The 72089-nt window shown below is 38.9% G+C and overlaps 1 non-coding gene across 1 annotated transcript; it reads left to right on the top strand.

Annotated features, from left to right (window-relative positions):
• Positions 1-29367: 29367 nt before the first annotated feature.
• LOC148549285 (small nucleolar RNA R71) lies at positions 29368-29475 on the top strand. Its single transcript, XR_015898894.1, has one exon. It is a non-coding gene; the product is annotated as a small nucleolar RNA R71 (small nucleolar RNA).
• The last annotated feature ends 42614 nt before the right edge of the window (positions 29476-72089 follow it).

Below are 72089 nucleotides of genomic sequence, written 5' to 3' on the forward strand. Positions count from 1 at the left end.
GAGAAGACGACCCGAGGTTTAAATACTCGGTTATCAATTTCAAAGGGGTTTGTTACTTGTGACAACCAAAACTTTTGTAAGAAATGTTGATTGCTGGTTTAGTAACTATACTTACAATGAGAGTTTACTATAACTTCTAAACCATCAATCTTCAGTTCTTCAAAATGGCGCCGTTGCCGGGGAATTGCAAACGTGTGCCTTATTATTGGTTATTGTAAATATTAAAAAAAAAAAATCAATTTTCAATTTTCAATTTTAAAAAAAAATTCAATTTTCAAAATTTAAAATTCAAATTAAATTTTTTTTTTCAAATTTTAATCTTCAAATTTCAATTTTAAAAATTTAAAATTTGCTTTTATTTTTGTTTTTAAATTTTTATTAACTAACTATGAGTTCTCACCCCTCTCGCTTCAAGTTTGATTCCAATGTTGTTGTTAGGAATAGAAACTATAATGAGAACAGGCATTAAGATTGGAAGAATCAAAGATGGGAGGAGCCACAAGGATTTGATCAACCCTCATGGCAACAACCTCCTCTAATAGACTATCAACAACCACCACCATATGCCTATGAATCCTCTCCTCAACATGACTTTGGACCACCATACTTACAAGCCCCTTTCCGCCATTCACCTCCATATGACCTTAACCCTCAACCACCATACCAACCACCTTATGAGCCATATGAACCATATATAGAACCACCCCAATTCTAACCCAATTACTCACAAGAACCACCACTTCAATATTCACCATCTCCATATCCATCAATCCAAGAGCACTATGATCCTATTTATGAAAGCCGAGTGCATCAAGAGACAAAGGATCGTTTCAAGGAAACAGTGGATCAATTTTAGGCAACCATTCGTCAATTGGAACAAGTGATAAATCAATTAGCTTCCCGACGTTCGGACACTCAAGGAACCCCCATGGCTTCATGTGGACAATCTAATGAAGAACGTAGCATGAAGGAGATACTAGAAACTCCAGTGAACAGTACGGAGCATGACTTTGTACTGGAACAAGTGGAGGAAGCCGGAATTATTGAAGAAGAAGAAGTGGTTGAAGACTTAGGAGATGCAGAACCTCCATGGGAAGGTCCAGTCATAGAACCCCCTTCCAAAACGTTTGAAATTGATGCTGAGGAGGGTGTACAACCTCCAAGGCATATCACAGTTGAAGACTTGGAAGAGGTTGATCAAGAGGTTGAAATTGAAGAAGCTTGCAAAGAGGTGGTAATTATCAGAGAAGAGCACAAGGGAGTGGAGCTTGCAATTTCATTAAAAATACCTCCCCCTAAGTTGCCATTATCCTTCACAACATTCAAGTGGGTAAAATTCATATCCCTTAGCTTTCTAATTCCACTTGAATATGGGCTACAGGAGACGGATGGTCAACTTAGAGCTCTTTGTAACATTAAGAGTAAGAGGAAGATGGCCAGTGGTAAGAATTGTCCTGCAAGGTTCATTGTGGTTGGAAGCTTTAAGTTTAAATGCAAAGGTTGGTGTAAAGCTCAATTGAATAGGTCTAGGAAGCTGTTTGGTAGCTGCAGTGAGAATTCAAATTACTTATCACCCGGCTGGATAAATACAAATCCCAACAAAAATGGGTGTAAAGGCAAGATTTGGGATCCTGGAATCTGTTCTGACATCCAACACCCCGGGAGCCTAAGAATCTGTTTGAAGCTGCTCAAAGGCTTTACGTGCCTAGTTTGGGATCCCGGAGGCTATTGGAATTACAAACATTGGTGAAGATTCCTGGATGAGTTCAAGCACAAGCCACCATAACAGGGAGCTCACCAAATGTCCAACTTAAGGACTTTAACTAAAAGTGCTAGGTGGGAGACAACCCACCATGGTATAATCATTCCTTTCTCAATTTTAATTTTATTTAGTTTTGTTTGTTTTTGAATTTTATTTTATTTTATTGAACCTGGAATCATGCATAGCATTCACATTAATCATTGGAGTCTGCATTTTGCAAAAAAAAAAAAAAAGAAGAGAGAAGCACGCACGCGACACGGCAGCGTCGCTGACGCGTCCGCGTCATGTGGGAAAAATGGCTCCCACGCGACCGCGTCACTCACGCGGCCGCGTGACCTGGAAATCGACTTACGAAGGGTGCACAACCGAAAGTTGTGCGAGAGTGGTGCTGTACTGGTGCTGACCGCACACGCCTTACCACGCGGACGCATGGCTCACGTGTCCGCGTCATATCCCCATGATGGCCGCTCACGCGATCGCGTCAACCACGCGACCGCGTCACCCTGGATTTTGGCAATACCAAGTTTCGAACAGAGAGTTGTGCGACCGCGAGGCTGCACTCGCGCCACTCGCACAAATCAGGCCACGCGTCCGCATTCCCCACGCGACCGCGTCGCCTAACCTTATTGCGCACCACGCGACCGCGTCACCCACGCGACCGCGTCGCCAGCGTCGCACAGCTTATCCAGATCAGCCAAATATCTTATCTTTTCTTCCCTAATCCTTATTTCTTCTATCTTTTCTTCTTTCTTCTTTCTCTCTTACTTTATTTCTTTCCCTTCTCATTCTTCTTATCTTTTATTTTATTTTACTTAATTTATTTGCATATTTCATTCATTTTATTTTACATTTTGTGCATATTTTTATTTTCTTTTCTAAATTTTTATTTTACCATTGGTGTTTAAATGTTCTTATTCAACTGTTATATCTTTTCTGGTATTATCTTGGTGCTTATAACTTGTTTTATTCTGATTGGGTAACATTAATTAAATCAATGCTAATCTTTTATGATAGTTGTACTTCTCTTGCATTGATATGAACTTATACTATCTTGCATTACCCACACTCTCTTCCCCATTGTTGCAAATTTTGCACCATTGGTATGCCATGACTTCTATTATTTTCTCACGCACATGTTGAAGCTTCCATGTAAATGAGACCCTTTTCATTTGGCATTAACCCAACCATACTTCATTTATTTTCTTATCTCTATTTCTGGGTTACTTTTTCTTCCCTTTTTTCTTTCAGGATGGCCACCCGGAAGGGAATCGGAAGACGTTACATGGGAAGACAGACAAGTTCATCAAGCACAATCCTTGGAGAAAAGCATCAGTTGGAGAAACCCGTCCACCTGCACATCTCAGCATGCATCGAGGACGGTGTAATCTTTAAGTGTGGGGAGGTCGATACCGACTTCCATGGGTTAGTCACTTCATATTTTAGCACCAATGTTTAATTTTCTTTGTTAAATTAGTTGTTGCATTTGCATATTTGTTTAATTTTATGCATTTAGTTACTACTTGGTTGAAGTAATATTTTCTTTTTCAAGAAATTTTTATAGTATTTCACTAATTTAAATAAAAAATTTATGTTAAAATTTGTTTGAAGTTGTAATTGGAACATGGTTTTTGAGCCGAAGAATACACAACCTGTGAGATTTTGAGCTTATTTACATGGTTACATTATTTAACCATAAATATTTTATTCTTGTGTGTTTACTTCTCTATAATTGTGATCTTTACTTTGTTTCAGTCTATATGTCCATTATTTAGTGTATTTACATGCTTGCATATGATTGAGGCCATTATTTGTTATTAGCTCACTTATCCCAAATAAGCCTACCTTTTACATCACCCTTGGTAGCCACTTTGAACTTTTTAACCCCTTCTATTTTCATAACCACATTACAAGCCTTAAGCAGAAAAATAAAATAAAAATTCCAAGTTGAATCCTTGGTTAGCTTAAGATAGATATTGTGTATAATTTAAGTGTGGGGAATTTTATGGGAATATGGGATGATATAAAAAGTAGGGAATTAAATTGAATAAGTTATTTGAAAATTTGGGAAACAAGCTCATATGAAATCAAAATAATTAAATAACCATGTGCATTGAAGAAAAAAAAAAGAAAAAAAAATATTAAGTAATTAAATAAGGGGACACAAAAAAAAAAAAAGAAGGAGAAGAAAAATAATATTACCCCAAATGTAAAATAAAAAAAAATCAATGCACATGGGACAAAATTAAAAAAAAAAAAGAAAATAAGTTTGATGCATGAGCATGTAATACAAAAGTGGAAAAAACTTGGGTAGCTAGATAAAGCATTTTAAAATTATATAAAGTATGTATATGTTAGGTGAGATCTTAGACTAATCAAGGATTCACTTTATAAAGCTCACTTGGCCATACATATATCCTTACCTTTACCTCAACCCCATTACAACCCTAAAAAGACCTCATGATGTTTGTATTGGTACATTAAATATTGTTGATTGGTTAGATGAAGAACAAAGTTTTAGAAAGCATGACTAGAGAAGAGTAGAGTGATTGACCCTAGACACTTGAGAGTTAGAGTGATATACACTACCAGTAAGGGTTCAGTGCTTAATTCTATGTTCCCTGCTTTCATGAGCTATCTTCTTACAAGTTTACTTGTCTCTTATTGTATAATTTGAAATAGTGAAATCTGATTTATGTTGGTCTTGGAGAACTTATTTGCTTTTAACCAAGTAGGTAGAAACATTTTTGCATGTAGTTGCATTCATATAGGTAGGTTGCATTTCATACATTCTATCATTCCTCTTCACCTTTATAGTTTCTCTTGAGCTTAGCATGAGGACATGCTAATGTTTAAGTGTGGGGAGGTTGATAAACCTCTATTTCATGGTTTATCTTGTGCTCATTTGAGTGGTTTTTATCTACTCTTTACCCACTTATTCATACTATTTGCATGGTTTTACATTTGCCTTCCTGATTATGTGCTTTGATTGAAAACATGCTTCTCTGGCCTTTAAATTACTAATATTAATCCTCTCTCATTACCATTAGATGCCTTGATATGCGTGTTAAGTGATTTTAGAGATTACAGGGCAGGAATGGCTTAGAGGATGGAAAAGAAGCATGCAAAAGTGGAAGGAATACAAGAAGTTGGAGAAATTACTAAGCTGTCCAGCCTGACCTCTTCGCACTCAAACGGCTATAACTTTAGCTACAGAGATCCAAACGACGCGGTTCTAGTTGCGTTGGAAAGCTAACGCACAGGGCTTCGATTTGATATATAATATGCCATAATTGCCCTGCCGCTAGGATACGCGACCGCGTGCTCTATGCGGCCGCGTCGCAGTGACGGAAATCAGCGTGTTTGAATTCTTCTCCAGCGATTTCTGGGCTGTTTTCGACCCAGTTCTCGGCCCAGAAAACACAGATTAGAGGCTATAAAGTGGAGGAATGCATCCATTTATAATGAAGCTTTCACATTCACAATTTTAGGAGTAGATATAGTTTTTAGAGAGAGAGGTTCTCTCCTCTCTCTTAGGATTAGGATTTAGGACTTCTCTTAGTTTTAGGAGTGACTCTCAATCCAGGTTCAATGTTCTTTTATTTATTTTTCCAATTTAATTTATGAACATCCATGTCAGATTTAAGTTCTTTTGTTAATGCAATTTGAGGTATTTCAGTTTAATATTGCTTTCTTTTATTTACATGATTATTGCTTCCCATCTGAAGGCATTCTTATTCCAGTAGATTTACTTTTCCCCTTTTGGTTTTGGTTAAGAAATCAGTAACTCAGGAGTTATCCAATTCAACAGCATAATTGATAATTGTTATCTTGCCAATTGAGTTGAACTTCAATAATCCCAATCTTTTCTTAGGAAATAAATAGGATTTGAAGACCAAACCAATTTATCCCTTGACTTTCCTTTGCTTTAGTAAAGGTCAACTAAGTGGAATTAAGATTCAACTTTCATTATTATTGATAAGGATAACTAAATCTGGACTTCCAATTTCTCATACCTTGCCAAAAGTTTATTTTATAGTTATTATTATTTTATTTTACTTGTCATTCAACTAACTTTTTACCTTAATCCAAAACCCCAATTTACAAGACTCATAACCAATAATAAGAACACCTCCCTGTAATTCCTTGAGAAGACGACCCGAGGTTTAAATACTCGGTTATCAATTTCAAAGGGGTTTGTTACTTGTGACAACCAAAACTTTTGTAAGAAAGGTTGATTGCTGGTTTAGTAACTATACTTACAACGAGAGTTTACTATAACTTCTAAACCATCAATCTTCAGTTCTTCAAGAGCCACCAAGAGGAAGAGGTTAAAGTTGAGAAAAGTTGTAAAGAGGTGGAAATAGTCAAGGAAGAGCACAAGGGAGTGGAGTTTGCAAGATCATTGGGACCACCCCTTCCTAAGTCACCATCCTACACAATATTCAAGTGGGTAAAATTCTTATCCCTAATCTTTACTTTCTCACTTGAATATGGTTTGATTGAAAATGATGGACAACTTACAGCTCTTTGTGGAGTTAAGAGTAGGAGGGAATTGTGTAGTGGTTGGAATAATACTGTTAGGCTCATAAAGGTTGAATCCTCAAGGCATAGGTCCCAAGGTTGGAAGAGTGCTAAATTGTATGGGTCTAGGAGGAGAATTTGGTGCCCTAATGAGAATTCTATGCATCTACCACCCATGTGGAATCATGATGATCAATTGGAAGATGGGTGTGAGAATAACATATGGGATCCTGGATCACAACATGAAGATCAAATTTGGGAGCTCATATCTTGGGAAGAACCTCACCCAAGCTTGATGAAGATGGTTGGAAATTCTGACAACCAATTGAGAAGCAAGCATTCTTGGAAGTTCAAGGATGAATACAAGCATAAACCACCTTGACAAGGAGCCTCCCAAATGTCCAACTTAAGGACTTAAACCAAAAGTGCTAGGTGGGAGACACCCCACTATGGTAAAATCTTTCCTTTTTCTCTTTTGTAAATATTAGTTAAATTAGTTTAATTTCCTGTTTTGATTGGTTTTTTGCGTTTTGTCGGTAGTCTAGCATGTTAAATAAGGTTTTATGGTATTTTAGTAGTTGTTTGGAGGTTTGGAAAGCTTGGGTTGGTGTAAAAATATGAAAAATTTTGAAAAACAGAGCACCAATCCACACGTACGCATGCATCACGCATACGCATGACCCAAGTCTTTTCAACCAACCACGCGCACGCGTCATCCACGCGTACACGTGGATTCAAAATTTCCACGTTCCAGCCATTTTCCCGAGAGTTGTGCGAACAGCACGCGAACACTGTGCGTTTCGCGCAAGGGTACCGACACGCACGCGTTCCTCACGCGTACGCGTCGCTCTCGAAATAATCCATCGACGCGCACGCGTGCCTCACGCGTACGCGTCGCTTCCATTTCACCATTTCTACGCACACGCGTGACATACGCGTATGTGTGGACGCCCTTCCTTCACTACACTTCTTTTCTTCTCTTCTTCCCATTTCTTTCCTTCTTCTCTCCTCTTCTCTTCTCCTACTCCACATCTAACACTACCAAACACCATTTATAACCATTTCTTTTAGTTAGTTAATTGGTAGTTTAGTTAGTTTAGTTTTCATTTCATCTTCTCTTTTTCATTATATGTGTTGGATTATTAATCTTGTTTACTGTATATTGCTGCTTATTATTAACTTGATGCTATTCTAGCATAATTGCCTCCATTATTCATTGTTGGATTCTCTATTGAGGTTATAGTTGGTTACTTGATTTTGAGCTTTTCATGTTTGACATCTTTTCATACCAAGTATATATGACTTTGCCTTCAAGTTTTTAAACCCTTTTTGAATTGCATGATTTGGCCACCATGTGATTTGAATTTTTCTCTTCGATTAGGCAACTTCTCGATGGATGATGTGCATATATCTTAATGCATGGTGCTTCTTGATTATATGCATCCTTATGTCTTTGGCTTGAATGCTTTCATGCTTCTTTATTGCTTGTTTGGTTGTCTTAACTGCAAGTTTAGAGCATCTCAAGCACACTAGGGTGAGTGAGGTGCATGTTCCTTTTTGGTGTAATTGTGACATAGTTCTTTTTATGCTAGTGTGTGTTCTAGACGCATGCATCTTAGAACCCACACACCCGTTTCATTAATGTCACACATTGGGTCACTTACTTCATTCTAGTGATTTACCTCATTCCAACAATGTATGCTTCCTTGCTTTTGCATTTACTTTTCTTACTATTCTGTTTTTTATTTTTCATCGAGGAGTCATTATAAGCAAAAATGGAAAAGGAGGAAGAACACGCAGCAACCAGTTGATCCACCAGCTGAGAGTGGCAATTCGGAAAGTCGCCGTACCCCCTTGCTCACCTTTAAGTGCACCGAGGACGGTGCAAGCTTTTAAGTGTGGGGAGGTCGTCCGACCAGTCGGCGCTTTTGGGTGACAAGTTTCTAATCCCAACACTTTTGCATTTCATTTTTAGGTCTTTTAGGATTTTTTAGTTGCATTTTCTTGTTTCGCATCTATATATAATAAGCTTAGTCAAAATAATGAAATTTTTCAAGAAATATATCTATAGGACACCCCAATTGATTGAAAAAAATTTTTAGAACTTGCTTGAATTACATATATTGTGGAACATGATTTTTGAGCTAAGAACACAAGCATGTGAGATTTGAGCCTAATGGTGTGGTTACATCATACAAACACTTATTTTCATCCTTGTGTCCATTATTCTCTTTCTATAATTGTAATATTTGATTTGTTTGATTCTTTATGTCCATTATTCCATGTATATATGCATTTATATGATTGAGGCCATTGTTTCAAATAGCTCACTTACCCAAATAGCCTACCTTTAATCTTCCATTGTTAGCCAACTTTGGGCCTATACTAAACCCATTTATTCTTATAAATGTTCCTTGTTTGGATCTTTGATTAGCTTAGGCTAGTGAGAGTGCTTATCATTCAAGTTTGGAAGAGTTAGGGTGGTTGGGATAAAAGTGTATTTTTGTAATTTTTGTTGAACATTTTGGGAATTGGGTACATACTCATGTGTTAGTTTAATGTTAAACCATATGTATTGATACTTTTGTATATATTTTAGGTTAAATATATATATAAGAAAAAAATATATATAGAAAAGAAAGAAAAAGAAAAGAAATAAGAAGGGGACAAAAATGCCCCAAAGTGAAGTTCAATAAAAATCAATGCATATGTGTGGTGATCAAAAGAGAATGCATGAGTATGTGAAAAAGTGAAGAATGGGTAGTTAGATTTGTTTAGAACTGTATAGGTTGTTATATAGGTTAGGTGGAAAGTTTAAGCTCATCAAAGATTCAAATTTTAAGCCCACTTGACCATATGCATCCTACCTTGACCCTAACCCCATTACAACCTATGGGAAAGTCCTTGATGAGCGGATATTTTATACGCTTTTTGGGGATAATTTCATATAGTTTATAGTATGTTTTAGTTAGTTTTTAGTCTATTTCTAGTAGTTTTTAGGAAAAATTCATATTTCTGGACTTTACTATGAGTTGTGTGTTTTTCTATAATTTCAGGTATTTTTCTGGCTGAAATTGAAGGAGCTGAGCAAAAATCTGATTCAGGCTGAAAAAGGACTGCTGATGCTGTTGGATTCTGACCTCCCTGCACTCAAAGTGGATTTTCTGGAGCTACAGAACTCGAAATGGCATGCTTCCAATTGCGTTGGAAAGTAGACATCCAGGGCTTTCCAGCAATATATAATAGTCTATACTTTGCACAAGGATAGATGACGTAAACTGGCGTTCAACGCCAGCTCTCTGCCCAATTCTGGCGCCAGAAAAGGATCAAAAACTGGAGTTGAACGCCCAAACTGGCACAAAAACTGGCGTTCAACTCCACAAATGGCCTCTGCACGGGAATTGCTTAAAGTCTCAGCCCCAGCACACACCAAGTGGGCCCCAGCACACCAAGTGGGCCCCAGAAGTGGATCTCTGCATCATCCATCATAGTCCACTCATATTTTGTAACCCTAGGCTACTGGTTTAGTATTTAAACAACTTTTAGAGACCTATTTTGTATCTCATGACATTTTCAGATCTAAACTTTGTATTCTCTGACGGCATGAGTCTCTAAACCTCATTGTTGGGGGTGAGGAGCTCTGCTGTGTTTCGATGAATTAATGCAAGTATTTCTGTTTTTCATTCAAACACGCTTGTTCCTATCTAAGATGTTCATTCGCGCTTAACTGTGATGGAGGTGATGAGCTGTGACACTCATCACCTTCCTCAATTCATGAACGTGTGCCTGACAACCACCTCCGTTCTATATACGATTGAATGAGTATCTCTCAGATTCCTTAATCAGAATCTCCGTGGTATAAGCTAGAACTGATGGCAGCATTCATGAGAATCCGGAAAGTCTAAACCTTGTCTGTGGTATTCCGAGTAGGATTCAAGGATTGAATGACTGTGACGAGCTTCAAACTTCTGAAGGCTGGGCGTTAGTGACAGACGCAAAAGGATAGTAAATCCTATTCCAACCGGATCGAAAACCAACCGGTGATTAGCCGTGCTGTGACAGAGCGCGTGAGCGTAGTTTTCACTGGACGGATGGAAGGTAGCCATTGACAACGGTGATCCACCAACACACAGCTTGCCATAGGAGGACATGCATGCGTGAACAAGAAGACAGAGGAAAGCAGAAATTCAGAAGGCAAAGCATCTCCAAAACTCCAACATATTCTCCATTACTGCACAACAAGTAATTTTTAATTTATGCTCTACTGGTTACTCACAATTCAATTGATAAACATAATTGACTTCCTGACTAAGATTTACAAGATAACCATAGATTGCTTCAAACCAACAATCTCCGTGGGATTCGACCCTTACTCACGTAAGGTATTACTTGGACGACCCAGTGCATTTGCTGGTTAGTGGTACGCGTTGTGAAAAGTGTGATTCGCAATTCGTGCTACCAAGTTTTTGGCGCCGTTGCCGGGGATTGTTCGTGTTTGAACAACTGACGGATTATTTTGTTGCTTAGATTAGGAAAAATCTTTCTTTTTTGGTTTAGAGTCTTTTATTAATTACCCCTTGTTAAAATACTTTAAACTTATAGCTCAGTTATTTAGAACATGGTGTTTATGTTCATGATAATTGGCTATCATATTTTTAAAAACCTTTTTCAAAAATAATTTTTCTATTAAATCCTGTGCCAAACCTTAAGTTTGGTGTTTTCAAAAATAATCTTTCTTAAAATTTTTGAAGGTCCCATAACTCATTTGGCTAGAGCATTAATTTGATTGGGTTAGAATCTTTTATACTCTTTTCAAAACCTTCTTTTTCAAAAAAATTTTTTCTATTAAATCTTGTGCCAAACTTGAAGTTTGGTGTTTTCTTGTTGATTCCCCTTTGATTTTCGAAAATTTTGGTTTGGTTTTCTAAAAATTTTAAGTTTGGTGTTCCTTGGTGTTTTCCCTCCAAATTTTTCGAAAACAAGGAGCATTAGATCTAAAAATTTTAAATCTTGTACTATCTTATTGTTTTTCTCTCTCCTCACTAAATTCAAAAATATCTTTTCAAAATATCTCTTCTAACCTCCTAACTTCTTATCTTTTCAAATTTATTTCAACTAACTAACTAACTTTTTGTTTGTTTCTTAACTTTTTCAAAACTACCTAACTAACTCTCTCTCTCTAATTTTCGAAAATATCTTCCCTCTTTTTCAAAAATTTCGTTTTTTTTTAACTAATTATTTTTAATTTTTTTACGAAAAAAAAATATTTTTTTCAAAATTCAAATTCTTTTTAGTTATTTTATTTTATTTAAGTATTTACTTCTTATAAAATAAAATAAATAAAAAGGTAAATCAGTCCAAGTTATATCCATAGATCCATCATGGACATCAGTGGAGATGGACAGTCCAGGAGGACTTTGGGGTCATATTCTAACCCCTCTACTGCTTCGTATGGGAGTAGCATATGCATACCCTCCATTGGAGTTAGTAGCTTTGAGTTGAATCCTCAGCTCATTATCATGGTGCAGCAAAGTTGCCAGTATTCCGGTCTTCCACAGGAAGAACCTACAGCGTTTCTGGCACAATTTTTACAAATTGCTGACACAGTACATGATAAGGAAATAGATCAGGATGTCTACAGACTATTACTGTTTCCATTTGCTGTAAAAGATCAAGCTAAAAGGTGGTTAAATAACCAACCTAAGGCCAGCATAAGAACATGGAAACAGCTGACAAAAAAATTCCTGAATCAATATTTCCCTCCAAAAAGGATGACACAGCTAAGGCTGGACATCCAAGGCTTTAAACAAGGAGATAATGAATCTCTTTATGATGCCTGGGAGAGATACAGAGAGATGCTACGAAAATGCCCCTCTGAAATGTTTTCAGAGTGGGTTCAGTTAGACATCTTCTACTATGGGCTTGCAGAAGGAGCTTAGATGTCTTTAGATTACTCAGCTGGTGGATCTATCCATATGAGAAAGACAATCGAAGAGGCTCAAGAGCTCATTGATACAGTTGCCAGGAATCAGCATCTGTATCTAAGCAGCAACCCTTCCATGAATGAAGAGGTTAAAACAGTAACTGCTGAATTCAGTACTGTAAAACAAGCTGCTGAATTCAATCAGCAATTAGGTTTTCTAACAAAGCAGCTAGCTGAATTCAAAGACAGGTTACAGGAGACAAGGATAGCTAATATACATATGGAAGAACAGTTTAAGCAAACAAAGCAGCAGCTATCAAAGCAAATGGCAGAAGAATGCCAAGCAGTTCAATTAAGAAGTGGGAAAACATTAAATACCCCACCTCAAGGCATCAAAAATTCAAGAAATGAGCAACCCACCATAGATTCCCCTGAGGACAGTAAGAGCCCAGGGAAAAATAATTCTGGCACTAAAACGCCAGAAAATGGGTGGAAGGCTGGCGCTGAACGCCCAGACCATGCCCAAAACTGGCGTTCAGCGCCAGAAACAAGGCAGGATTGGCGTTCAACGCCAGAAATGGGCAAGAATCTGGCGTTGAACGCCCAACAGGGGCACATTTCTGGCGTTCAGGCGCCAGGAACAGACAGTGAGCTGGCGTCTAACGTCACTCCAGCTTCTGACTCTGGCATTCAATTGCCAGTGAGGGATCAGACACACACAAGTGCTGACAACAACCCCTCTAAAAAGGCTTCTTTAACCACTAAGGTTGAGGAATATAAAGCCAAGATACCTTATCCTCAAAAACTCCGGAAAGAGGAGCAGGATAAGCAATTTGCTCGCTTTGCAGATTATCTAAGGACTCTTGAAATAAAGATTCCTTTTGCAGAGGCACTTGAGCAAATACCTTCTTATGCCAAGTTCATGAAAGAGATCTTGAGTCATAAAAAGGAGTGGAGAGAAACAGAAAGAGTTCTCCTCACTGAAGAATGCAGTGCAGTCATTCTGAAAAGTTTTCCTGAAAAGCTTAAAGACCCTGGGAGTTTTCTGATACCATGCATATTAGAAGGTGATTGCACCAAGACAGCTTTATGCGATCTTGGGGCAAGCATCAACCTAATACCTGCATCCACTATCAGGAAGCTTGGCTTAACTGAAGAAGTTAAACCAACCCGGATATGTCTCCAACTTGCTGATGGTTCCACTAAATACCCATCAGGCGTGATTGAGGACATGATTGTCAGAGTTGGGCCATTCGCCTTTCCCACTGACTTTGTTGTGCTGGAAATGGAGGAGCACAAGAGTGCTACTCTCATCCTAGGAAGACCCTTCCTAGCAACTGGACGATCCCTCATTGACGTCCAGCAAGGGGAAATAACCCTGAGAGTCAACGATGACGAGTTCAAGTTGAACGCTGTCAAAGCCATGCAGCATCCAGACACATCAACAGACTGCATGAAAGTTGACCTTATTGACTCTTTGGTAGAAGAGATCAACATGGCTGAGAGTCTCGAATCAGAGTTGGAAAACATCTTTAAAGATGTTCAGCCTGATTTGGAGGATTCAGGGGACATGAAAGAGCCTCTGAACTTTCTTCTGAAAGAGGAAAAACCTCCTAAACCAGAGCTCAAGCCACTGCCACCATCCTTGAAATATGCATTTCTAGGAGAAGGTGACACTTTTCCAGTGATCATAAGCTCTGCTTTAAATTCACAGGAAGAGGAAGCACTTATTCAAGTGCTAAGGACACACAAGACAGCTCTTGGGTGGTCCATAGGTGACCTTAAGGGCATAAGCCCAGCTAGATGCATGCACAAAATCCTATTGGAGGATAATGCCAAACCAGTGGTTCAACCACAGAGGCGACTAAATCCAGCCATGAAGGAAGTGGTGCAGAAAGAGGTCACCAAATTACTAGAGGCTGGGATTATTTATCCCATTTCTGATAGCCCCTGGGTGAGCCCTGTTCAAGTCGTCCCAAAAAAGGGAGGCATGACAGTGATTCATAATGAAAAAAATGAACTGGTTCCTACAAGAACAGTTACAGGGTGGCGCATGTGTATTGACTACAGAAGGCTCAATACAGCCACCAGAAAGGATCATTTTCCTTTACCATTCATAGACCAGATGCTAGAGAGACTAGCAGGTCATGATTATTACTGCTTTTTGGATGGCTACTCAAGCTATAACCAGATTGCAGTAGATCCCCAGGATCAAGAGAAAATAGCATTCACATGTCCATCCGGAGTGTTTGCTTATAGAAGGATGCCCTTTGGGCTATGCAATGCACCTGCAACCTTCCAGAGATGCATGCTCTCTATTTTCTCTGATATGGTGGAAAAATTTCTGGAAGTCTTCATGGATGACTTCTCAGTATATGGAGACTCATTCAGCTCCTGTCTTGATCACTTGAAACTTGTTCTGAAAAGATGCCAAGAAACCAACCTAGTTTTAAACTGGAAAAAGTGTCACTTCATGGTGACTGAAGGAATTGTTCTTGGGCATAAGATCTCAAACAAGGGAATAGAGGTGGATCAAGCAAAAATAGAGGTAATTGAAAAATTACCACCACCTGCCAATGTTAAGGCAATCAGAAGCTTTCTGGGGCATGCAGGATTCTATAGGAGGTTTATAAAGGATTTTTCAAAAATCGCAAAACCTCTAAGCAATCTGCTAGCTGCTGACACGCCATTTGTGTTTGACACAGCATGCCTGCAGGCGTTTGAAACGCTGAAAGCTAAGCTGGTCACAGCACCAGTCATTTCTGCACCAGACTGGACATTGCCATTTGAGTTAATGTGTGATGCCAGTGATCATGCCATTGGTGCAGTATTGGGACAGAGGCATGACAAGCTTCTGCATGTCATTTATTATGCCAGCCGCGTTCTAAATGATGCCCAGAAAAATTACACAACCACAGAAAAAGAACTACTTGCAGTGGTTTACGCCATTGACAAGTTCAGATCATACTTTGTAGGATCAAAAGTAATTGTGTATACTGACCATGCTGCTCTTAAATATCTACTCACAAAGCAGGATTCAAAACCCAGGCTCATCAGATGGGTATTGCTTCTGCAAGAGTTTGATATAGAAATAAGAGACAGAAAAGGGACAGAGAACCAAGTAGCTGATCATCTGTCCCGGATAGAGCCAGTGGAAGGGACGTCCCTCCCCTTCTTTGAGATCTCTGAGACATTCCCTGATGAGCATCTATTTGCCATTCAGGAAGCACCATGGTTTGCCGATATTGCAAACTATAAAGCTGCAAGGTTCATACCCAAGGAGTACAATAGAATACAAAAAAGAAACTAATTACTGATGCAAAGTACTACTTGTGGGATGAGCCCTATCTCTTTAAGAGATGTGCAGACGGAATTATCCGTAGGTGTGTCCCCAGAGAGGAAGCACAGAGAATCCTATGGCATTGCCATGGATCTCAATATGGAGGCCATTTCGGAGGTGAGCGAACAGCCACCAAGGTCCTCGAATGTGGCTTCTATTGGCCCACACTCTATAAAGATTCCCGAGAGTTTGTACGTAATTGTGACAGTTACCAAAGAGCTGGTAATCTGCCTCATGGTTACGCCATGCCTCAACAAGGAATCTTGGAAATAGAGTTGTTTGATGTATGGGGAATTGACTTCATGGGACCTTTCCCACCATCATACTCAAACACTTATATTCTGGTGGCAGTTGACTATGTATCAAAATGGGTTGAGGCTATTGCCACACCCACCAATGATACTAAAACGGTGCTGAAGTTCCTCCAGAAACATATCTTTAGCAGGTTTGGTGTCCCTAGAGTGTTAATCAGTGATGGGGGCACTCACTTCTGCAATAAACAGCTTTACTCTGCCATGGTCCGGTATGGAATTCGCCACAAAGTGGCCACTCCATATCATCCACAAACCAACGGGCAAGCTGAAGTCTCTAACAGAGAATTAAAGAGAATCCTGGAACGGACAGTAAGTACCCGTAGAAAGGATTGGGCACGGAGCTTGGATGATGCTCTGTGGGCTTACAGAACAGCATTCAAGACCCCTATAGGGACCTCTCCATATCAACTTGTGTATGGTAAGGCATGTCACCTGCCCGTGGAACTGGAACATAAAGCTTATTGGGTAACCAGATTCCTAAACTTAGATGCCAAATTAGCAGGAGAAAAACGATTGCTCCAGCTAAATGAGCTAGAGGAATTCAGATTCACAGCTTTCGAAAATGCCAAGCTTTATAAAGAAAAATAAAAAAAATGGCATGACAGAAAGCTGTCATCTAGAATCTTTGAACCAGGACAGAAGGTACTGTTGTTTAACTCTAGACTCAGGCTATTCCCCGGGAAACTGAAATCCCGGTGGAGGGGACCATACGTGATTACAAGTGTGTCACCATATGGTTATGTGGAGCTTCAAGATATTGATTCTGATAAGAAGTTCATTGTCAATGGACAGCGAATCAAGCATTATCTTGAAGGCAACACTGAGCAAGAATGCTCAAGGCTGAAGCTAGATTAAAAGCTCAGCAAGGTCCAGCTAAAGACAATAAAGAAGCGCTTGCTGGGAGGCAACCCAGCCATGGGGCAACAATCCTCTAAGCATTTTGCCCTATTTTTATTTTTATTTGTTTATATAAAGTTCACTGACACTAAGGTAAAGAATCATTTGCATAAGTTTACAGGGTTACAGAAGGAATCTACACACAAAACAGAGATAGGGAGCTTACTGGCAAGAAAACGCCAGTGAAGGCCATTTTGGGCATTCAGCGCCCAAAATGGGCATCCAGTGGGCACTGAACGCCAGTAAGGATAGCTATCTGGCGTTCAACGCCAGAAAAGGGCAACAACTGGGCGTTGAACGCCCAGGAGAGCAACATTTGGGCGTTCAAACGCCAGGATGGTGGGGAGGAGCTCTCCTTCTACCCATCTCCTTCTTTTTCTTTTTGCTTGAGGACAAGCAAAGCTCTAAGTTTGGTGTGCTTATCCGTGATCACTAAGATCATGGCCCCTAAAGGAAAACAACCCACTCCAAGAGGAGCAAGGGCGTGATTTAAAGGAACCGAAGCGCCAGAAATTCTCTCTTGAAGGACCAAGCACCTCACAGACTAGAGGAACATCCACTTCCCAAACCTCAAGGTTGTTGAGTTCTAATCTTAGCCTTAACTCTGTGATAACTGCTCTTATTTTAATTTTACCATAGGAGTCATATAGTAGTAATTAGTATCTATTTTGATTTTATCTCCAATTAAGCTATAGTTTATTTTTCTCATCATCAGCAAACATGAATAAAGTAGTAGATCTTTTGAATAAGAAGCAATAAAATTTCGAGTTTTAATAAGAGAAATTCTAATTAGTTAAATGTGGTGGCAATGCTTTCTGTCTTCTGAATGAATGCTTGAACAGTGCATATATCTTTTGAATTTGTTGTTTAAGACTGTTAAATATGTTGGCTCTTGAAAGAATGATGAACATGAGACATGTTATTGAGAATCTGAAAAATCATAAAAATGATTCTTGAAGCAAGAAAAAGCAGCAAAGAACAAAGCTTGCAGAAAAAAAAAAGCCAAAGCCCTTAAAACCAAAAGGCAAGGGTAATAAAAAGGATCCCAAGGCTTTGAGCATCAGTGGATAGGAGGGCCAAAAAGGAATAAAATCCTGGCCTAAGCGGCTAAATCAAGCTGTCCCTAACCATGTGCTTGTGGCGTGAAGGTGTCAAGTGAAAACTTGAGACTGAGCGGTTAAAGTCAAGGTCCAAAGCAAAAAGAAGAGTGTGCTTAAGAACTCTGGACACCTCTAATTGGGGACTTTAGCAAAGCTGAGTCACAATCTAAAAGGTTCACCCAATTATGTGTCTGTGGCATTTATGTATCCGGTAGTAATACTGGAAAACAAAGTGCTTAGGGCCACGGCCAAGACTCATAAAGAAGCTGTGTTCAAGAATCATCACACTGAACTAAGAGAATCAATAACACTATCTGAATTCTGAGTTCCTATAGATGCCAATCACTCTGAGCTTCAATGGATAAAGTGAGATGCCAAAACTGTTCAGAAGCAAAAAGCTACTAGTCCCGCTCATCTAATTAGAATCTGAGCTTCATTCAAAAACTCTGAGATATTATTGCTTCTCAACCTATTAGTCTTCTATTTTATTTGTCTAGTTGCTTGAGGACAAGCAAAAGTTTAAGTTTGGTGTTGGGATGAGCGGATATTTTATACGCTTTTTGGGGATAATTTCATATAGTTTAGAGTATGTTTTAGTTAGTTTTTAGTCTATTTCTAGTAGTTTTTAGGAAAAATTCATATTTCTGGACTTTACTATGAGTTGTGTGTTTTTCTGTAATTTCAGGTATTTTTCTGGCTGAAATTGAAGGAGCTGAGCAAAAATCTGATTCAGGCTGAAAAAGGACTGCTGATGCTGTTGGATTCTGACCTCCCTGCACTCAAAGTGGATTTTCTGGAGCTACAGAACTCGAAATGGCATGCTTCCAATTGCGTTGGAAAGTAGACATCCAGGGCTTTCCAGCAATATATAATAGTCCATACTTTGCACAAGGATAGATGACGTAAACTGGCGTTCAACGCCAGCTCTCTGCCCAATTCTAGCGTCCAGCGCCAGAAAAGGATAAAAAACTGGAGTTGAACGCCCAAACTGGCACAAAAACTGGCGTTCAACTCCACAAATGGCCTCTGCACGTGAATTACTTAAAGTCTCAGCCCCAGCACACACCAAGTGGGCCCCAGCACACCAAGTGGGCCCCAGAAGTGGATCTCTGCATCATCCATCATAGTCCACTCATATTTTGTAACCCTAGGCTACTGGTTTAGTATTTAAACAACTTTTAGAGACCTATTTTGTATCTCATGACATTTTCAGATCTAAACTTTGTATTCTCTGACGGCATGAGTCTCTAAACCTCATTGTTGGGGGTGAGGAGCTCTGCTGTGTTTCGATGAATTAATGCAAGTATTTCTGTTTTCCATTCAAACACGCTTGTTCCTATCTAAGATGTTCATTCGCGCTTAACTGTGATGGAGGTGATGAGCTGTGACACTCATCACCTTCCTCAATTCATGAACGTGTGCCTGACAACCACCTCCGTTCTATATACGATTGAATGAGTATCTCTCAGATTCCTTAATCAGAATCTCCGTGGTATAAGCTAGAACTGATGGCAGCATTCATGAGAATCCGGAAAGTCTAAACCTTGTCTGTGGTATTCCGAGTAGGATTCAAGGATTGAATGACTGTGACGAGCTTCAAACTTCTGAAGGCTGGGCGTTAGTGACAGACGCAAAAGGATAGTAAATCCTATTCCAACCGGATCGAAAACCAACCGGTGATTAGCCGTGCTGTGACAGAGCGCGTGAGCGTAGTTTTCACTGGACGGATGGAAGGTAGCCATTGACAACGGTGATCCACCAACACACAGCTTGCCATAGGAGGACATGCGTGCGTGAACAAGAAGACAGAGGAAAGCAGAAATTCAGAAGGCAAAGCATCTCCAAAACTCCAACATATTCTCCATTACTGCACAACAAGTAATTTTTAATTTATGCTCTACTGGTTACTCACAATTCAATTGATAAACATAATTGACTTCCTGACTAAGATTTACAAGATAACCATAGATTGCTTCAAACAAACAATCTCCCTGGGATTCGACCCTTACTCACGTAAGGTATTACTTGGACGACCCAGTGCACTTGCTGGTTAGTGGTACGCATTGTGAAAAGTGTGATTCGCAATTCGTGCTACCAGTCCTCATGATATTTGTATGCATACATGAAATAATTGTTGATTGTTAGATGAAAAACAAATCTTGGAAAGCATGATTAGGGAAAAATTGAGTGAATCAACCCCATACACTTGAACGACTAGAGCGGATAAACATCCGGTGAGGGTTCGATTGCTCAATTACATGTTTCCACCCAAGATCATCTTTTCCTGCAAGTTTGTGAAATCTTTCAATGACTCAATTCAATTGTGGGTTTGATTTGATTGCTATTGCCTTAGCCCTTGTACTTGTATATGTATTCTTGGAAATTGATTTATTTTGACCAAGTAGTTGCATTCATTTAGATAGTTGCATATAGGTAGATTGCATGTAGTTAGTTTGCATTGAATAACTGTTGATACCCTTTGCTTCTTTCTTGATTTTAGCATGAGGACATGCTTAGTTTAAGTGTGGGGAGGTTTGATAAACCCCAATTTTGTGGTTTATTTTGTGCTTAATTTGGGGGGTTTTATCACCTTTTCTCACATTTATTCAATGAAATAGCATGGTTTTGTAATTCTTCCTTAATTTGTGCTTAAGTGTAAAAACATGCTTTTTAGGCCCTTAAATTGGTGATTTTAATTCACTTTAATTCCATTCGACGCCTTGACATGTTTGTTGAGTGATTTCAGGTTCATAAGACAAGTATTGGATGGAAGAAGTGAAGAGAAAAGCATGCAAAGTGGAGAAATCGTGAAGAAATAAGCTTTTGGAGAATTGAGGGCCACGCGCACGCGTCATGCACGCGTACGCATGCATTGGAGATTTTCATGCCACACGCACGCGTCACTCACGCGTACGCGTGAGTAGAGGTTTTTTCCAGCGACGCGCATGCATCACTCACGCGTACGTGTGACGCTCGGCACGTGACCCACTTAAAGTGAAATCGCTGGGGGTGATTTCTGAGCTGCCCAGGCCCAAATCCAACTCGTTTCTGAGGGTATTTCATGCAGAATTGAAGATTGAGTAAGGGGGGAGCACTTAGTTGTAGAGTAGCATCATGTAGTTTAGTTTCTAGAGAGAGAAGCTCCCTCTTCTCTCTAGAATTAGGGTTCTTAGGCTTACTTCCATCTTAGATCTAGGTCCAATTTCATGTTTTCATCTTATTTCCTTTATGAATTCTTGCTTTTACATTTTCATTCTCTTAGTTTATGATGTTAATTTTACTTTTGTGTCTCTTTTATGCTCATACACTCATGTTGGATTTGGATTCCTTTTAATACAATTGATGTTTGATGTTCTTTTATTGATGATTTGAGTTGTTGATTTACTTTTCTTGCAATCGGTAGTTGGTAGATTTTACTATCTCTTGCACATTTCTTATGCTTCCCTTTTATACCTTCCAAGTGTTTGACAAAATACTTAGTTGGATGTTAGAGTAGATTTTTGAGCATTCTTGGCTTGGAAAGAGTAATTAGGCAATCTTGAGTCATGAATACTCAACTCATGTTGGTGATCTAGAGTTGTTAGCTAGTATTGTTTCCATTAACTCTAATCTCTTGCTAATTCACTTAGTGAGTTGATTAGGACATTTGGATTAAGATTAGCTAGTCTTATTAGACTTTCTCCAAGTGTGAGGATGATATGATACCTTCTTCCATCGTCGGGGATGACGTAATAAGGTAAACTCTTGTTTATTATTGTGACATGATTAACTAATCTTGTTTGACTTTCTCCCTATGTGAAGATGACATGATACCTTCTTCCATTTGTTGGAGTTGACTAAATAAGATGAATTAATCATTGCATGACTAGGATAGAAAGCCTATATTCTCAATTCTTGCCATGAATGTCTCTCCTTATTAATTGTTTCTCTTTATTACTTGTCTTCTTTAAATGCTTGCTTGATTTACTCTTCTTGTCAGTTAAATTCTTGCCCATTTAATTTCTTGCCCTTTTATAAACCAAACCCCTTGTCCCTTCATAGCTAATAATTGACCACTTCATTGCAATTCCTTGTGAGACGACCCGAGGTTTAAATACTTCGGTTAATTCTTATTTGGGGTTTGTTATTTGTGACAACCAAATTTTTTATTGAGAGGATTGTTTGTTGGTGTAGAACTATACTTGCAACGAGAACTTATTTGTGAAATTCTATACCATCAAAGAATTCACACATCAGTCAGGAAACAAGGATTCCTCACTTTGTGTTTTTACCAGCATATTGTCTACGTAAACCTCCATTAGTTTCCCAATGTGGTCTGCAAAGACTTTGTTCATCAATCTTTGGTAGGTAGCTCCTGCATTTTTGAGCCCGAATGGCATGACGATATAGTAGTAATTTGCTTTTGGGGTTAGGAACGAGGTCTTTTCTTGGTCGGGAGGATTCATCGGGATTTGATTGTATCCTGAATAAGCATCCATGAAGGAGAGGTACTTGTATCCGGAAGAGGCATCCACTAGAGTGTCTATACTTGGGAGTGGGTAGGGATCTTTTGGGCAGGCTTTATTGAGATCGGTGTAGTCAGTGCACATCCGTCACTTCCCATTTGACTTTTTTACCAAGACAACGTTGGCTAGCCATAGTGGGTACTTGACCTCCCTTATGAATCTTACCTCTAGTAAGGCTTGTACCTGCTCTTCCACAGGTTGGGACCTTTCCGATCCGAGCTTCCTACGCTTCTGCTGCACTGGCTGAGATCCTGGGTATACCGCCAGTTTGTGGCACATTAGTTTGGGATCTATGCCCGGCATGTCTGCAGCCTTCCATGCAAAGAGGTCGGCGTTATCCTTTAGGAACTGTATCAGAGGCTCTGGTGCACGAAATTGTGATCTCTGGTAATGGCTCCAAAAACTTGGTGCTCTAATCTCAATTCATAATTTGTCACAACTTCGATACAACTAACCAGCAAGTGCATTGGGTCGTCCAAGTAATAAACCTTACGTGAGTAAGGGTCGATCCCACGGAGATTGTTGGTATGAAGCAAGCTATGGTCACCTTGTAAATTTCAGTCAGGCGGGTATAAAATAGTTATGGAGTTTTCGAAAATAAATAATAAACTAAGGATAGAAATACTTATGTAAATCATTGGTGAGAATTTCAGATAAGCGCATAGAGATACTCTCGTCCCTCTGAACCTCTGCTTTCCTGCTGTCTTCATCCAATCAGTCTTACTCCTTTCTATGGCTGGCTTTATGTAAGGGCATCACCGTTGTCAATGGCTACTTTTGATCCTCTCTGGAAAATGGTCCGATGCGCTGTCACTGCATGGCTAATCGTCTGGAGGCATCACCCTTGTCAATGGCTGCATCCCATCCTCTTGTGAAAATGGTCCAAATGCTCTGTCACAGCACGGCTAATCATCTGAGGTTCTCGATCATGCTGGAATAGGATTCACCCTCCTTTTGCGTCTGTCACTACGCCCAGCATTCGCGAGTTTGAAGCTCGTCACAGTCATTCAATCCCAGAGTCCTACTCGGAATACCACAGACAAGGTTTAAACTTTTCGGACTCTCATGAATGCCGCCATCAATCTAGCTTATACCACGAAGATTCTGATTAGGAGATCCAAGAGATACTCATTCAACCTAAGGTAGAACGGAAGTGGTTGTCAGGCACGCATTCGTAGGGAATGATGATGATTGTCACATTCATCACATTCAGGTTGAAGTGCGAATGAATATCTTAGAAGCAGAATAAGTTGAATTGAATAGAAAACAGTAGTACTTTGCATAAATCTTTGAGGAACAGCAGAGCTCCACACCTTAATCTATGGAGTGTAGAAACTCTACCATTAAAAATATATAAGTGAAAGATCTAGGCATGGCCGAATGGCCAGCCCCTATGATCTAAGAACCAGGCATCCAAAGATGTTCAAAGATAATAGTAAAAAGTCCTATTTATAATAAACTAGCTACTAGGGTTTACAGAAGTAAGTAATTGATGCATAAATCCACTTCCGGGGCCCACTTGGTGTGTGCTTGGGCTGAGCTTGAAGTTTACACGTGGAGAGGTTATTCTTGGAGTTGAACGCCAGCTTTTGTGCCATTTTGGGCGTTGAACTCCACTTTGCAACTTGTTTCTGGCGCTGGACGCCAGAATTGGGCAGAGAGCTGGCGTTGAACGCCAGTTTACATCATCTAAAATTGGGCAAAGTATGGACTATTATATATTGCTGGAAAGCTCTAGATGTCTACTTTCCAACGCAATTAAAAGCGCACCATTTTGAGTTCTGTAGCTCCAGAAAATTCATTTTGAGTGAAAAGAGGTCAGAATCCAACAGCATCAGCAGTCCTTCTTCAACCTCTGAATCTGACTTTTGCTCAAGTCCCTCAATTTCAGCCAGAAAATACCTGAAATCATAGAAAAATACACAAACTCATAGTAAAGTCCAGAAATGTGAATTTAACATAAAAACTAATAAAAACATCCCTAAAAGTAACTAGATTCTACTAAAAACATACTAAAAACAATGCCAAAAAGCGTATAAATTATCCGCTCATCACAACACCAAACTTAAATTGTTGCTTGTCCCCAAGCAACTGAAAATCAAATAGGATAAAAAGAAGAGAATATACTATAAATTCTAAACTATCAATGAAACATAGCTCCAGATGAGCGGGACTTGTAGCTTTTTGCCTCTTGAATAGTTTTGGCATCTCACTTTATCCATTGAGGTTCAGAATGATTGGCATCTATAGGAACTTCAGAGTTCAGATAGTGTTATTGATTCTCCTAGTTCAGTATGTTGATTCTTGAACACAGCTATTTTATGAGTCTTGGCCGTGGCCCTAAGCACTTTGTTTTCCAGTATTACCACCGGATACATAAATGCCACAGACACATAATTGGGTGAACCTTTTCAGATTGTGACTCAGCTTTGCTAAAGTCCCCAATTAGAAGTGTTCAGGGTTCTTAAGCACACTCTTCTTTTGCTTTGGACCTTGACTTTAACTGCTCAGTCTCAAGTTTTCACTTGACACCTTCACGCCACAAGTACATGGTTAGGGACAGCTTGGTTTAGCCGCTTAGGCCAGGATTTTATTCCTTTAGGCCCTCCTATCCACTGATGCTCAAAGCCTTGGGATCCTTTTTATTGCCCTTGCCTTTTGGTTTTAAGGGTTACTGACTTTTTGCTCTTGCCTCTTGGTTTTAAGAGCTTTTGGCTTTTTCTGCTTGCTTTTTCTTTTTTTTTCTATTTTTTTCGCTATATATATATATATTTTTTTTCTGCAAGCTTTGTTCTTTGCTGCTTTTTCTTGCTTCAAGAATCATTTTTATGATTTTTCAGATTATCAAATAACATGTCTCCTTGTCATCATTCTTTCAAGAGCCAACATATTTAACATTCATGAACAACAACTTCAAAAAACTTATGCACTATTCAAGCATACATTCAGAAAATAAGAAGCATTGTCACCACATCAATATAATTAAAATAAGTTCATGGATGAATTCGAAACTCATGTACTTATTGTTCTTTTGAATTAAAACATTTTTCATTTAAGAGAGGTGATGGATTCATAGGACATTCATAACTTTAAGGCATAGTTACTAAATACTAATGATCATGTAATGAAGACACAAACATAGATAAGCACTTAACATAGAAAACGAAAAATAGAGAATGAAAGAACAATGAATGAGTCCACCTTAGTGATGGTGGCGTTTCCTTCTTGAGGAACCAATGATGTCCTTGAGCTTTTCTATATCTCTTCTTTGTCTTTGTTGCTCCTCCCTCATTGCTTTTTGATCTTCTCTTATTTTATGAAGGATGATGGAGTGCTCTTGATGTTCCACCCTTAATTGTCCCATGTTGGAACTTAATTCTCCTAGGGAGGTGTTGATTTGCTCCCAATAGTTTTGTGGAGGAAAATGCATTTGAGGCATCTCTGGGATCTCATGGTGATGAGCTTCATGCGTCTCTTGAGATCCATGAATGGGTTCTCTTGCTTGCTCCATCCTTCTCTTAGTGATGGGCTTTTCTTCCTCAATGGGAATGTCTCCTTCTATGGAAGCTCCAGCTGAGTAACATAGATGGCAAATAAGATGAGAAAAAGCTAGCCTTGCCCCAGAAGAGGGCTTTTCGGCTATTTTGTAGAGTTAAAGGGAGATGACTTCATGAACTTCTACTTCCTCTCCAATCATGATGCTATGGATCATGATGGCCTGATCCACAGTAACTTCAGATCGGTTGCTAGTGGGGATGATGGAGCGTTGGAGAACTCCAACCATCCTCTAGCTACAGGCTTGAGGTCCAGTCTTCTTAATTGAACCAGCTTGCCTTTGGAGTCAATCTTCCATTGAGCTCCTTCCACACATATGTCCATGAGGACTTGGTCCAACCTTTGATTAAAGTTGACCCTTCTAGTGTAGGGGCGTGGATCTCCTTGCATCATAGGCAAGTTAAACGCCAACCTCACATTTTCTGGACTAAAATCTAAGTATTTCCCCCGAACCATTGTAACATAATTTTTTGGATTCGGGTTCTTACTTTGATCATGGTTCCTAGTGATCCATGCATTGGCATAGAACTCTTGAACCATTAGGATGCCGACTTGTTGGATGGGGTTTGTTAGGACTTCCCAACCTCTTCTTTGGATTTCATGTCGGATCTCCGGATACTCATTTCTTTTGAGCTTGAAAGGGACCTCGGGGATCACCTTCTTCTTGGCCACAACATCATAGAAGTGGTCTTGATGGGCTTTGGAGATGAACCTTTCCATCTCCCATGACTTGGAGGTGGAAGCTTTTGTCTTCCCTTTCCCTTTTCTAGAGGATTCTCCGGTCTTGGGTGCCATCAATGGTAATGGAAAAACAAAAAGCTTATGCTTTTACCACACCAAACTTAGAATTTTGCTCGCCCTCGAGCAAGAGAAGAAAGAATATATGAAGAAGAAGAAAATATGGAGGTGAGGGGGGAATGGTTGTGTTTCGGCCAAGAAGAGGAGAGAGGGATGTGTTGTGTGAAAATGAAGAAGAATGGAGGGTTTATATAGTGGGGAAGAGGGTGTTAGGTTCGGCCATTTAGGGTGGGGTTGGGTGGGAAATTGATTTTGAATTTTGAAGGTAGGTGGAGTTTATGAGGTAGGTTTATGGGGAAGAGTGGATGGATGTGAGTGGTGAAGTGGTGATAGGGAAGAGAGATTGAGGTGATTGGTGAAGAGTTTTGGGGAAGAGTGTTTATAGGATTGTGTGAAAGAGGGGTGAGAAGAAGTAAGTGGAGGTAGGTGGGGATCCTGTGGGGTCCACAGATCCTGAGGTGCTCAAGGATTTACAACCTTGCACCAAATTGGGCATGCAAAATGCCCTTGCACACAACTCTGGGCGTTCAGCGCCAGATTGGTGCTTGTTCTGGGTGTTGAACGCCCATTTGTGGCCCATTTCTGGCGTTGAACGCCAGAACCATGCTTGTTCTGGGCGTTCAGCGCCAAGTCTTCTCCAGGGTGCAATTCTGGCGTTCAAACGCCCAGATGCTGCCCATTTCTGGCGTTCAGCGCCAGAACCATGCTCTGTTCTGGTGTTGAACGCCCAAAACATGCTTCTTACTGGCGTTTAAACGCTAGTAAGGTCTTCCTCTAGGGTGTGATTTTTCTTCTGCTGTTTTTGATTCCGTTTTCAATTTTTATATTTATTTTGTGACTCCACATGATCATGAACCTAATAAAACATGAAAAATAATGAAAATTAGATAAATAAACATTTGGGTTGCCTCCCAACAAGCGCTTCTTTAATGTCAATAGCTTGACAGTGGGCTCTCATGGAGCCTCACAGATGTGCAGAGCTTTGTTGAGACCTCCCAACACCAAACTTAGAGTTTGGATATGGGGGTTTGACACCAATCTTAGAGTTTGGTTGTGGCCTCCCAACACCAAACTTAGAGTTTGACTGTGGGGGCTTTGTTTGACTCTGCTTTGAGAGAAGCTTTTTATGCTTCCTCTCCATGGATGCAGAGAGAGATCCTTGAGTTGTAAACACAAGGTTGTCCTCATTTATTTGAAGGATCAATTCTCCTCTGTCCACATTAATCACAGCTCTTGCTGTGGCTAGGAAAGGTCTTCCTAGGATGATGGATTCATCCTCATCCTTCCCAGTATCTAGGACTATGAAATCAGCAGGGATGTAAAGGCCTTCACCCTTTACTAACACATCCTCTACTTGTCCATAAGCCTGTTTTCTTGAATTGTCTGCCATCTCTAATGAGATTTTAGTGGCTTGCACCCCATAGATTCCCAGTTTCTCTATTACAGAGAGGGGCATGAGGTTTATCCCTGAACCAAGGTCACACAGAGCCTTTTCAAAGATCATGTTGCCTATGGTACAAGGTATTACGAACTTTCCAGGATCCTGTTTCTTCTGAGGCAATGTCAGTTGATCCAGATCACTTAGTTCATTGGTGAACAAGGGAGGTTCATCTTCCCAAGTCTCAATACCAAATAATTTGGTATTCAGCTTCATGATTGCACCAAGGTACTTGGTAACTTGCTCCTCAGTAACATCCTCATTCTCTTCAGAAGAGGAATACTCATCAGAGCTTATGAAGGGCATAAAGAGGTTTAATGGAATCTCTATGGTCTCTAGATGAGTCTCAGATTCCTTTAGTTCCTCAAAGGAAAGCTCCTTATTGATCACTGGACGTCCCAGGAGGTCTTCCTCACTGGGATTTACGTCCTCCCCTTCCTCTTTGGATTCGGCCATGATGGACATTTCAATGGTCTTGCACTCTCCTTTTGGATTTTCTTCTGTATTGCTTGGGAGAGTACTAGGAGGGATTTCAGTGATCCTTTTACTCAGTTGGCCCACTTGTGCTTCCAAATTTCTAATGGAAGACCTTGTTTCATTCATGAAACTTACAGTGGCCTTGGATAGATCAGAGACTAAGTTTGCTAAATTAGAAGTATTTTGTTCGGAGTTCTCTGTCTGTTGCTGAGTGGATGATGGAAAAGGTTTACTATTGTTAAACCTGTTTCTTCCACCATTATTAAAGCCTTGTTGAGGCTTTTGATCCTTTCATGAGAAATTTGGATGATTTCTCCATGATGAGTTATAGGTGTTTCCATAAGGTTCACCCATATAATTTACCTCTGCTATTGCAGGGTTCTCAGGATCATATGCTTCTTCTTCTGAAGATGCCTCTTGAGTACTGTTAGATGCAGCTTGCATTCCATTCAGACTCTGAGAAATCATATTGACTTGCTGAGTTAATATTTTATTCTGAGCCAATATAGCATTCAGATATCAATTTCAAGAACTCCCTTCTTCTGAGGCATCCCATTACTCACAGGATTCCTCTCAGAAGTGTACATGAACTGGTTATTAGCAACCATGTCAATGAGTTCTTGAGCTTCTACAGGCATTTTCTTTAGGTGAATGGATCTACCTGCAGAAGTATCCAATGACATCTTAGCTAATTCAGACAGACCATCATAGAATATATCCAGGATGGTCCATTTTGAAAGCATGTCAGAAGGACACTTTTTGGTCAGTCCTTTGTATCTCTCCCAAGCTTCATAGAGGGATTCACCTTCTTTCTGTCTGAAGGTCTGAACATCCACTCTAAGCTTACTCAGCTTTTGAGGAGGAAAGAACTTGGCTAAGAAAGCCTTGACCAGCTTATCCCAAGAGTTCAGGCTATCCTTAGGTTGAGAATCCAACCATACTCTAGCTCTGTCTCTTACAGCAAAAGGAAAAAGCATGAGTCTGTAGACTTCAGGATCTACTCCATTAGTCTTAACAGTATCACATATCTGCAAGAATTCAGTTAAGAACTGAAAGGGATCTTCAGATGGAAGTCCATGAAACTTGCAGTTTTGCTGCATCAGAGAAACTAGCTGAGGTTTCAGCTCAAAATTGTTTGCTCCAATGGCAGGAATGGAGATGCTTCTTCCATGTAAATTGGAATTAGGTGCAGTAAAGTCACCAAGCATTCTCCTTGCATTATTATTATTTTCGGCTGCCATCTCCTCTTCCTGTTCGAAAATTTCTGAGAGGTTCTCTCTGGATTGTTGTAATTTAGCTTCTCTTAGTTTCCTCTTCAGAGTCCTTTCAGGTTCTGGATCTGCTTCAACAAGAATATTCTTACCCTTGCTCCTGCTCATATGAAAGAGAAGAGAACATGAAAAGAAGAGGAATCCTCTATGTCACAGTAAAGAGGTTCCTTATTGTTAGTAGAAGAAGAAAAGGAATAGGGGTGAAGAAGAATGAAGAATCCAGACACAAGGGTAAGGATAGGAGAGATGTGAGATGAAGAGAAGTGTTAGTAGATGAATAAATGAATAGAAGGAGATGAGAGAGAAAGAGGATTTTCGAAAATAATTTTTTTGAAAAAGAGTTAGTGATTTTCGAAAATAGTTTTTGAAAAAGGTTAGTAATTTTTGAAAATTAAAATAAAAAATTAAAATAATTAGTTAATTAAAAAGAAATTTTGAAAAAGAGGGAAGATATTTTCGAAAATTAGAGAGAGAGAGTTAGTTAGGTAGTTTTGAAAAAGATAAGAAACAAACAAAAAGTTAGTTAGTTAGTTGAAACAAATTTTGAAAAGATAAGAAGTTAGGAAGTTAGAAAAGATATTTTGAAATCAAATTTTTGAAAAAAGATAAGATAAGAAGATATTTTTGAAAAGATATGATTAAAATTAGTTTTGAAAAAGATTTGATTTTTAAAATCACAATTAATGACTTGATTCACAAGAAATCACAAGATATGATTCTAGAACTCAAATTTGAATCTTTCTTAACAAGCAAGTAACAAACTTGAAATTTTTGAATCAAAACATTAATTGATGATGTTATTTTCGAAAATTATGAGATAAAATTAAGAAAAAAATTTTTGAAAAAGATAAGATTTTTAAATTGAAAATTTGATTTGACTCATAAAAGCAACTAGATTTTTAAAATTTTTTGAAAAAGTCAATCTAAATTTTCGAAATTTTGAGAGAGAAAAAAGGGAAAGATATTTTTTTGATTTTTTTGAATTTTTAATGAGGAGAGAAAAGAACATGAAGATGATGCAATGCATGAAATTTTTAGATTAAAACAATGAATGCATGCAAGAATGCTATGAATGTCAAGATGAACACCAAGAACTTTATATGCAAAGAAAACATGTAAGACACCAAACTTAGAAATCTTTCATGTTTAGACTCTATGGATGCAAAAATGCACATGTAAAACAAGAAAACATCAAGATCAAACAAGAAGACTTACTAAGAACAACTTGAAGATCATGAAGAACACTATGAATGCATGTATTTTCGAAAAATGCAAGATGAATATGCAATTGACACCAAACTTATAACATGACACATGACTCAAACAAGAAACATGAAATATTTTTTTGATTTTTATGATTTTATGATTTTTTTTTGTATTTTCTTTTAATTTTTTTCGAAAATCATTTTGAAAAAGAAAAATAAGGATTCCAAAATTTTTAATATGAATTCCAAGAATCTTATGCTCTTTAGTCTAAAGCTCCAATCAAAGGGTCAGGCATGGCTTAATAGCCAGCCAAGCTTTAGTAAAAATATGAGTGTAATTCATTCAATTTTAAGCCAAAACCTCAGTCCAAAAGAATTTAGACATGGCTTTACAGCCAGCCAGGCTTTAGCATGCTTCATGAAACACTAGAATACATTCTTAAAAATTCTGAAGAAAAATATATTTTTGAAAACATTTTTATTTTAAAAATTTTTTCGAAAACAACGGAGAAATTTTTGAAAGATTTTTTTTTTTTTGAAAATTTTTTTTTGAAAACTTTTTGAAAATAAAACGAAAAGAAAGTTACCTAATCTGAGCAACAAGATGAACCGTCAGTTGTCCAAACTCGAACAATCCCCGGCAACGGCGCCAAAAACTTGGTGCTCTAATCTCAATTCATAATTTGTCACAACTTCGATACAACTAACCAGCAAGTGCAATGGGTCGTCCAAGTAATAAACCTTACGTGAGTAAGGGTCGATCCCACGGAGATTGTTGGTATGAAGCAAGCTATGGTCACCTTGTAAATCTCAGTCAGGCGGGTATAAAATAGTTATGGAGTTTTCGAAAATAAATAATAAACTAAGGATAGAAATACTTATGTAAATCATTGGTGAGAATTTCAGATAAGCGCATAGAGATGCTCTCGTCCCTCTGAACCTCTGCTTTCTTGCTGTCTTCATCCAATCAGTCTTACTCCTTTCTATGGCTGGCTTTATGTAAGGGCATCACCGTTGTCAATGGCTACTTTTGATCCTCTCTAGAAAATGGTCCGATGCGCTGTCACTGCATGGCTAATCGTCTGGAGGCATCACCCTTGTCAATGGCTGCATCCCATCCTCTTGTGAAAATGGTCCAAATGCTCTGTCACAGCACGGCTAATCATCTGAGGTTCTCGATCATGCTGGAATAGGATTCACCCTCCTTTTGCGTCTGTCACTACGCCCAGCACTTGCGAGTTTGAAGCTCGTCACAGTCATTCAATCCCAGAGTCCTACTCGGAATACCACAGACAAGGTTTAGACTTTCCGGACTCTCATGAATGCCGCCATCAATCTAGCTTATACCACGAAGATTCTGATTAGGAGATCCAAGAGATACTCATTCAATCTAAGGTAGAATGGAAGTGGTTGTCAGGCACGCGTTCGTAGGGAATGATGATGATTGTCACGTTCATCACATTCAGGTTGAAGTGCGAATGAATATCTTAGAAGCAGAATAAGTTGAATTGAATAGAAAACAGTAGTACTTTGCATAAATCTTTGAGGAACAGCAGAGCTCTACACCTTAATCTATGGAGTGTAGAAACTCTACCGTTAAAAATACATAAGTGAAAGATCCAGGCATGGCCGAATGGCCAGCCTCCATGATCTAAGAACCAGGCGTCCAAAGATGTTCAAAGATAATAGTAAAAAGTCCTATTTATAATAAACTAGCTACTAGGGTTTACAGAAGTAAGTAATTGATGCATAAATCCACTTCCGGGGCCCACTTGGTGTGTGCTTGGGCTGAGCTTGAAGTCTACACGTGGAGAGGTTATTCTTGGAGTTGAACGCCAGCTTTTGTGCCATTTTGGGCGTTGAACTCCACTTTGCAACTTGTTTCTGGCGCTGGACGCCAGAATTGGGCAGAGAGCTGGCGTTGAACGCCAGTTTGCGTCATCTAAACTTGGGCAAAGTATGGACTATTATATATTTCTGGAAAGCCCTGGATATCTACTTTCCAATGCAATTGGAAGCGCGCCATTTGGAGTTCTGTAGCTCCAGAAAATCCATTTTGAGTGCAGGGAGGTCAGAATCCAACAGCATCAGCAGTCCTTCTTCAACCTCTGAATCTGATTTTTGCTCAAGTCCCTCAATTTCAGCCAGAAAATACCTGAAATCACAGAAAAACACACAAACTCATAGTAAAGTCCAGAAATGTGAATTTAACATAAAAACTAATAAAAACATCCCTAAAAGTAACTAGATTCTACTAAAAACATACTAAAAACAATGCCAAAAGCGTATAAATTATCCGCTCATCAGGCTCCTTTAAGTCTCCCTTTAAGGTTGCCCCGACTTTTGTTGTCTTATCCCGGGCATCGCCGATTTGGACTTCTTCAGTCTCGCCTTCAGGTTGTAGACGAAGTTCTTCGCGAACTCGAACTCCTCCGAGTTCGATAATGTTGATTTCCTCCCCTCTGGGGTTGCCTTTAAGGTTCAGACTTTCATTGTAACAGCGTCGCGCAATTTTTTGGTCTCCTTTTATCGTGGCGATCCCTTCCGGAGTTGGGAACTTTATGCATAGATGTGGAGTCGAGACCACTGCGGCGATCTGGTTCAGTGTTGTCCGATCTATTAGGGCGTTGTAAGCTGAGCTCACGTCGACTACAATGTAGTCTATGTTGAGTGTCCTTGACTGGGTTCCCTTTCCAAAGGTTGTGTGTAGTGAGATATATCTAAGTGGTTGGATTGAAGTGTCTCCCAGTCCGAACAAGCTATTCGGATATGCTCTGAGCTCTTTATCTTGCAAATCGAGTTTATCGAAGGCGGATTTAAACAAGATATCCGCAGAGCTTCCTTGGTCTACCAATGTTCTGTGGAGATTAGCGTTAGCCAATATGATAGTGATGACGATGGGATCATCATGTCCCGGGATGACGCCTGTTGCATCTTCTTGAGTAAAAGTAATAGTGGGGAGGTCGGATGACCTCTCTCCTTCCCCGACATGATATACCTCTTTAAGGTGTCTTTTGCGAGATGATATAGAGATCCCTCCTCCTGCGAATCCTCCATTTATCATAAGAACATTTCTTTCAGGGGTATTGGGTGGTCGTTTAACCCGTCCGACCTCTTCGTCACTTCTTCTTTTTCTCGGTTCATCCGCTTTGTTGGCTAAGTACCGATCTAGTCGTCCTTCTCTTGCCAATTTCTCTATGACATTCTTCAGGTCGAAGCACTCGTTAGTAGGATGTCTGTAAATTCGGTGGTATTTGCAGTACTCTGTCTGACTTCCCCCTCTTCTTTTGCTTTTGATTGGGCGGGGTGGTGGGATCTTCTCAGTATTGCAAATTTCTCGGTAAACATCTACAAGAGATACCCGAAAAAGGGTGTAATTGTGGTATTTTCTAGGCTTCTCACTGGGTTGATCTTCTTTTTTCTTGGACTCTTTATCCTTGTCCCGAGAGGGGTAGGTGGATCCAGGTTTTGAGGTTTCTCCTAATCGAGAATTCTCTTCCATGTTAATATATTTTTCTGCCCGTTCTTGTACCTCGTTCAGAGATGTTGGATGCTTTTTTGATATGGAGTGGCTAAAAGGTCCTTCTCGCAGGCCATTGATGAGACCCATGATGGTGGCTTCTGTTGGCAGACTTTGTATGTCCAGACACGCTTTGTTGAATCTTTCCATGTAGTTGTGAAGACTTTCCTGATCTCCTTGCTTGATCCCTAATAGGCTCGGGGCGTGTTTGGCTTTGTCCTTCTGGATGGAGAATCTGGCAAGAAATTTTTTGGCTAAGTCATCAAAACTTGTGATGGATCTAGTTGGCAAACTGTTGAACCACTTTATTGCTGTCTTTGTTAGGGTAGTCAGGAAGGCTTTGCATCGAGTGGCGTCCGAGGCGTCAGAGGCGTCAGTGAGATACATTCTGCTTCTGAAATTGTTGAGATGATGGCTCGGATCCGATGTGCCATTGACGAACGAACTTTTATGTGGTCTAGAAATTCACAAATATATTCTCGTTGTAAGTATAGTTCTAAACCCACAAAGAATCCTTTCGTACAAAAAATTGGTTGTCACAAGTAACAAACCCCTAATAAAATTGATAACCGAAGTATTTAGACCTCGGGTCGTCTCTCAAGGAATCGCAGGGAGGTGTGTTTATTATTGGTTATGAAATTGTATCCTTTTTTGGGATTTTTAAAATAGGGAACAAGGAAATAAATTGGCAAGGAAGTAAATTAATAACTAGAAAAACTCTTGGCAAGGTATGAGAACTGGAAATCTCATCCTAGTTATCCTTATCAGGTGTGATGAGAATTGTTATTGCTCCTGCTTAGTTAACCCTTACTAAATAAAGGAAAGTCAAGTGGACTAATCAATTTGATTCTTCAAGTCCTAGTCAACTTCTGTGGAAAGACTAGCTTTAGAGGGATCCAAATCAATCAGCAATTTCCAATTTTCAATCAACAGCTGAGTTTGACAACTCAAGTGTCACCAATTACTCAACCAAAGCCAAAAAGGGAAAAATCTAAATTATTTATATCATAAATAGAAGAAAGCAATCATAAATCTGAAATACCTTAAATTGCATTAAATAAAGAAATCAAATTAAACATAGAATTTATAAACCAATTTGGCAACATCAAGTAATCAACTAAAGTAATAGAATAATTAAAAGTAGAAGAGAAACTAAATTAAAGAAACATAGAACCTGGAATTGAGAAGAAAACAATCATAAAGCTAAGAGAAATCCTAAATCCTAAAACCTAAGAGAGAGGAGAGAGCCTCTCTCTCTAGAAAACTACATCTAAAACCTAAATTTGTGAATTATGAATGTTGTGTTTATGAATGAATGGATTTCCCCACTTTATAGCCTCTAATATGTGTTTTCTGGGCCAAAAACTGGGTCAAAAACAGCCCAGAAATTGCCCCCAGCGGTTTCTAGTATGTACAGGTCGCTGCAAAATGCAATCCGTGCGAACGCGTAGACGACGCTCCCGCGTGACTTTGCAGCGACCTGTACGTACCAGAAATCGCTGGGGGCGATTTCTGGGCTGTTTTTGACCTAATTTTCGGCCCAGAAAACACAGATTAGAGGCTATAAAGTGGGGAATCCATTCATTCATAGATACAATATTCATTATTCACAATTTTAGGTTTTAGATGTAGTTTTCTAGAGAGAGAGGTTCTCTCCTCTCTCTTAGGATTTAGAATTAAGATTTCTCTTATTTTATGGTTATTACTTCAATCCAGGTTCAACATTCCTTTAATTTATTTTCACTTCTAATTTTATTCTATTACTTTAGTTGATTACTTGATGTTGCCAATTTGGCTTATGAATTCTTATGTTTAATTTGATTCAATATAATTTGAGGTATTTCAGATTTATGATTGTTTTATTCTATTTATGATGCTTTCAATTTAATTTAGATTTCTCTCCTTTTGGCTTTGGTTAAGTAATTGGTAACACTTGAGTTGTCAAACTCAGCGGTTGATTAAGAGTTGGAAACTGCTGATTGACTTGGATCCCTCTAAAGCTAGTCTTTCCATAGGAGTTGACTAGGACTTGAGGAATCAAGTTAATTAGTCCACTTGACTTTCCTTTATTTAGTAAGGGTTAACTAAGTGGGAGCAATAACAATTCTCATCACACCTGATAAGGATAACTAGGATGGGATTTTCAGTTCTCATACCTTGTCAAGAGTTTTTCTAGTAATTAATTTACTTTATTGCTAATTTATTCTCCTTGTTCCCTATTTCAAAAACCCAAAAATATACCCTTTTTCATAACCAATAATAAATCATACCTCCCTGCAATTCCTTGAGAAGACGACCCAAGGTTTAAATACTTCGATTATAAATTTTATTGGGTTTTGTTACTTGTGACAACCAAACTTTTGTACGAAAGGATTCTCTGTTGGTTTAGAAACTATACTTACAACGCGATTACTTTTATTAAATTTTATGGCGGCGTTGCCGGGGAATTGCAAACGTGTGCCTTATTATTGGTTACTGTAAATATTTTATTTTGCTTGTTTATTTATTTTTATTTTTATTTTTAATTTTTATTAGTTACTATGAGTTCTTACCCCCATCGCTTTGAGTTTGGTTCTAATGTTGTTGAAAGGAATGGAAGCTATAACAGGAACATGCATCAAGGTCGAAACAATCAAAGATGGAAGGAGCCACGAGGATCTGATCAACCCTTTCGGCAACAACCCCTTCCAAGGTACCATGGACAACGACCATTCCACAATGCATGCCAAGACAATAGTTATGGTGGACCCCCTCGTGACAAACCACCTCCACCTAATTACTATGGTCAAGAACCATTCCGAGGTACATGCCAATACAATAGTTATGGTGGACCCCTTGTAGTTACCAACAAGCCCCACCATATGCTTATGAACCCCCTCCTCAACATAACTCTGAACCACCATACTCACAAGCCCCTTTCCACCATTCACCTCCATATGACCCTAATCCTTATCCACCATACCAACCACCACATGAGCCACACCCAGAATCACTACCTCAATATTCACCATCTCCATATCCTTATCAAGAAGAACTACCTCCGTATTATGAGCCCTCTCTCCCAAAAAATGAACCCTCCTATCTAACCCAACCTCCATTGGATAACAACACACTCATCTCTAACATGATTGGTCTCACCTCTATACTCCAAAATCTTATATCCCACATGAACCAACCCTCTACCTCCAATATTCAACCCTCAAACTCTAGTGTACTTCCTTCTCAACCACATAATGATCTCCCCATCCCATCACCACCCTCCATGGAAGAGCATCCACATCTATCAATCCAAGAGCAAGATGATCCCAGCTATGCTATTGACAAGGAACAAGAGAAAAGGGATCGTCTTCGCGAATTCATACTTCATAAGAAGCTAGAGGAGGCCCTACAGGTGAAGGTAGTAGAAACCCTTGAATTCGAAGGAGTGGTTGAAGAATTAGTGAAGGAAGACATAAAATAGGAGTCTGATTTTGTCTTAGAGCAAGAGAAGGCCCAACATGTGGAGGTAGGAGAGACCCGTGAAGATGAAGGAATAGTTGAAAGGAGTTGTCATGGAAAGGAAATCATCAAGGATGAGTACGATTTTATATTAAAACAACTGGACAAAGCAGCAATTATTGAAGAGGAAAAAGCAGTTACAGACTTCAGAGATGCGGAACCTCCATGGGAAAGTCAAGTTATAGAGCCTCCTTCAAAGACGTTTGAAATTGATGTTGAAGAGGGTGTACAACCTCCAAGGCATATCATGGTTGAAGACTTTGAGGGGATGAACAAGAGATGGACTCAATCATTGATGAATCCTTATCTACCATAGAACCCTCTCCCATTGGACTTGACATAGAGATTAAAGAAGAAGAAGCACAACCTCCCATGCCCTTGGAAAGCAGTGAAGAGGAGATTAAATTGGAAGAAAGCTACCAAGAGGAAGAGGTTGAAATTGAAGAAGCTTACAAGGAGGTGGAAGAATTCAAAGTGGGTAAAATTCTTATCCTTGACCTTTACTTTCCCACTTAAATATGGTTTACTTGAGACAGATGGTCAGCTTAGAGCTCTTTGTGGCTTTAAGAGTAAGAGGGAGATGGTTAGTAGTTGGCAACACAATCCTAGGTTCGTTGTGGTTGGGAGCTCAAAGTCTAAATGCAAGGGTTGGTGTAGAGCTCGAATGAATGGGTCTAGGAAGCTGTTTGGATGCCTTAGTGAGAATTCGGATTGCTTACCACCCGGATGGAATCATCATGTTCTACTTGAAGACGGGTGCAGAAACAAGATTTGGGATCCAGGCATACATGAGGATCAAATTTGGGAGCTCAAAGCTTGTGAAGAACTCCATCAAAGCTTGAGGAATTCACTTGGTATTGATAGAGCTTATTGGAGGTCCAAGCATTAGTGGAAGTTTCAAGACGAGTTCAAGCACAAGCCACCATGAAAAGGAGCTCACCAAATGTCCAACTTAAGGACTTTAACTAAAAGTGCTAGGTGGGAGACAACCCACCATGGTATAGTCTTTCCTTTTTGTTCTTAGTTTTATTTTATTTTATTGTTATTAGTGTTCATTCATAATTTCTGCATAGTCATCTGCATTCTACATTTTGCATTCTGCATACTGCATAAAAAAAAAGCACGCGACGCAAGCATCGCTGACGCGTCCGCGTCATTAGTACATTCGAAACAAGGAAGAAAAGAAGCAGAGAGTCACGCGAGAGCGTGGCTGGAGGTGTGCCTTAGGCACAAAGATGCCCACGTGAACGCGTCCCTGACGCGTCCGCGTCACTTGAAAAACCAGCCCTCCACGCGTGCACATCACCCACGCACATGCGTGACCCTGCAAAATCGACGTAAAGAGGTGTATGGCAGAGTTATGATGGAGTGGGGCTGGAACTGTGCTGGAAGCACAAGCCCTATCACGTGTACGCGTCACCCACGCGAACGCGTCACTTGAAAACAGCACCAACCACGCGAACGTGTGCTCCACGCGTCCGCATCACATGTGACGCACAGTTTATCCAGATCAGCGCCACTTTTCTTATCTTTTCTTCTCCAATCCTACTTATCTTTCTATTATCATTCTTTCTTCTTTCTCCTATCTTTTCTTATTCTTTCTTCCTCCTTTCTTATTTTCTTTTTCTTCGTTTATTTAACTTCTCATCCTTCTTCACTTTCATTCTATTTTACTTAATTTATTTGCATGCTTTTATTCATTGTATTTTAATTTTGTGCAAATTTTTATTTTCTTTTCTAAATTTATTATTTTTTCATTGGTGTTAAATTTTCTTCTTCAACTGTTGCATCTTTTCTTGAATTATTCTGGTGCTTCATGACTTGTTTTATTCTGATTGGGTATTATTCTTCATAAGTCAATGCTACTCTTTTATGATACTTGCTTTCCATTTGCATTGACATGAACTTATACTATTTTGCATTACCTACTATCTCTCCCCTATTATTGCACTTTTTGCACTATTGATATGCCATTTGCTTCTACTATTTTCTCACTTGCATGTTGTAGCTACCATGTAATTGAGACCCTCATCATTTGGCATTAACCCAACTATATTTTATTTGTTTTCTATCTTTGTTTTTGGGTTACTTTTTTTCTTTTTCCTTTTCTTTCAGGATGGCCACCGAGGAAGGGAAACAGAAAACTTCTATATGGGACGACAAACAAGTCCACCTGCACAATCTTTGGAGAAAAGCATCAGTTGATGCAACCCGTCCACTTGCACATCTTAGCATGCACCGAGGACGGTGTAATCTTTAAGTGTAGGGAGGTCGATACCGATCTCCATGGGTTAGTTATTTTCTTTTCAACACCAATATTTTATTTTCTTTGTTTGTTCATTGTTGCATTTGCATGTTTGATTGCATATTTGTTTGATTTTGTACATATTCTACCACTACTTGGTTGAAGTAACGAATTTCTTTTTCAAGAAACTTTTTATAGCATTTCACTAATTTAAATTAAAATTTTTATTGAACTTATTTGAAGAAATTTTAATTTGGAACATGGTTTTAGAGCTCGAACACACAAAACCAGTGAGATTTTGAGCCTATTTGATTGGTTGCATTTTATCAACCAATATTTTATTTTTGGTGTGTGTTTTTCTCTTTAAAATTGTGATCTTTGTCTTGCTTAATTCTATATTTCCATGGTTTGCTGTATGCATGCACTTATATGATTGAGGCCTTGTTTCACTAAGCTTACATACCCATATGGCCTTACTCTTTCATTATCCTTTGCAAACCAATGTTGAGCCTATTATACCCCTTTGTTCTTTACTTTAGCTCATCACTAACTCTAAGCGAAAAAAAATAATGTCCTTAATTTGAATCCTTGGTTAGCTTAGACTAGTGAGAGTGCTTATGATTTAAGTGTGTGGAAGTTGGATTTGGAAATATTTGGTTTGAGAATTGAGTATGTTAGAATTTTTTGAAAATGTGAAAGAATGTTGAGAATATGTTCATGCATTCAATACATTAATCATATGCCTTTCATATGCCTTGAGAAAAGCAAAAGAAAGAAAAATTATGAAAAAAAAGAAAAATTATGAAAAAAAAGAAAAATATAGGAGAAAAAGAAAAGAAAAAGAGCAAATAACAAAAAGGGAACAAAATGCCCCAAAGTAAATGTTGGTAGCAATGCATATGAGTTGTACTTGAAATTAGAATGCATGAATATGTGGAAAACATGGTTAATGGATAGTTAGACGTGGTATTATGATTACATGGATTGTCTAAAGTTAGGTGGAAAGTTTAAGTTAATTAAGGATTCAGATTTTAGTCCACTTGGCCAAATACAATCCAACCTTGACCCTAACCCCATTACAACCCTTAAAAGACCTCTTGATATGTGTATCTGTGCATTAATTCTTTGTTGATTGGTAGAAGAAGAGCAAGCCTTAGAAAGCAAGTTTAGTAGAGAATTGAGAGAATCAAACCTTAAACACTTGAGTGATTAGAGTATATACACTTCCGATGAGGGTTCGATGCTCGATTCTTTGTTCCTGGCTTTCATAAGCTATTTTCTTCTGCAAGTTTACTTATAATTTATTTTATGATTTGAATTAGTGAGATCCAGTGCATATTTATTCTTGGAGAATTTACTTACTTTTAAACAAAGTAGGTAAAAGAATTTTGCATATTGCTGCATTCATACAGATAGGTTGCATTTCATACATTCTACCATTCCTCTTCACTCTTAAAGATTCTCTTGAGTTTAGCATGAGAACATGCTATTGTTTAAGTGTGGAGAGAGAAAACTGGGTCAAAAATAGCCTAGAAATCACCCTCATCGATTTCTGGTACGTACAGGTCGCTGCAAAATCACGCGGGAGCGTCGTCCACGCGTTCGCGCGGATTGCATTTTTTCCAGGTCACGTGTCCGTGTGATTCACGCGTGTGCATCATCTATCTTCGGGGCAGTAATGGCAAATTACATATCTTTGTGAAGCCCCGGATGTTAACTTTCCAACGCAACTGGAACCGCATCATTTGGACCTTTGTAGCTCAAGTTATGATCGATTTAGTACCAAGAGGTCAGGCTGGACAGCTTTAGCAGTTCCTTCAGTTTCTTGTATTCCTTCCACTTTTGCATGCTTCCTTTCCATCCTCTAAGCCATTCCTGTCCTATAAATCCTGAAATCACTTAACACACATATCAAGGCATCGAATGGTATAAAGGGAGAATTAATATTTGGTAATTTAAAGGCTTGGGAAGCAAGTTTCCAATTATAGAACAAAATCAAGAAGGAAATTGTAAAACCATGCATTTTGTATGGATAAGTGTATGAAAGATTGATAAAATCCACTCAATTGAGCACAAGATAAACCGTAAAATAGTGGTTTATCACTAAGCTAACCAAGGATTCAAATTAAGGACATTATTATTTTTCGCTTAGAGTTAGTGATGAGCTAAAGTAAAGAACAAAGGGGTATAATAGGCTCAAAATTGGTTTGCAAGGGATAATGAAAGGGTAAGGCCATATGGGTATGTAAGCTCAGTGAAACAAAGGCCTCAATCATATAAGTGCATGCATACATCAAACAATAGAAATATAGAATCAAGCAAGACAAAGATCACAATTTTAGAGAGAACAACACACACCAAAAATAAAATATTGGTTGATAAAATGCAACCAATTAAAATAAGCTCAAAAATCTCACAGGTTTTGTGTGTTCGAGCTCTAAACCATGTTCCAATATAATATTTCTTCAAACAAGTTTATCAAAAATTTTAAATCAAATTAGTGAAATGTTATAAAAAGTTTCTTGAAAAAGAAAATATTACTTTAATCAAGTGGTGGTAAAATATGCACAAAAATCAAACAAACATGCAAATGCAACAACTCATTTAACAAAGAAAATTTAAACATTGGTGTTGAGAAGGAAATAACTAACCCATGGAGATCGGTATCGACCTCCTCACACTTAAAGATTGCACCGTCCTCGGTGCATGCTGAGATGTGCAGGTGGACGGGCTGCTACAACTGATGCTTTTCTATAGAGATTATGCAGATGGACTTGTCTGTTGCCCCATATAGAAGTTTCTCTTTCCCTTTCTCGGTGGCCAGCCTGAAAGAAGAGGAAAAAGAAGAAAAAGTAACCCAGAAATAAACATAAGAAAATAAATAAAGTCTGAGTGGGTTAATGCCAAATAATGAGGGTCTCAATTACATGGTAGCTACAACATACAAGTGAGAAAATAATAGAAGCACATGGCATACCAGTGGTTCAAAAGTTGCAACAATGGGGGAGAGAGTGTGGGTAATGCAAGATAGTGTAAGTTCATGTCAATGCAAGATGATATAAGTATCATGAAGGAGTAGCATTGACTTATGAAGAATAATACCCAGTCAGAGTAAAACAAGTGATGAAGCACCAGAATAATTCAAGAAAAGATGCAACAGTTGAAGAAGAAAGTTTAACACCAATGGAAAAATAATAAATTTAGAAAAGAAAATAAAAATATGCACAAAATTAAAATGCAATGAATGAAAGTATGCAAATAAATTAAATAAAATAGAATGGAAGTGAAGAAGGATGAGAGGTTAAAAAGACGAAGAAGAAGAAAGAAGTAGAAAGGAGGGAAGAAAGAAGTAAGAATTTAGAAACGGGGCGCGACGCGTACGCGTGCATCACGTGTACGCGTGGACACTGAGTTGGCCGTTCGACGTGTAAGCATCGCCTACGCGTACGCGTGGGTGGTCTGAAAGTGAAATGACGAGCACGCGTCAGGGACGTGTACGCGTGGGTGATTTTGTGCCTCTAGCACAATACCAGCCACAGACCAGCATAACTCTCTGTTTAACACGCTTTTACACCGATTTTTCATGCCCACGCGTACGCGTCATTGATGCTTATGCGTGGGTTGAACTTTTTGCAGGAGACGCGTACGCGTGAGGTACGCGTACGCGTGGGGTGGCCTGTGCGCCACGCACCCCTCCCGCGCGTCTCTCGCGTAACTTTCTGTAAGGTTTAGCGTCGCATGTGACGCGTGCGCGTGGTTCACGCGCACGCGTGGGATGCGCTTTTATATATATATATGCAGAATGCAGATGATGATGCAGAATTTACGAATTAACACTGATAAAATTAAAATAAAATAAAATTAAGAATAAAAAGAGACGATTATACCATGGTGGGTTGTCTCCCACCTAGCACTTTTAGTTAAAGTCCTTAAGTTGGACATTTGGTGAGCTCCTTGTCATGGTGGCTTGTGCTTGAACTCGTCTTGAAACTTCCACCAATGCTTGGACTTCCAATAAGCTCTATCAATACCAGGTAAATTCTTCAAGCTTTGATGGAGTTCTTCACAAGCTCTGAGCTCCCAAAATCGATCCGCATATATTTCCGGATCCCAAATCTTGATTCTACACCCGTCTTCAAGTGGATCATCATGATTCCATCCGGGTGGTAAGCAATCCGAATTCTCACTAAGGCATCCAAACAGCTTCCTAGACCCATTCATTCGAGCTCTACACCAACCCTTGCATTTAGACTTTGAGCTCCTAACCACAACGAACCTAGGATTGTGTTGCCAACCACTAACCATCTCCCTCTTACTCTTAAAGCCACAAAGAGCTCTAAGCTGACCATCTATCTCAAGTAAACCATATTCAAATGGGAAAGTATAGGTCAAGGAAAAGAATTTTACCCACTTGAATATTGTATTGGATGGTAATGACTTTGGGGGAGAGATCTCAAACAGCTTTGGCAAGGTGATTTCAAGCTCCATTCCCTTGTGCTTTTCCTTGACAACTACCACCTCTTTGCGAGCTTCTTCAGTTTCAACCTCTTCCTCTTGGTAGCTTTCTTCCAATTCAAACTCTTTTTCATGACTTACCAGGGCATGGGAGGTTGTGCTTCTTTCTCTTTAATCTCCATCTCTTGATCAACTTCTGCAAAGTCTTCAACCATGATCTACCTTGGAAGTTGTACACCCTCCTCAACATCAACATCAAATACCTTGGAAGGAGGCTCTAGGACTGGACTTTCCAATAGAGGTTCAGCATCTCCTAAGTCTTCAACCACTTCTTCCTTTTCAATAATTGCTGCCTTGTCCAGTGGTTTTAGTATAAGATCGTCCTCCTCTTTGATGATTTCCTTTCTATGACAACTCTTTTCAACTATTATTTCATCTTCAAGGGTCTCTCCTACCGCTACCCTTAGGGCCTCCTCTAGCTTCTTATGAAGTATGGATTCGCGAAGATGATTCCTTCTTTCTTGTTCCATATCAATAGCATAATTGGGATCATCTTGCTCTTGGATTGGTGGATGTGGGTGCTCTTCCATGGAGGATGGTGATGGGATGGAAAGATCATTATGTGGTTAAAAAAGAAGCGCACTAGAGATTGAGGGTTGAATATTGGAGGTAGAGGGTTGGTTCATGCGGGATATAAGATTTTGGAGTGTAGAAGTGAGACCAATGATGTTAGAGATGAGTGTGTTGTTATCCAATGGAGGTTGGGATGGATAGGAGGGTTCATTTGTTGGGAGAGAGGGCTCATAATACGGAGGTGGTTCTTCTTGATAAGGATATGGAGATGGTGAATATTGAGGTGGTGGTTCTGGGTGTGGTTCATATGGTAGTTGGTGTGGTGGATAAGGATTAGGGTCATTTGGAGGTGAATAGTATAAAGTGGCTTGTGAGTATGGTGGTTCAGAGTTATATTGAGGAGGGGGTTCATAAGCATATGGTGGGGCTTGTTGGTAATCACAAGGGGTCCACCATATTCATCATCTTTGTACGCTCCCTGGAATGGCTCTTGACCATAGTAATTTGGTGGAGGTTGGTTGTCACGAAGAGGTCCACCATAACTATTGTCTTGGTATGCATCATAGAATGGTTGTTGGTTATAGCGCATTGGAGGGGGTTGTTGCTAAGAGGGTTGATCAAATCCTTCTGGCTCCTCCCATCTTTGATTCTTCCAACCTTGATGCCTATTTTCATTATAGTTTCCATTCCTTACAACAACATTGGAACTAAACTTGAAACTAGAGGGGTGAGAATTCATAGTAGCTAAAGAAAATAAAAATTAATAAAATTAATGAAAATAAACTCCTAAAACTAGAAACACTAACAAAGAAACGAAAAAGCAAATATTTACAATAACCAATAATAAGGCACACGTTTGCAATTCCCCAGCAACGGCGCCATTTTGACGAACGAACTTTTGTGTGGTCTAAAAATTCGCAAATATATATATTCTCGTTGTAAGTATAGTTCTAAACCCATAAAGAATCATTTCGTACAAAAATTTGTTTGTCACAAGTAACAAACCCCTAATAAAATTGATAACCGAAGTATTTAGACCTCGGGTCGTCTCTCAAGGAATCGCAGGGAGGTGTGTTTATTATTGGTTATGAAATTGTATCTTTTTTTGGGGTTTTTGAAATAGGGAACAAGGAAATAAATTCACAAGGAAGTAAATTAATAACTAGAAAAACTCTTGGTAAGGTATGAGAACTGGAAATCCCATCCTAGTTATCCTTATCAGGTGTGATGAGAATTATTATTGCTCCCGCTTAGCTAACCCTTACTAAATAAAGGAAAGTCAAGTGGACTAATCAATTTGATTCCTCAAGTCCTAGTCAACTCCTGTGGAAAGACTAGCTTTAGAGGGATCCAAATCAATCAGCAATTTCTAATTTTCAATCAACAGTTGAGTTTGAGAACTCAAGTATCACCAATTACTCAACCAAAGCCAAAAGGGAAAAAAATCTAAATTATTTATATCATAAATAGAAGAAAGCAATCATAAATATGAAATACCTCAAATTGCATTAAATAAAGAAATCAAATTAAACATAGGAATTCATAAACCAATTTGGCAACATCAAGTAATCAACTAAAGTAATAGAATAATTAAAAGTAGAAGAGAAACTAAATTAAAGAAACATAGAACCTAGAATTGAGAAGAAAACAATCCTAAAGCTAAGAGAAATCCTAAATCCTAAAACCTAAGAGAGAGAAGAGAGCCTCTCTCTCTAGAAAACTACATCTAAAACCTAAATTTGTGAATTATGAATGTTGTGTTTATGAATGAATGGATTCTCCCACTTTATAGCTTCTAATCTGTGTTTTCTAGGCCGAAAGCTGGGTCAAAAACATCCCAAAAATTTCCCCCAGCGATTTCTGATACGTCCAACACGCGGCAAAGTCACGCGTGAGCATCATCCATGTGTGAGCGTGGATTAGATTTTTGCCAAATCACGCATGTGCGTCGCCTATCTTTAAGGAAGCTATGACAAATTATATATCGTTGCGAAGATCCGGATGTTAGCTTTCCAATGCAACTGAAACCCGCCTCATTTGGACTTTTGTAGCTCAAGTTATGACCATTTGAGTGCGAAGAGGTCAGGCTGGACAGCTTTAGCAATTCCTTCAGCTTCTTGTATTCCTTCCACTTTTGCATGCTTCCTTTCCATCCTCTGAGCCATTCCTGCCCTGTAATCCCTGAAATCACTTAACGCACATATCACGGCATCTAATGGTAATAAGAGAGGATTAATATTAGCAAATATAAGGCTAAAGAAGCATGTTTTCAATCATAGCACAAAATTAGGAAGGAAAACGTAAAACATGCGAATTATATGAATAAGTGTGAGAATAATGTATAAAATCCACTAGATTAAGCACAGGATAAACCTAAAAATGGGGTTTATCAGCCATCATATGGGGTCATATCAGGAGCTTTGAAGTCCTTTGGGACTTTAGCTTTCATGATCTCTTTGGTGAATGGGTCTTGATCTTTGTGGGAGTTATCTTCATGGTTGGAATGAGAAGTTTTGGTTTTGAGATCTGCTTCGAGCTTTGTGAGCTTGTCCTCTAGCTCTCGGCGACGTCTCGCTTCTCTTCGGAGGTCGCTTTCATCCTCCTGTTGATGTTCAGCCTCCTGTTCGAGCTGTTTGAGACGATTCTGTTGTTTTCGGATAGCTTCCAAGATTTCTGTGTTTGAGGGTTGTTTATCCCCCTTATTTTGAGGTGCATCTTTTGATGTGGCCTCTGTATTTTTAAGCGGGGTTCTTTCTTCCAAACCGGAGTTGTGATCGTTGTCAAGGTTGTTTGCCATGATGATGGGATGACTTCCAGGTTCCCCAGCAACGGCGCCAATATTTCGAGGGTTACCTGAAACTGAAGGTCGATCTCAGATGAGATCTGCTGTGGTGGTCAAAGCTATCGTGTCCGACTTGTTGGATCTGGTGGTACTGCTGATCCTTGATCACCAGAGGGTGGTGGTACCTGCAAGAGACTCCGATGCTTAAGTTAGCATGGGCTTTAAGCAGGTTTTTGTGTAGAATCAGAGTATGAGTTATACCTGGGTGCTCTAGTGTATTTATAGTAGTGGGGAGTGATCTTCCTTGAGATAAGTTAGTTATCTTATCTTATCTTTGAGTGAAGTCATCTTATCTTTAAGGGGAACCGCCTTTATTTTTCTAGGCTTTGGCTGCCTTTAGATTGGGCTGTGTCCCTTCGTTTGGGCCTACTTGGGCCTCTGAGGCGTTTGTCCGAGCTCTTTATAAAGAGGTCGGTAATGGACCAACCTTTCAAGAGATCGGTAATGGACCAACCTTTCAAGAGGTCGGTAATAGACCAACCTTTCAAGAGGTCGGTCATTCTGATCTTCGTCCAACCTGGATCGCATAGCTCAACCCAGGGTATGAACAGTTAGGGACTTAAATAGGACGAAAACGTTGGGGATAAAAATGATACATAGAAATAAATTTTAATTTTATCATTTAATAATATCAAATTTTTACTATACATAGTATTCAGTTATTTTTTAATCACATCTAAGTAAATTACACTTAAGCATATTACTTTCATTTTAAATAAATTATTCTTTTTTATAATTTTACTCTTAAAGATTTTTAATTATCATGAAATGTTTGTAGAATGACTAGTATATAAACTTGAAGAAAATAAAAAAATAATATATATATATATATACAATAAAATAAAAATTATACCTTTTGTCTCTAATGTATCAAAATTCTTTAAAATTATAAGAAAATAAATTTATTTAAAACGAAAGTAATGTGATTAACTGTAATTTATTTAGATGTAATTAAAAATAACTGAATACTATGTACAGTGAAAAATTAATATTATTGAAAGATAAAATTAAATTAAAATTTATTTTTATGTATCGTTTTTGTCCCTAACGTTTTCGTTCTATTTAAGTCTCTAACGCTTCAAAATCGTCTCAATTTTGTCTCACCGTTAATTTTGTTAACAGATCCCTAATGGCAGGACAACATTGAGTCAATTTTGAAACGTTAGGGACTTAAATAGGATGATTGAAACGTTAGGGACAACTTTGGGACTTACCCCAAACGTTGGGGACAAAAACGATACTTTACTCTTTATTAATTCACAGGACTCAGCAGGGCTCCTCCCCTCAACCTAGGAGGTTTAGAAACTCATATTGACAGTAAAATACAATGGTGAAAACGAAAATATGGCAGACCTCCCTTTGTGAGAGGTGTAAAAGTTCCTTAAATACTAGGTTAATGACTAAGGATTACACAAAAAGGGTAAAACAATCTATTTAGTGCTAAAATCCACTTCTGGGGCCCATTTGGTGAGTGTTTAGGCTGAGTTTTGATGAGATCCACGTGCTATGAGGCTCCTTTGACAAGTGATGCCAAAAAAGTGATGAAAGTGATGCCAAAAAGCGTATAAAATATCCGCTCATCAGTCCATAAAGGACAAGTATCTGTAGCCTGATACTGAGTCGACCAAAGTGTCTATGCTAAGGAGTGGATAAGGGTCCTTAGGGCAGGCTTTATTGAGGTCGGTGTAATCGACGCACATTCTCCATTTTTTGTTTTGCTTTTTCACCAACACAACATTGGCTAGCCAAAGCGGATATTTCACTTCTCTTATAAATCTTGCTTCTAGCAGGGCCTGCACTTGCTCCTCTACGACCTGTGATCATTTTGGTCGGAGCTTTCTTCGCTTCTACTGAACAGGTTGGGAACCTAGGTATATAGCAAGCCTATGGCACATTAGGTCGGGATCAATACCAGGCATGCAGAGGCTTTCCAGGCGAAGAGATCGGAGTTTTTCCTTAGCAGTTCAACGAGTTGTTTCTTTAGGCTTTCCTCCAGGTTTTCCCATATGCTCGTTGTCTTGTCGTGGTGGTCTCCAATTTGTATCTCTTCTATTTTGCCTTCTGGTTAAGGTCGTAGTTCTTCTCGAACTCGGACTCCACCTAACTCGATTTTATTTACTTCTTTACGTTCCGAGCTGCCTTTCAAACTAAGGCTCTCGTTATAGCATTTTCTTGCTAATTTTTGGTCTCCTTTGATAGTGGCAATGGCTTCAACTATAGGAAATTTTATGCAAAGATGTGGGGTGGAGACGACAGCTTCAATTTGATTTAAAGTCATCCGACCTATTAGGGCATTGTAGGCTGAACTTACATTGACTACAATGTAGTCAACACTTAGTGTCCTTGTCCTGGCACCTTTTCCAAAGGTGGTGTACAATGATATGTAACCCAGAGGTCAGATTGGGGTGTCTCCCAGTCTAAAAAGGTTATCTGGGTATTCCTTTAGATCCTTTTCCTCTAACCCGAGCTTGTCAAAGACGAGTTTGAACAAAATATCCGCCGAGTTGCCTTAATCTACCAAGGTTCGGTGGAGGTTAGCATTTGCTAGGATTGTAGTTATCACCACTGGGCCGTCGTTCCCTGGTACTATTCCTTGAGCATCCTCTTTAGTGAAGGAGATAGTGGGTAAGTCGGATGATTGACTGTCCTCCTTGACTTAATATACTTCTTGGAGGTGCCTTTTTCATGAGGATTTTGATATTCCTCCTCCTGCAAATCCACCATTAATCGTGTATAGGTCGTTCGGGGGTGTGAGGAGGGCGTTCTGGTCGTCCTTCTTCTTCATCCCTTCTTCTCTTCCTCGAGTCGTCCGACCTGTCTACTAGGTATCTATCAACTTGGCCTTCTCTGGGAAACTTTTCAATAACATTCTTTATGTCATAACATTCATTAGCGGAATGCCCGTACAGCTTGTGGTACTCATAATATTCAGTCCGACTTCCAACTTTCTTATGCTTAATCGGACAAGGAGGTGGGAATTTCTCTGTGTGGCATATTTCGCGGTAAACATCAACCAGGGAAACTCTTAGGGGGGGTGTAGTTGTGATACTTTCAAGGCTTTTCTACATTTTGCTCCTCTTTTTTCTTGGGTTTCCTTTCTTTGTTCCGAGTTTGATAGTAGGGCAAGTTAGATCATGAAGGAGGTTCCTGAGTCGAGAGTTTTCCTTTATGTTGATGCATTTTTCTACCCTTTGTTGAACTTTGTTCAAAGAAGTCGGATATCTCTTAGATATTGACTGAGAAAATAGTCCTTCTCTAAGGTCATTGACCAGACCCATGATTATAGCTTCGGTTGGTAAACTTTGAATTTTCAAGCAAGCTTTGTTGAACATTTCCATATAGTTATCAAGGGTTTCTCCGACCTCTTTCACCCACTGACAAATGGCGGACCACGAACGTAGACATGGCTACACAGCATCTGAGTCTGAGCCAGAAGATCAGCCTAAAAACTAAGCCCTCTTGCTTCCGCCTCCACTACCACATCATGTCCCCCACGGGGAAGGGACTTCAAAAAATCCTCAAACAAGGAGGATCCAATCTGAGGTCCACCATCCTGAGGCTGAGGACCAACCTCATACGACTGAGATCCTGTATTTTGTTCATGTTCAAGGAGATCGACTACAACAGCTCGAACACGAGGCTGAATGACAACGGGAAGCAGAACAAGAGTTGCAAAAAGAAGTGAGGCAACGAAAGGAGTTAGAAGGCAAGCTACGAAAACTCCAAGCTGATATACAAAAGAAGAACAATCGGGCGAAGCGTGAAGAAAGTCCCTTGGGAGGACACGATCCGTTCACAGAAGAGATCATGAAGGCTAAAGTTCCTAGGAACTTCAAATCGCCCGACATGGATATCTATGACGGAACATCCGACCCGAGCCACCATCTCAGTAACTTCAGAAGCAGAACATACTTGGTCGACGCCACTCGTTGCAGAACCTTTCCGACTACTTTAACCAAGGCTGCAATGAAATGGTTTAATAGTCTGTCCCCCAGGTCGGTCACTAGCTTTGATAACCTGGCAAGAAGATTTTTTACCAGATTCTTGATAAACCACTATTTTATGGCTTATCTTGTGCTAATTTGAGTAGTTTTTATCAGCTCTTTACTCACTTACTCACTTATCCAGCGATTTCTGGGCTGTTTTCGACCCAGTTTTCGGCCCAGAAAACACAGATTAGAGGCTATAAAGCGGGGGAATCCATTCATTCATGAATCATTAACTCATATTCACATAATTATAGGTTTTAGATGTAGTTTTCTAGAGAGAGGCTCTCTCCTCTCTCTTAGGTTTTAGGATTAGGATGTCTTCTTCTCAATTTCCAGGTTCAATGTTCTTTTAATTTAAGATTCTTATATTCTGCATTTATTCCATAATATTTTTCCATTTAAATCTATTATTTGTTTAATTGTTTTCAATTGAATTTTAATTACCATGTTCTCTTTTTACTTCTTTTATGATTTATGAAAATGGCATTCATATTAACTGAGTAGACTCCCAACTTGATTTTGGAGTTGATTATTATTTGGAGACCCTTGAGTTGGAATACTCAAGAATTAATTGGTAATTGGAAGTTGTTGGCTAGCACTCTAGTTACTACGCTAATCCTTCCCAAGGGAGAGGATTAGGACTTGTGAACAGAAGTTGGCTCCCAACTTAATTTTCCTTTATTTAGTAAAGGATAACCAAGTAGAAACAACAACCTATTATTGTTAATCTTGAGAAATCCAACAAGGATAGAACTTCCGATTAATCTTCTCCGGGTCAAGGCTTTTAATTTAATTACATAAAATCTCTTATTTATTTTTATTGCTTTAATTATATCTGTGCCCATTGCCCAAACTCCAAAACCCCCAATTTACAAGACTCATAACCAATAATAGGAACACCTCCCTGCAATTCCTTGAGAGACGACCCGAGGTTTAAATACTTCGGTTATCAATTTATTTAGGGATTTGTTACTTGTAACAACCAAACTTTTGTAAGAAAGGAATTCTTGTCGGTCTAGAAGCTATACTTACAACGCGATTATATTTCTATTTAATTCTTTACCAGCAGAATCCGTTCTTCATAATGGCACCGTTGCTGGGGAATTGCAAACGTATGCCTTATTATTGGTTATTGTAAATATTTTATTTTGCTTGTTTATTTGTTTTTGTTTTTATTTTTAATTTTTATTAGCTACTATGAGTTCTCACCCCCGTCGCTTTGAGTTTGGTTCTAATGTTGTTGAAAGGAATGGAAGCTATTACAGGAACATGCATCAAGGTCGAAACAATCAAAGATTGAAGGAGCCACAAGGATCTAATCAACCCTTTAGGCAACAACACCCCCCAGATACCATGAACCACGACCATTCCACAATGCATGCCAAAATAATAGTTATGGTGGATCTTTCCGTGATAACCAACCCCTACCAAATTACTATGGTCAAGAGCCATTCCAGGGAGCGTACCAAGATGATGAATATGGTGGACCCCCTTAACAACAAGTCTCACCATATGCTTATGAACCACCTCCCCAACACAACTATGAACCACCATACTCACAAGCCCCCTACTACCAAACACCATCACATGGTTCTAACCCTTATCCACCATATCAACCACCCTATGAGCCATACATAGATCCACCCCAATTCCAACCCTGTTACTCCCAAGGACCACCACCTCCATATACACTACATCCATATCCATCAATCCAAGAGCCTTATGATCCTACTTATGATATCCGAGCAGAACAAGAGTCAAGGGATCGTCTCAAGGAAACGATGGATCAATTTCAAGCAACCCTGCATTAGTTGGACCGAGCGGTAAACCGAATAGCACCCGAAGCTTTCATGGCTAAAGAATCTCAACTTGAGAACAAGGAATTAACGTGTGATGTGCAACAAGTGGAAAAGAGGGAGAGTGATGAACCACCCTCTATTCATGAACCTTTCCTCCCAAATAATGAGCCCTCACATCCACCTCAACCTTCAATGCATGATACTATTGATGTTCTTCTTCAAGGGCAAAGAGAGATAAAATGGGGAGTACTAGAATTCATGACTGCCTTTACCGAGGTAATAAATCGATTAGCTTCCCAACATCTGAGCACTCAAAGTACTCCCATGGCTACATGTGGAGAATCAAAAGAAGAGCGTAGCATGAAAGAGACACTAGAAATTCCGGTGGGCAACGAGGAACATGGATTTGTTTTGGAACAAGTGGAGGATGCCATAATAGTTGTAGAGGAAGAAGTGGTTGAAGATTTAGGAGATGCTGAACCTCCATGGGAATCTAGAATTGTAGAGTACCCCTCCAATAAGATTGAAATTGATGTCAAGAAGGCCAGTGCACAACCTCCATGGCATATTCCTTATGAAGACTTGGATGGGATAGATCAAGAAGTAAGTTCCCTTGGTGATGAGAATCATGCATCAAGTCCTCCTAGTGATAAATCTACATCCGCAAACGAACCCCTTGAGTATGAAGACTCTTCTCTGATTGAGTCTGCAAATGATGTAGAAGTAGAAGCCCTTCAAAAAGGATGGATGGGAGTTGAGTACGCTTTGTCAAGAACGTTGGAGACTTCTCCACCTGGATTGCCGTCTACTCCTTCACTTGAGTGGGTAAAACTTATCTCTATTCGTCTTCCTATCCCACTTGAGTACGGTATTCTTGAAACGGACGGCCAACTCAGGAATCTTTGTGGCATTAAGCGTAAGAGAAAAATGTTTAGTGGTTGGAGTTGCAAATCAAGGCTCATCAAGGTTGATATTTCAAGTGTTAGATATAAGGACTCAACTGGTGATAATTTGGTTAGATCTAAAAGAAGAGTTTGGTACTCTGTAGAGAATCCAGACTGCTTGCCACCCGGTTGGAACAATGATGATCCACTTCAAGACGGGTGTAGATACAAGATTTGGGATCCGAGAATACATGAGGATCGATTTTGGGAGCTCAAAGCTTGTGAAGAACTCCATCAAAGCTTGAAGAATTTACCTGGTATTGATAGAGCTTATTGGAAGTCTAAGCATTGGTGGAAGTTTCAAGATGAGTTCAAGCACAAGCCTCCATGACAAGGAACTCAACAAATGTCCAACTTAAGGACTTTAACTAAAAGTGCTAGGTGGGAGACAACCCACCATGGTATAATCCTTCCTTTTATTCCTAGTTTATTTTATTTTAATTTTATTAGTGTCATTCATAATGTTTGCATTAGCATCTGCATACTGCATTCTGCATTTTGCATAAAAAAATGCACGCGACGCGTCCGCGTCATAGGTGCGTTATGAAGAAAAGAGAATTGAACAGAAAGTCACGCGAAAGCGTGGCTGGAGGCGTGCCTTAGGCACAAATATGCCCACGCGACCGCGTCGCTGACGCGTCCGCGCCATTCGCGAAATAGCCTCCCCACGCGTCCGCGTCACCCACGCGAACGCGTGGCCCTATAAAATCGACGTAAAAAGGTGTATGGCAGAGAGTTATGATGGAGCTGGGCAAGAATAATGCTGGAAGCACAAGCCCGATCATGCGAACGCATGCCCCACGCATCCGCGTCATTTTAAAAAAATGGCCATTCACGCGATCGCGTCAACCACGTGAACGCGTCACCCAGATTTTTGGCAAAATGCATTTAAAACAGAGAGTTGCGCGTACGCGAGGCTGCACTCGCGCCAATAGCACAAATCAGACCACGCAATCGCATCACCCACGCGTCCACGTCGCTAGCGTCGCACAACTTATCCAGATCAGCGCCAATTATCTTATCTTTTCTTTTCTAATCCTAATTTTTTCTATCTTTTCTTCTTTCTTCTTCTTCATCTCTTTAACTTCTCATCCTCATTCACTTTTATTCTATTTTACTTAATTTATTTGCATACTTTCATTCATTGCATTTTAATTTTGTGCATATTTTTATTTTCTTTTCTAAATTTATTATTTTACCATTGGTGTTAAATTTTCTTATTCAACTGTTACATCTTTTCTTGAATTATTTTGGTACTTAGTGACTTGCTTTACACTGTTGGGTAATACTTTATACTGTCTTTCATTACCTACTCTTCTCCTTTGTTGCAAATTTTTTGCAACATTGATATGCCATGCGCTTCTACTGTCTTCTCTCTTGCATGTTGTAGCTACCATGTAATTGAGACCCTCATTATTTGGCATTAACCCAACCATATTTTATTTATTTTCTTATATTTATTTTTGGGTTACTTTTTCTTCTTTTTCCTCTTCTTTCAGGCTAGCCACCGAGAAAGAGAAAGGGAAAGCTTCTAAATGGGGAGACAAACAAGTCCATCAGCACAATCTTTAGAGAAAAGTATTAGTTGGAGCAACCCGTCCACTTGCACATCTTAGCATGCACCGAGGACGGTGCAATCTTTAAGTGTGGGGAGGTCGATACCGATCTCCATGGGTTAGTTATTTTCTTCTCAACACCAATACTTTGTTTGTTAGTTCATTGTTGCATTTACATGTTTGATTGCATGTTTATTTGATTTTGTGCATATTTTACCACTTGGTTGAAGTAATATTTTCTTTTTCAAGAAATTTTTATAGTATTTCACTAATTTAAATTGAAAATTTTTTTTGTGTTAAACTTGTTTGAAGTTGTAAATTGGAACATGAATTATAGCTAAGAACACACAACCTGTGAGATTTTGAACTTATTTGTATGGTTACATTATTTAACCATAAATTTTTATTCTTGTGTGTTTCCTTCTCTATGATTGCAATCTTTGCTTTGTTCCATTCTATACGTCCACTATTTAGTGTATTTACATGCTTGCATATGACTGAGGCCATTAATCATTTTAGCTCACTTATCCTAAATAAGCCTACCCTTTAAATCACCCTTGTCAGCCACTTTGAGCCTTGAAAACCCCATTTATTCTATATTTTACCACATCACCAGCCTTAAACAGAAAAATAATTAAACACCCCAAATTGAATCTTTGGTTAGCTTAAGTTAGAGATTGTGTAACAACTAAGTGTGGGGAAACTGTGGGAACTTGGGTTGATGAAAGTGTATAGTGTTTCATTGACAAAATATTAGGAATTTAGGTACCTACTCATGTGAGACCAGAAAAATTAAAAAATCCATGTGCATTGATAAGTTATGTTTATTTTTCAAAAAAAAGAATACTCAATAAATAAATAAGGGGACAAAATTACCCCAATTCTAAGTTAAGTTAAGCTCCAAGATCAATGCATATGTGATAAAATTAAAGAAAAGTTGATACATGAGTATGGAATGTGAAAGTGGAAAATTTTAGGTAGCTAGGCATGAATTTAAAAGTATATAGAATATGTATAGGTGAAAGCTTAAATTAATTAAAGATTCAATTTATAGCTCACTTAGCCATATATATACCCTCACCTTTACCTTAGTCCCATTACAACCTTGAAAAAGACCTCATGATGTTTGCATTGGTACATTAAATACTTGTTGATTGGTTCGATGAAGAACAAAGTTTAGAAAGCATAATTAGAGAAGAGTAGAGTGATTAACCGTGGACACTTGAGCGATTAGAGTGCACATACACTACCAGTGAGGGTTCAATGCTTGATTCTATGTTTCCTGCTTTCATGAGCTATCTTCTTACAAGTTTACTTATCTTTTATTGTATAATTTAAATTAGTAAAATCTGATTTATGTTTGTCTTGAAAAGCTCATTTACTTTTAACCAAGTAGGTAGAAACATTTTGTATGTAGTTGCATTCATATAGATAGTTTGCATTTCGTGCATTCTACCATTCCTCTTCACCCCTTTATAGCTTCTCTTGAGCTTAGCATGAGGACATGCTATTGTTTAAGTGTGGGGAGGTTGATAAGCCACTATTTTATGGCTTATCTTGTGCTAATTTGAGTGGTTTTTATCAGTTCTTTACTCACTTATTCATATAAATTGCATGGTTTTATAATTTCCTCCCTGATTTTGTGCTATGATTGAAAACATGCTTCTTTGGGCTTTAAATTGCTAATTTTAATCCTCTCTTATTACCATTCGATGCCTTGATATGTGTGTTAAGTAATTTCAGGGATTACAAGGCAGGAATGGCTTAGAGGAGGGAAAGGAAGAATGCAAAAGTGGAAGGAATACAAGAGTTGAAGGAACTGCAAAGCTGTCAGCCTGACCCTCTCGTACTAAAACGGTCATAACTCGAGCTACAGAGGTCCAAATGAGGCGGTTTCAGTTGCGTTAGAAAGCTAACGTCCGGGACTTTCGATTTGATATATAATTTACTATAGTGGCCGTACATCTAGGCGATGCGAACGCTGCTCCACGCGGACACGTCGTAGTGACAAAAAACAGCGTGACAGATTTCTTCTCCAGCGATTTCTGGGCTGTTTTCGACCAAGTTTTCGGCCCAGAAAACACATATTAGAGGCTATAAAGAGGGGAAATCTATTCATTCATGAATCATTAACTCATATTCATATAATTTTAGGTTTTAGATATAGTTTTCTAGAGAGAGAGGCTCTCTCCTCTCTCTTAGGTTTTAGGATTAGGATTTCTTCTTCTCAATTTCCAGGTTCAATGTTCTTTTAATTTAAGATTCTTATATTCTGCATTTGTTCAATATTTTTCCATTTAAATCTATTATTTGTTTAATTGTTTCCAATTGAATTTTAATTACCATGTTCCCTTTTTACTTCTTTTATGATTTATGAAAATGGCATTCATATTAACTGAGTAGACTCCCAACTTGATTTTGGAGTTGATTATTATTTGGAGACCCTTGAGTTGGAATACTCAAGAATTAATTGGTAATTGGAAGTTGTTGGCTAGCACTCTAGTTACTACGCTAATCCTTCCCAAGGGAGAGGATTAGGACTTGTGAACAGAAGTTGGCTCCCAATTTAATTTTCCTTTATTTAGTAAAGGATAACCAAGTAGAAACAACAACCTATTACTGTTAATCTTGAGAAATCCAACAAGGATAGAACTTCCGATTAATCTTCTCTGGGTCGAGGCTTTTAATTTAATTACATAAAATCTCTTATTTATTTTTATTGCTTTAATTATATCTGTGCCCATTGCCCAAACTCCAAAATCCCCAATTTACAAGACTCATAACCAATAATAAGAACACCTCTCTGCAATTCCTTGAGAGACGACCCGAGGTTTAAATACTTCGGTTATCAATTTATTTAGGGGTTTGTTACTTGTGACAACCAAACTTTTGTAAGAAAGGAATTCTTGTCGGTCTAGAAGCTATACTTACAACGCGATTATATTTCTATTTAATTCTTTACCGGCAGAAATCCGTTCTTCAAAATGGCGCCGTTGCTAGGGAATTGCAAACATGTGCCTTATTATTGGTTATTGTAAATATTTTATTTTGCTTGTTTATTTGTTTTTGTTTTTATTTTTAATTTTTATTAGCTACTATGAGTTCTCATCCCCGTCGCTTTGAGTTTGGTTCTAATATTGTTGAAAGGAATGGAAGCTATAACAGGAACATGCATCAAGGTTGAAACAATCAAAGATGGAAGGAGCCACGAGGATCTAATTAACCCTTTAGGCAATAACACCCCCCAAGATACCATGGACCATGACCATTCCACAATGCATGCCACAAAAATAGTTATGGTGGACCTTTCCGTGACAACCAACCCCCACCAAATTACTATGGTCAAGAGCCATTCCAGGGAGCAAACCAAGATGATGAATATGGTGGACCCCCTTAACAACAAGTCTCACCATATGCTTATGAACCACCTCCCCAACACAACTCTGAACCACCATACTCACAAGCCCCCTACTACCAAACACCATCACATAATTCTAACCCTTATCCACCATATCAACCACCCTATGAGCTATATGAGCCATACATAGATCCACCCTAATTCCAACGCAGTTACTCCCAAGGACCACCACCTCCATATACACCATATCCATATCCATCAATCCAGGAGCCTTATGATCCTACTTATGATATCCGAGTAGAACAAGAGTCAAGGGATCGTGTCAAGGAAACGATGGATCAATTTCAAGCAACCCTGCGTCAGTTGGACCGAGCGGTAAACCGAATAGCACCCGAAGCTTTCATGGGTAAAGAATCTCAACTTGAGAACAAGGAATTAAAGTGTGTTGTGCAACAAGTGAAAAAGAGGGTGAGTGATAAACCACCCTCTATTCATGAACCTTTCCTCCCAAATAATGAGCCCTCACATCCACCTCAACCTTCAATGCATGATACTATTGATGTTCTTCTTCAAGGGCAAAGAGAGATGAAACGGAGAGTACTAGAATTCACGACTGCCTTTACCGAGGTAATAAATCGATTAGCTTCCCAACATCTGAGCACTCAAAGTACTCCCATAGCTACATGTGGAGAATAAAAAAAAGAGCGTCGCATGAAAGAGACACTAGAAATTCCGGTGGGCAACGAGGAACATGGCTTTGTTTTGGAACAAGTGGAGGAAGCCATAATAGTTGTAGAGGAAGAAGTGGTTGAAGATTTAGGAGATGCTGAACCTCCATGGGAATCTAGAATTGTAGAGTACCCCTCCAATAAGATTGAAATTGATGTCAAGAAGGCCAGTGCACAACCTCCATGGCATATTCCTTATGAAGACTTGGATGGGATAGATCAAGAAGTAAGTTCCCTTGGTGATGAGAATCATGCATCAAGTCCTCCTAGTGATAAATCAACATCCGCAAACGAACCCCTTTTAAAACCAACCAAGACCCAGCCATTCAACATCAAGTATTTTCCGAATTCCTTCAATTCTCAAGCCACCAATTCTTCCACAATTAACCAAATCTCAATTTAATAAATTCAATTCATACTCAAAATTCCATATCTCAATTTTCAAATAAATATTAAATTTTATCGGTCACTATATATATATATACACACATATCAATATCGTACACCAAATCATGCTCACCAACAAGAGCCTTAACCTTACCAACAATTAAGCATATCAATACATATCACTTACAACTTTATATACTTTAACAATAATTAGCACCACTCTTGTAACCACCCTACCCCATGAGGCTTGTGATTTTTGATTCTTTACAGTATTTGCTGACATGCATAGGTTCATATATATATATAACGAATTAGAATTAGAACACATAGCGCAAAACTTTTCTTTTAGTACTTCCAAGCGACGAACCTTTTTCCGATTCAATTATTCTATGGAATAAGTACTCCAGAAGATTTTAATAATCTTCTTGGTTGTTATTAAAGAGAACTAATAAATGAATCATTGAACCATATTAGTTAGATAATCCAAACCCTTGAACCAGTTTGGTTTCCCTTTTCCCGGTTCAACCAAACCATGCTTCCCTTAAATAAATTAGAACTAAAGAAACTCTGATTAAACTCATCTTCTCTTCTCCTTTCACAACCAAACATGTTTTCAAAGGAAACCATGGTTACCTCTTCATGTAATCACTGTGATGTGGTGTTGCAAGAGGAGGAGGCCACGAAGCCTTGCCACACCAGATCACCTCTTCCCACCTTCTGTAGATATATATAGATGAGCCAAGTCTCTTAATTTTGCTGGAAACCACACGAAGAGAAGAAAGGAAGCAAGAGTGGTGACCAAGAAGAAGGAAGAGGAAGACCTAGTAGAAATCATCATCATCTGCGTGTGTCACCACCAAGAAGAAAGAAAAGGGCCATCAAGGGAGCTGCTACCCGAAGCCAACGAAGGAACCCTACCTCTTTCCCTTCCTGGTTTTCTTTGTGTTCTTCTTGTTGGGTAAGAATCAGTAACTCTGTGTTCTGTTGCTTTTCCCTAAATTAAAGATTCTACCCTTATTGAGCTTCAATTATTTTAATTGGTGACCAAACCAATCAAATTCAGCCCATTACAAGAGTAAAAACTCTTTTCTTGCTCCATATGCAACTCGGCCAATTAGCCCTGTGAATTGACAAATCTTTTCAATTATGTTTGTTAGGGTTTTCTGATTTAATATAGCAAAGGACCGACTTTGGTTTGTGAAATTCTCAAGGAGGGGTAAGGGATAGTATATATAGAATATCTTGTTTGCAGCTGTGTGTACTGGTGATGATTGATGATTTATCATGTGTTTGATTGATGAGAAGTGTTTATTGATTTTCTGTTATGATAAAATGCAGAAAAGTGAATTAGAGTTATGAATGTGCGTTTGTAAAAAGGGGTAAATGAGTATAAACTCTTAGAGTTGTGCTGACCATGCTAGCAACTTTAGTTAGTCAAAAGAAAGGTAAAATTATGGTTTTAGATGAATTCTAGGCTTGAACATAAGATTTGGTATGTGAGGTTGTTGGAAATACATTCTGTAGAATTTCTGCAAAATTTGCATAATTGGCAGCAGAACGAACGACTTTCTGGGAGCATTCAAGATCTATTTTTTAGATGAAATTATTTTTACATAACCTTTTAGTGTGTCTTGAATATACCATAAAATTTTCAGAAAATTTGGCCAAGCGGTTTTGAAGATATGAATTTTTGAAGTTTAGTAGTTGCTGCAGAATTTTTTGGTTTTCTGGTTCTGCAGTAGCAAATTCCAGATGCTATAACTTTTGATTTAAATAGAATTTTGAGTTGATCTCAATAAGGTTTTAAATATTTATCAGTTTATTTTAATTGAGAATAAGTTTCATGTCCATATCTATTTTTTAGACTTAGATAAGTCATTTGGAAGATGGGTTGTTTGCTGGAAATTCTGAGCTTAGTTATGAAAATAGGGAACCACTTCCAATTGATAATTAATTACTCAAATGAAGTGATATGAACCTGAAACTTTTGGATTTTGAAACTTAGGGATGTTGACTGTAATTCTACCAAAATTTAAAAGCAACAGATTAGAATTGGAATTTAAAAAACACTACTGTTGTATGTTTTCAGAATTTTTGTAAATGCAGTAGCAGAATTCTAAATCTTATAAAAAAAATTCAATTCTAATCTAAGTTCAGCAAAACCTAACTTAAATTGAGAATTAGGATCTCTAGAGTTATATTACCAAGAAAAATAGGCCGTGCATAAGTATTCATAACATAAGAAGCTTTTAGATTAAACAAGTTTAGGAAATGAAAAGAAATGTAAGTTGCCCCTAGGAAGGGTTAAAGTTAAAGACAATGATATTGAGAGATGATAACAGGAAATCTTCCTCTCAACAAATTTCCTTCGGCAAGTATACCGAATTTGTCGTCAAGTAAAAACTTACAGTAGAGTGAGGTCAAATCCCATAGGGATTGATTGGTTGAGCAACTTTAATTAGAGAAATGTTCTAGTTGAACTAAACATAATTGGGTTGAGAATTGTAGAATTTAAATAGCAAAAACATAAATAGCAAGAAATATAAATGACGGAAAGGTAAATGACTGAACGTAAATTGCATAATGTAAATTGTAGAAAAGTAAATGGGAATGGGGGTGATAAATATCAAAATAAACAGCAAAATATAGAGAATGGAAAGATAAGAATGGGGAAGCTCATTGAGTTCAGGAGATGTTTCATTCTCCGAATCAAGTTCATTCTCATCTTTTCCTCAATCCATGCAACTCATTGATCTCTTGGCAATCTTAGGTGATTAAATCCCAATTTCTTGGCAATTCAATCTCTCTAAGCTTGAACAATTGCCCAATTTTTTGATCTAATTGCTCATGGGAAGAGATGAAGTGCGATCACTGATTATACCACATGTCTTTCTAGATCAAAGTATCGGGAGGATTATATGTCACTATATCCATCTAACTCCCAATCTAGTCCAACATGAGAAAGTATTTCTAGCATGATTTCCTCATTCCTCTTCCAAGGCTTCGAGGAAATCCAAGTATGAACAATTTCTCTTCCGACACAATTGCTCAATTGGATGAAGATCGAAAGCTTTCAAGCAAATCAAGAGAATGAAAAGAAGAAGAATAACAAGAACTATGATTGATCCGTTGAATTACAACAGAGCTCCCTACCCCAATGAAGTGGGGTTTAGTTGATCATCGCTCTGGGAATGGAAAATGGTAATGTAAATTGTATTGAAAGTAAAACAGAGTTACAAAGTAAATTCTGGGTGTTTACAATCCTGGATCCCCCAGGTCCTAATCCCCCTTTCTAGTTCAAAACTACCTCTATATATACTACTTCTCTGATCCTCAGTTGAGTCTGCAAGTATCTAGATGTGGGCCTTTGAGCTCAGTTGAAGCAGTTAACAATCTCATTGGGCTTTGCTCAGCTTGCTGGAGGAGTTTGAGTTGGGCAGTATTCACGTTAGTCAGGCCGTTAGTGTTAATAACGTCATGTGCAATTCTTGGCTCGAAGACGTTAGTGACACCAACGTGGTCACTAACGTCCCATAGTCCCTTAGAATCACGTTAACCCAGCTGTTAGTGGCACTAACGTGGCCACTAACATAGCCTTTCCTACCCTTCAACCACGTTAATGGTGTTAACTTTACCATTAACGTCCAAAACTTTACTTCTCCCACGTTAATGGCTCATGTTAGTGGCATTAACGTGGGCTTCCTTGGCCTTCAATCAAGTTAACGGTGTTAACTTCACTATTAACGTCCCAAAACTCATTTCTTCCACGTTAATAGCTCACGTTAGTGGCATTAACGTGGCCACTAACATGGGCTTCCTTGGCCCTCGCTCATGTTAATGGTGTTAACTTCACCATTAACGTCCCAAAATTTCATTTCTTCCACGTTAATGGCTCACGTTAGTGGCATTAACGTGGCCACTAACGTGGGCTTCCTTGGCCTTCGCTCACGTTAATGGTGTTAACTTCACCATTAACGTCCCAAGCTCTCCCTTCTTCCATGTTAGCTCCCACATTAGTGGCACTAACGTGGCCACTAACGTGGCTCTTCTCTGCTTCTCCTAACTTGAAATCAATCAAACAGATTGTATCAAAGCCTTGCTCTAATCACAAGATAATGCATCATTCATTACATCATTCAATCCTTGCATTATTCTCATAAAAATGTTTAGAAATCATAATATTTGATTGAATCGACATATGAATGCATACTCAACCAAATACTTGCTTATTGCCTAAGAAAATGCATAAAACTAACTTAAAACATACTCAAAATGGCTTGTGAAACTAGCCAAGATGCCATGGCATCATAACACCAAACTTAAATCTTGCTTGTCCTCAAGCAAGTGATAGAACATAAGAAAATTGAATGAAAATACAAAGAGATATAAGTCCTTATTGAGAGAATTTAAAACCTTGGTTCATGGAGTTTCATGCATGACAACTTAGGTTCATATTCTTGCTGGTTCCTAGGCTATAATATGCTCTTAAATACTCACTCTATTGCCTTCTATGAGACTCTTATTCTTGATCCTTAACTTAGCTTTGTTTCTGTTCTCTTTTTTTTTCTTTAGAGCTTATTGCTTTCTTTAGCTAAGTGCTCTGTGTTGAGGAAACTTTTTATGATAAGCTTTCAGCCAACACTCCCGAACCAGTTGGTTCAAGGTGCTAGGTATTAAAACACCCCTGAGGACTTACTTACTCAAGCCTCTCCTCAGCACATACACACCACAGGCACATGGCTTGTTATTCATTCCTGAGACCTTGGTGCCCAACACCTCTTTGGGTTACTAAATATTTTGTGACAATGGTGCTCTTGATAGTGGACTTTCAGTTGATAATCCTGGGTTAGTTAACCCAAGTTATCAAGTGATGAAGCACTCCTCAGAACCTAATCATCCAAGCATATTCTTGTACAAAAATACCACAGACACATGTCTCAGGGTTCAAACTATTGGTGCTTAGCTTTATTGCTTGCTCTTTTCTTTCTTTTTCTTCCCAGGATCTTTTTATTCATCTAAGTCTCATAGAATGCATAAGAAGCTCATATTTCAAGAGATATTCTAACTTTCAACCTTATTGATGAATCAACTTAGCTAGCAAATACCATCACAAATACTAGGACTTTATTCTGCAACTTTGGACCTCTACTCTTCTTTTTTACAACATTTTCTTACATATACCATCACAAACACTAGGACTTTATTCTGCAACTTTGGACCTCTACTCTTCTTTTTTACAACATTTTCTTACATTTTCTTTTATTGAACTCAAGAACCAAGCATACAACTTAAGATGTGATGCAGTGGCCTAAGCATTTAAACTAGCAAGCTAAAACACATAAAGGAAACTAAATGATGCAACTGACTTAAAGACTGAAAGGGACATTGATCAACATTAGTACAAGTGCACTTTCAATTGACAACTTTAATCAAGAAACAGTACAACCTCTTGGTGCCCTCTTGTTTCCTCTTTGTCATCACCACCTTTAACTCTTGTATCCTTCTTTTCCTCCTTAGATGATGATGCATATTCCTCCCAAAAGCTTGACTGTTCTTCCTACAAAGGTATTGAAAGTTGCTTGCTTCCCAAGCACTTGAGTGGTTAGCATTCATGTATGTTTGTAAGCTTCTGAACTTACTTTGGTGTGTGAACACCAAACTTAGTTCCTTGCCTACTTCTTGATACAATGAGTTACATGCAATGTGCCACCATATGCTTTTAGTCTTTTTCAGAAAATGACTTAAGAGAATTTCACAAATCAAATGGCTTCTGTGATTACCTGGGATTAGTGATTTCTTATGTTAATTGAAGGATTGGAGTGTGTTCATGTGAAATTCATGGTGGAACGCCAAACTTAATACCACACATTCATCCTTGAATTATTAACTCATGGAACAATCACTTTTAGTGTGAAACACCAAACTTAATTCCTTGCAATGCACAGAAAGTTAACTTGATTTTTTATTAGATGAAGAATATAATCACAAAGAGGGTTTACCTCTGGTTGGGTTGCCTCCTAACAAGCACTTCTTTAACGTCATTAGCTTGACGATTAGCCCTTGTCAGGGAGGTTGGTAGTGTCTCAGGTCTTCTCCTCTCATGGTGAATCTATCTCCACTTTCTTCTTTGAGAATTTCTACATGCTCCAAGGAGAGGATTCTATTTATTGTGTACACTTGAGGTAGCTGAGATGGGATTACAGGAAAATGAGGTGGGATTAGTAAGTGATGAATTGATATCACTCTGTCCCTTAGAGAGAAATCCTCTGTAGGGATTTTCTTGTTTTTCCATCCCCTTGGCACATTCTTCTCAAACCTCTTTTCTCCTTCAAGTGGTGCTTCAGTGATTTTTGTGTCAAGAGGGTCCTTGTTGATTGTCCCTTTTGAATCTTGTGATTTCAGCTCCTCCTTGGATCTTTTAGATTGTTGTACCACTTTTATTTCTTGTTTTTCCTCCAAAGATGCCTTTAGAGACTATGCTTATGGTTCACTACTTGCTTCCTCCAAAATTGCTTCCTCAAGATCATCTTTTAGACCTCTGTTCTCTTGTTCAAAATTATGTGATGGTTTGAAGACATGAAAGGTCAGTTGTTCGTCATGTATTCTCAACATCTATGAGTGCCCTGGCTGTAGCTAGAAATGGTCTCCCCAGAATGATTGGATGAAGATAACTTTCTTCCATCTCAAGAATAACAAAGTCTGTAGGGAGGAAGTACCTCCCTACCTTCACCAGCACATTTTCAATCACTTCTAGTGCTTGTTTCTAGGTCTTGTCAACCAACTAAGGGGTTATGTTTGTGGGTTTCAACTCATTGATTTGCAGCTTCCTCATGAGAGACAGGAGCATTAAGTTTATACCTGCTTCAAGATCACAAAATCCTCTGTCAATCATTGTATCCCCTATAGCACAAGGGATGGGTCCTTCTTCTTTGTAGGTAGGTCTTTCTGGATAAGAGCACTGCACTCTTTAGTCATCACTACGATCTGTCCACCCTTCAAGGGATTCTTCTTGGTTAGCAACTCTTTCGTGTATTTGATATATGAAGGCGTTTGTTGGAGGGCTTCAATGAAAGGTATGTTGACATGGAGAACTTTAAATATGTCCAGAAACCTAGAGTACTTCTTCTCTTTAACACCACCCTTGAGCCTTTGAGGGAATGGTGCTTTTGTCACATATGGTTCCAATACTTCCTTTTCCATTGGATCCTCCCTTTGTGCCGGGTTAATTTCTTGTTCTGTCCTTTCTAATTTCTCTTTTGAGAACCCTTTGTTGTGCTCTGTTAGCTTGATAGCTTCTTCCTCCAAGATCTCCTCACTCCTTAGAGTGATTGCCTTACATTTTTCCCATTTTAGATTCCTTGTTTCTCCTCTTGGATTCTTCTCAATGTCACTTGGGAAGCTGTCAGTGGGTTTAGGAATTTGCTGAGAGAGATATCCTACTTGGGCTTCAAACTTCTTGATGGCAACTCCCTGGTTTTGCATATTGGATCTTACTTCCTCCTTGAATGCCTTGTTGTCCTTAGACTTCTTGCAAAGTTCTTCAAGTAAAGCCTCAATCCAGGAGATTCTATTCTCAGATGATGATTGTGATGGTGGGTTAGAAAGTGGAGGTTGAGGATGGTTATTTTGTGCTTGATATGGAGGATGGAAGGAGGTGTTATGTGGTGCTTGATATGGTCTTTGGTTGGAGTGTTGGTAAGTGGAGTTATTGTAGTGGTTGGAGTTTTGAGGCCTATGATCTTGGGTTTAGTTTTGCTGACTTTTCCACCCAAAGTTTGGGTGGTTCTTCCAGCCAGGATTGTAGGTTTTGTAGTGTGGATCATAGGGTTGTCTTGATGAGTTTCCAACATAATTGGCTTGTTTCCAATCACATCCTTCCTCTGCATTCACCCCTTCTTGAGTTGGTGGTTGAGTATTGACTGCTGCAACCTTATTTCTCTCCATCTGCTTGATGAGATCTGCCAATTGCTTGGTAATCAACTTGTTATAGGCTAGCAATGCATCCATATGGCTCAGCTCCATCACTCCTCTATTGGTACCCCGGTCTGAAGCATAGATGTACTCATTATTAGCCACTGTTTCAATGATATCTATGGCCTCTTCTATGATCTTTTTGGTATTGAGAGAGCCTCCTGAAGAGTGGTCCAGGGCCTTCTTTGCTTCTCTAGAAAGACCTTTATAGAAAATGTGCAGCTGCACCCATTCGTTGAACATATCAGGGGGACATCTCCTTGTTAGCTCCTTATATCTTTCCCAGGCTTCATACAAAGTTTCTCCATCCAGTTGCCTGAAAGTTTGCACCTCCGTTCTCAACTTGATTATCCTCTGTGGAAGGTAAAACTTTGTTAGAAACTTGTTGACAACATCCTCCCATATGGTAAGACTCTCCTTAGGAAAGGATTCAAGCCACTTAGATGCTTTGTCCCTAAGAGAAAAGGGGAACAAGAGTAGTCTATAGGTGTTAGGATGAACACCATTGGCCTTCACATTGTCACAGATTCTCAGGAATGTGGTTAGATGTTGGTTGGGGTCTTCCTAGGCACTTCCTCCAAATGAACAATTATTTTGAACCAGGGTGATGAGCTGAGGTTTTAACTCAAAGTTGTTGGCATGAATGGTGGGTTTTGGGATGCTACTTCCACAATTTTCTGGATTTGGGTTGATGAAAGAGCCTAAAACTCTTCTCTCCTGCCCAACATGATTACCAGCACCCTCTCCAACATGATTGTGTACTTCTTCCTCCATGGTGACGTCTAGATCTTCTTCTACCTTTTTTTTCACCAGCTATTCCTTTACCTCTTGCTTCCCTCCTTAGTCTAAGGAAGGTTCTCTCAGGTTCACTATCAAAAGAGGATGAAGCTCCTCCTCTTCTACCTGTCATACACATAGCAAACAAACAAAAGAGAAGAAGTGAAGGAATCACTCTTGTTAAGAAGTCTGGTTAGAGTGATTGGTATAATTTGTCAAACAGTTAGTGGATTAGTATGCAAGAATGTAAATAACAATGAAAAGTAATTGAAATTGCTGAGAATGAAAGTGAACATCTGAAATGAAACTAATCAACAAAAGAAAAGAAAAGTGTTCAATCTAGTTATCCTCCGATTTAATCATTGTCAATGCAAAATCAATCCCCGACAATGGCGTCATAAACTGTATAATGGGAAATCTGCCTCTCAACAAATTCCCTTCGGTAAGTATGCCGAATTTGTCGTCAAGTAAAAACTCACTGTAAAGTGAGGTCGAATCCCACAGGCATTGATGGTCGAGCAACTTTAATCAGAGGAATGTTATAGTTGAACTAAACAGAATTGGGTTGAGAATTGCAGAAGTTAAATGGCAGAAACGTAAATACCAAGAAATGTACATGACAGAAAGGTAAATGACTGAATGTAAATTGCATAAAGTAAATCACAGAAAGTAAATTGCAGAAAAGTAAATGGGAATGGGGGTGATGAACATCAAAATAAATAGCAAAATATAGAGAATGGGAAGATAAGAATGGGAAAGCTCATTGGGTTCAGGAGATGTTGCATTCTCCGAATCAAGTTCATTCTCATCTCTTCCTCAATCCATGCAACTAATTGATCTCTTGGCAATCTTAGGTGATTGAATCCCAATTCCTTGGCAATTCAATCTCTCTAAGCTTGAACAATTGCTCAATTCCTTGATCTAATTGCTCAGGAAAAGAGATGAAGTGCGATCACTGATTATACCATATGTCTTTCTAGATCAAAGTTTCGGGAGGATTATATGTCACTATATCCGTCCAACCCCCAATCTTGTCCAACATGAGAAAGCATTTCTAGCATGATTTCCTCATTCCTCTTCCAAGGCTCTGAGGAAATCCAAGTATGAACAATTTTCCTTCTGAGACAATTGCTCAATTGGATGAAGATCGAAAGCTTTCAAGCAAATCAAGAGAATAAAAAGAAGAAGAATAACAAGAACTATGATTGATCCATTAAATTACAACAGAGCTCCCTACCCAATGAAGTGGGGTTTAGTTGATCATCGCTCTGGGAATGGAAAATGGTAATGTAAATTGCATTGAAAGTAAAACTGAGTTACAGAGTAAATTCTGGGTGTTTACAATTTTGGATCCCTCAGGTCTCAATCCCCCTTTCTAGTTCAAAACTACCCCTATATATACTACTTCTCTGATCCTCAATTGAGTCTGCAAGTATTTGGATGTGGGCCCTTGAGCTCAGTTGAAGCAGTTAACAATCTCATTGGGCTTTGCTCAGCTTGCTGGAGGAGTTTGAGTTGGGCAGTATTCACATTAGTCAGGCCGTTAGTGTGAGTAACGTCATGTGCAAATTCCTGGCTCAAAGACGTTAGTGACACCAACGTGGTCACTAATGTCCCATAGTCCGTTAGAATCATGTTAACCCAGCCGTTAGTGGCACTAACGTGGCCTTTCCTACCCTTTAACCACGATAATGGTGTTAACTTTACCATTAACGTCCAAAAATTCACTTCTCCCACGTTAATGGCTTACGTTAGTGGCATTAACGTGGCCACTAACATGGGCTTCCTTGGCCTTTGATCACGTTAATGGTGTTAACTTCACCATTAACGTCCCAAAACTCCATTTCTTCCACGTTAATGGCTCAATTTAGTGGCATTAACCTGGCCACTAACATGGGCTTCCTTGGCCTTTGCTCACATTAATGGTGTTGACTTCACCATTAACATTCCAAAACTCCATTTCTTCTACGTTAATGGCTCACGTTAGTGGCATTAACGTGGTCACTAACATGGGTTTCCTTGGCCTTCGCTCACGTTAATGGTGCTAACTTCACCATTAACGTCCCAAGCTCTCCCTTCTTGCATGTTAGTGCCCACGTTAGTGGAACTAATGTGGCCACTAACGTAGCTCTTCTCTGCTTTTCCTTACCTAAAATCAATCAAACAGATTGCATCAAAGCCTTGCTCTAATCATAAGATAATACATCATTCAATCCTTCCATTATTCTCATGAAAATGTTTAGATTTCACAATGTTTGATTGAATCAAGATATGAATGCATACTCAACCAAATACTTGCTTATTGCCTAAGAAAATATATGAAAATAACCTAAAACATACT

The sequence above is a fragment of the Arachis ipaensis genome, chromosome B8, assembly GCF_059453495.1.
Source record: "Arachis ipaensis isolate K30076 ecotype BB chromosome B8, ASM5945349v1, whole genome shotgun sequence".
Classification (NCBI taxonomy): domain Eukaryota; kingdom Viridiplantae; phylum Streptophyta; class Magnoliopsida; order Fabales; family Fabaceae; genus Arachis; species Arachis ipaensis.